At 48.9% G+C, this 70,996-nt stretch overlaps 2 protein-coding genes across 4 annotated transcripts; both read left to right on the forward strand.

The window, feature by feature from the left end:
- The first annotated feature begins 23,926 nt into the window (after nt 1–23,926).
- On the forward strand, nt 23,927–59,290 carry Hm13 (histocompatibility minor 13). 3 transcript variants are annotated; one of them, XM_021180993.2, is made up of 13 exons: nt 23,927–24,229; nt 31,632–31,730; nt 35,116–35,198; nt 40,239–40,327; nt 42,925–43,010; nt 43,090–43,215; nt 44,086–44,143; nt 46,116–46,199; nt 48,834–48,870; nt 49,821–49,923; nt 54,474–54,559; nt 58,239–58,438; nt 58,857–59,290. In XM_021180993.2, exons 1-12 carry the CDS (start codon nt 24,047–24,049, stop codon nt 58,387–58,389), a joined length of 1,185 nt encoding a protein of 394 aa, XP_021036652.1. In that variant the 5' UTR covers nt 23,927–24,046; the 3' UTR covers nt 58,390–58,438; nt 58,857–59,290. The 3 variants fall into 3 exon arrangements, with proteins under 3 accessions (XP_021036652.1, XP_021036668.1, XP_021036660.1); XM_021181009.2 differs by having other exon boundaries at nt 58,239–58,385; XM_021181001.2 differs by lacking the exon at nt 58,239–58,438.
- LOC110308582 (malignant T-cell-amplified sequence 2) lies at nt 40,466–42,195 on the forward strand. Its single transcript, XM_021181016.2, has one exon. The coding sequence runs from the start codon at nt 41,515–41,517 to the stop codon at nt 42,058–42,060; it is 546 nt and encodes a 181-aa protein (XP_021036675.1). The 5' UTR covers nt 40,466–41,514; the 3' UTR covers nt 42,061–42,195.
- Nucleotides 59,291–70,996: the final 11,706 nt, after the last annotated feature.

Genomic DNA, 70,996 nt, shown 5'->3' on the forward strand with positions numbered 1-70,996 from the left:
CATTGTTCCATGAGTGCCATGAGTGCTGGAGATCCAAACAAAGGGTCTCGTTCCTTCTCACAGCCATTTCCCTAGCTGCCAACCTCTTCAGATCAGAGTCATCTGTCTGGTTAGCAGGTGTAAGATAACATGTCTTCACCATGTCATGTAGCAGATTCTAGAGGTTTAGACCTGGACATTGTAGAGAGATTTTTATGTCCTCGCCAGAGTGAGGTAGAGAAACAAATGCAGGAAAGTGAGGAATGGGCTTTTATTCATTCACACCTTCACCCTAGCCCTGTTCCAAAGTGTGGTGGTTTGTATATGCTTGGCCCAGGGAGTGGTACTATTAGGAGGTGTGGCCTTGTTGAAGTGGGTGTGGCCTTGTTGGAGGAGGTGTGTCACTGGTGGAATGGGCTTTGAGAACCTCCTCCTAGCTGCCTGAGGAGTCAGTCTTCTCCTGTTTGCCTTCAGAACAAGATGTAGAACTCTCTGCTCCTCCAGTGCCACACCTGCCTAGTTGCTACCATGCTCCCGCCTTGATGATAATGGACTGAACCTCTGAACCTATAAGCCATCCCCAATTAAATGTTGTCCTTTATAAGAGTTGCCTTGGTCATGATATCTCTTAACAGCAATAGAAACCCTAACTAAGATGCAATGGATATGAAGAGAAGACCTGGGGGATATTAGAAAGGGGTCACTGTCCCCGGAGGCTGACCTCACCTCTCTTCCTGGAGCCCATGTCTTTATCCAGAAGCAGTGCTTAGAGAGAGAGTCTGAAATGTCTCCCCCACACTCATGGACCTAAAGGCTCTGGTGATGTTTTAAGAGGCCCTGGAACTTTTGGAACACAGGGTCTAGCTGACTGGAAGAGGCCATTATGGAGAGCCCTAAGAGTTGGAATCCAGCTTGACTTTCTGGTCCAAGCCATGTGAGAAGCCAACACTGCAAGCTCCCATCACCTCAGAACCAGCTGCTTCAGCTAGCCATGTCTTCTCTGCCATGCTGGACTGTGTCCCTCAGACTGCAAGCCAAACTAAATTTCTCCTACTTTAAGTTGCTTCTGACAGGTATTTGGTCACTAATATACCTGCACTGAGCAAATCTCTCCCTCTTTACCTTTCAGAAAACCCTACTCCATACCCTCAGAAGTAAGACTTGTCTCCCAATTATCCTCCTTGCCCAACAAGACATCTCCCGCAGTCTGGACTACCAGGTAGATATACACTCCACCACCTCAGAAGGGCAATGAAGGCACTCCTCGCTAATGGCTATTCCAGGCTTATACAAAAGTCCAAACACACACACACAGAGCAGTCGCAAACCGAAATGTTAACAGAGTTAGGTCACGTAAATTATAGAGGTCAGAGGTAGACTTTAGATAGCATCTTGATTTGGAACAACCTGTCCCGCGTGATAGTTCAACTGAGAAATGTTCCCCCATAGGCTCGGGTATTGACCATTTAGTCCCTATGTGGTAGAGCTGTTTGGAGCGGTTTAGAAGGCGTGGCCTTGTTGGAGGAAGTGTGTCACTGGTACATGCTTTGAGAGTGGCCCACATGCAGTTCCCTCTCTGGTTCAGCTTGATGTTCATGATATGAGCGCACTGCTCCGGCCCCCGAGGCTGCCTGCTATCATGCTTTCCTAGTATAATGGGCTCTTATTCATCTGAAGCTGTGAGCCCAAACCCTTCCCTCTCTAAATTGCCATGATCATGGTGTTTAATCACAGCAACAGAAAAGTAACTAGTTCACTTGCTGAAAGGGAAGAGAGGCCTAAGCTGCCTGTTGCCCCTGGGCTGTCAGGATTGGAGGCCAGAACCATGGATACTTCCATTTCAGGAGTCAATCTTTCTGTGAAATATCTCAAATCTTTAATGTACTTGTCTTGGTTATTTCATTTTATGCGTATGAAAGTTTTGCCTACATGTGTGTCTATGCACCACATTCATGCCTGGTACCCACAGAGACCAGAAGAGGGCACTGAATCTTCCAGAACTGGTTACAAACAGTTGCAAGCTGCCATGTGGGTGCTGGGAATTGAATACAGGTCCTCTGAAAGAGTAGCCTGTGTTCTTAACCACTAAACCATCTCTCCAGTCCTGAATTTTTTTAGTTTCTCTGTCTGGCCTGTAAATCACTATGTAGACCAAGCTAAACTTGAACATAACAGAACCTTCCTGCCCCTGACTCTAAGTACTGGAATTAAAGATGTGTGTCACTATGTCTGTGGGCACCAGGCACATATATGATGCACAAATGCATTTGCAGGCAAAACATCTGCATAAAATAAAATTAAAAATTAAAAACAAAAAACTGGGCAAGACATGCCTAGCAGCCACCAATCTATACATCCTTCATCTAAGTCTACCCAGAGGCTAGCATTTTACAGCCTCAGATGAAAACCCAAACAGAGATGAGAAATGGATTCTCTGCTGCCCCCCAGGCTGCAAGGCCACTCCTCTCTGTTAGGACACGATTACAAGGAACAGTGTGTCCCTTCTGTGATCTCCCCACTAGCTCTCTCTCCAACAGTGCCTCTTCCTGCCACTTGGAATATCAAGGATGCCCAATGCCAGGTAGTGTATATTTCAAACTGAACTTGGAATTACAGCAATAATACATTTTCATTGGAAAGATAAATCAAAACAGCAGAGAATATACGGTATGAAATTTCAGAGATGCTTTATCTATGAAGCTGCCTGCAGCTATGCATGATAGGAACCCTTCTAAGAACATTTTCTACCTACATCTCCAGAGGTCGGCAACTGCGGGTTGATTCATCAGCCCTAAAAGGTGAGGACCCTGCTCTGCAACTCTGTAGTTCTGTCAAGCTTTTTCTCGTGCCTATAATATGACAACCACAATTCCAAGCATTCCATTCTTAGACTGGTATCCCAAACAAAATCAATCTCTCTCTCTCTCTCTCTCTCTCTCTCTCTCTCTCTCTCTCTCTCTCTCTCTCTCTTTCAGCCAGCAGCCCCTAGTGCAGGCATCTACAGCAGCCTCCTCATAGGCTCCTTGCTGCTCTGCTGCCCCTAGTCTATTCTTGTGCAACAGCTGAAGGCAGCTTAGAAATCACATTCAGAATGGACCCCCAGCTCTCTCAGTTCATTGCTAGAGGNAAACCCAAGGCCTCTCCCCACCCCCTGGCCCTTTGAGGTCTCAAGCAAACCCTTAGACCCCATCCCCCCTTGTGGATCACTGGCCCCACAGGAGTGCTATAGCTCCTCTCACACCCTATGCCCCCTGAAGGGAACATGAGACTTGACAAAGGGNTCCCTCCCTCCCTTTCTTAGTCAAGGGAGGAATTGTTTGCCAAAAGACTTTTGTTTATAGCTCACTGGCCAAAATGAATCTTACTACTTCCATCTGCGAGGGAAGCTGGAAAGGCTACGATGGGGCAGAAGAGAATAGGAATGAAATTACCACACCTGCTTTGGGTCAATCCTACTTCATCCCTGCTGTTCCAAACAAGATGGCTTCTGTAAGGAAGTGAAGGCCATTGGACAGAACTGTGGCATCTGTCATAGAACTCCTTTCATGCCCTACCCCATACCCTACCCCATGTCCTTCCCATACTATCCCCCATGCCCTCCTCAATGCCCTCCTCCATGCCCTCCCCATGCCCTCCCCATACCATCCCCCATGCCCTCCCCCATGCCCTCCCCCATGCCCTCCCCATGCCCTCCCCATACCATCCCCCATGCCCTCCCCCACCCCCTCCCCATAACATCCCCCATGCCCTCCCCCATGTCCTCCCCATGCCCTTCCTATGCCCTGCCCCATGTCCTCCATTCTCCCTGGAGGTAGCCATCATCAACGGTGATGTTTATCCTTTCCTCTGCCTCCATGTATCCTGTAGAAGATGTTTGAACTTTTTTTTCTTTTATTTTTCCACATTACAGAACTACTGTGTTGTTCTCCTCTGTGGAATCAAGGAGAAATTCTGATTATATTTAGCTAGAGGCTGATCTAAGGAGAATCTGCCCCGTTCAGGGCAGTGACATGTGAAGGAAGGTTTTCTGGGCTGGAGGGCAGATGTCTACTGAATGCTTGTTTGCTCTTAAGGATTTCAAACTGGACTTGAATTCACAGTAATAATTTTGTTATAAGAATAAATAAAACAACAGAAAACAGATGGCAAGAAGTTTAAAAGGGGCATTTATCCACGAGGCTGCCTGCAGCTTCACAAAAAATGAAAGAGCTACAACTGAAAAGGCAGAATCTCTTTTCTTCAGCTTGTCAGGGTTTGATGCCTGAGCTTTTCCGGAGGACCTGAGCTCAGCTCCCACACCCGTGTCAGGCAGCTTACAACCTCCTGTAACTTCAGCTCCAGGGAATCCAATGCCTCTGAACTCTGTAGGCAGCCAGACTTGCATACATATACCCATACCCCGCCCCACCCCTAACACACATGCACATAACTTAAAATAATAATAATTTTTTTAAAAAGCATCTTTTTAAAGTGAAGAGAACTGACTCCATCATGGCATGCCCGTCAAGCTTTCTGTGTCCCTAGTAACTATGCCTTCGTTTAAAATCTACACTGAGGAGAGTGGAAATCAACTGTAATTGTGGATATGTGTATTTCTCCTTTCTGCCCATCAGTGTTTTTCTTGACCATGTTCTTTTTCATGACTAAGAAGTATTTCACAGTATGGATGCGCTGTGACATCCATCAATCGCTGATGGACATCTGGGTGAAAATGTTTTACCTGGCTGTGCGTCTTTTAACACGAGGGAGAGACGGACTATGAGAGTGAAGCTGGCTATCCACGGGTGTGTGCATTTCATTAGTTCCATTGTTAAATAGTGCTGTACTAGATTTCTCACCCCAAAGTCCACCTCAAACAGCACCAGGCTTTGGGGGCGGGCGGGGGGGCGAGATAAAAAGAAGCTGTCAGGAAGGCGTCCCATTGTTGACATGACACTTCCTGGATTACAACAGCTGGGCAATATTCCCTTCAGTGGCAGTGCCCCTCAGCTGCCCCAAAGCCCAGCAAAGCTTTGAAAGGACAGCTTCTGAAATCTGGCTTGCGCTTTACTGTGGACACCTGGACTCTGCTCTCTGCCTAGCTAGACAGGTCCTCTCCTGCTTACCAGAGCCTCCTCTGAAAAGGAAGCTTGCAGTCACCAACTGGGCCTGTGAGGGCCTCCTGCTTAGCCAAGTGACAGGCGAGATTAGGGGAGACCCCTGACCTCTGCAATATGGGATCTGCTCAGGTTTACAAAGCAATGTGGGTAGTGGGTGTTACACAGACTGAAACCAGGCTTTGCCATGATGTTTCATATGCTAATCTAAACTTTCATTTTAGTTACCGAGGTAAAAATTTAAAAAGATGGAACAGAAGTTGACTGTGGTGGTGCATGCCTTTAATCCCATCACTAAGGAAAGCAGAGGCAGGTGGATCTCTATGAGTTCGGGGTCAGCCTGGTCCAGGACAGCAAGGACAGTTACACAGAGAAACCCTGTCTCAGAGGGAAGTGGGGAGGGAGAGAGGGAAAGAGAGGGAGGGAAGAATGGCTCAGTGGTCAAGAACACCTGCTATTCTTGCAGAGGACCCGGTTCCGTTTCCAGCACCCACATGACTGCTCACACCATCCTTAATCCTTAACTCCAGTTCCAGAAGGATCGGGTACCTTCTTCTAGACTTCATGGGCACCAGGTACACAAACAGTGCTCACATATGCATGCAGGCAAAATGCTCATACACATAAAAAATCAAAATAATAAGTAAATCTTTTAAAAAAAATAAAATGGCCATCATGGCATATCCTTGGAATCCAGCACTGAGAAAGGGAGATGGAGAATTTGGGGCCAGCCTTGGCTACACAGGAAATTGCATCGCATTTAAGCTATATAGTGAGACCCTGTCTCAAACATGCCGCTGGACATGGTACCACATACCTATAACCTCAGGACCCAAGAGGCAGGAAGATGCTGCGTTCAAAGACCGGCTTAGCTGTACAGTAAGACCCTGTCTCAAAACACAAGATCGAAGTAGAGGTCATTGAGCCCTGAGATGCGCACAACACAGGCACTTCATCAACTCCCACAGTAGTGAGAGATGTGCATTTTACAGATGAGAGTGAAGACTCCAACCTCGTGCAAAGTCACAGGCAACAAATAATATTAAAGACAAAAGAAAAAATGTCTGTTTATTGTCAGGCATGGTGGTGGTGCATGCCTTTAATCCTAGCACTCAGGAGGCAGAGGCAGGCAGATCTCTGTGAGTTCAAGGCCAGCCTGGTCTACAAAGTGAGTTCCTGGGCAGCCAGGGCTTTTACAGAAAAACCAAAGAAGAAAAAGAAAAAAAGAAAAAGAAATGTCTAACTTAGACTAAAGAGTTCTAACTAAGCCTCCTTCTCAGGTAGCTCATTCTGTGTGGGTGTGGGTGTGTGTATGGGTGGGTGGGTGGGTGGGTGTGGGTGTGTGACTGTGTATGTGTGTGTCTGTGTGTGTATGGTTGTATGTGTTGTATGCATGCATGTATGGTGCGTGTGTATGTGTGTATGTGTGTTTATATGTGGTATGTGCATGTGTTGTATACATACATGTTAGGTGGTATGCATGTGTGTGGTGTGTGTATATGTGTGGTATGTATGTATTGTATGCACATATGTGTGTCTATGATGTATGTGTGTATATCGTATATATGTGTGTGATATGTGTGGTGTGTGTGGTGTGTGCATTGTGTGGTGTATATGGTATATGCATGTGTGTGTGTGTGATGTGGGCATGTATATGGTGTGTGTGCATCATATGTGCAGGCGTACATGACATGCGAGCAGACATGTGATGGTTCAAGGTCTACATCAAGTGTCCTTTCTGTCTCACTCTCTACCTTTACTTTCTTGTTTGTTTGTTTGTTCAAGACAGGGTTTCTCTGTATAGCCCTGGCTGTCCTAGAACTCCTATGTAGACCAGACTGGCCTCGAACTCACAGAGATCCACCTGCCTCTGCCTCCTGAGTGCTGGGATTAAAGGTGTGTGCTACCACTGCCTGGTTTCACCTTTACTTCCTGAGACAGGGTCTCTCACTGAACCTGCAGCTTATTGGTTTGGCTAAGTTGGCCAGCCAATGAGATTCAGGGATCAGTTTGTCCCTGCTCTCTACTCCCAAGACCAGGGGGTTACAGGCCTGTGCCTTTGTGCCCAACCGTTCATCTGCTCATCGTTCCAGTAGATTCCGGAGAGCTGAACTGGGCTCCTTGTACTTGTGTGTCAGGTACTTTACCAACTGAGCCACATCCCCTGACCCTTCTCTCTCTCTCTCTCTCTCTCTCTCTCTCTCTCTCTCTCTCTCTCTTTCTCTCTTTCTTTCTTCATGTGTCTACGCATGTGTATACCTGCATACCTGTTCACATATGTGTGGGCAGATATGTGTGTGCTGGTGTACATATGCAAATGTGCTCGTGAAAGCCAGAGGTTAACATCAGCTATCTTTTGTAATCTCTCTCCACCTTACATATTGAACCCAGTGATTACCACTTAAACTAGTCTAGCTAACCAGCTTGCCCCAGGGATTCTCTCCAATTCCCTGAGTCCCGAATCCTGGTGTGCTGTCATGACCACCTGTCAATCATGCAGGTCCAAATCTGGTCCCCATACTTAACAGCCTGGGCTAGCCTCAGCTTGTTCTTCTCCTGCCTCCTTATCTCCAGTGCTGCGACCACAGACCTGCGCCACCACGTGCAGCCTGAATAGTTTATTCATAGATTAGATCACTGAGGCCCGGAGAGATGAAAGGACTTCAGACTAAGTGGCGGATGAGTAACAGCGGGTTGACGGACAGCATCCTCTTTCTGGGCGTGGCTTACTAGGGGGAGAAGATGCTGGAGCGTGCCAGCACGGCCAGAGGAGTCAAGAGCATGGAAAATGTCTCTTTCGGCCAATTTTCCTGAGGAGCCGTGGCTGAGGCTCAGTCTGGGAATGGAAAGTGTTCAGGGAGGAGGCACAGCCGTGTTCAGTGTCCATCCGGAGAAACTGTTTGCAAAGTCCTGCTATAAGAGGCAAGGGGCGGGGACTGTCAGGCTTGCAGGGGGAAGGGCAGATCCTGGAGGCAACAGATCTGGCATCTGCCCAGGGAGAAGCGTCCAAGTTCCTTGCTTCCTCTTTGGGTTCCTGGGCACTGTCATTTCATACGGTGCCCTGCCTGTTTCTCCAACCATCAGCTGTCCCTGAAACCCAGAAAGCCAAGGCTGTGGAGACCAGAAAGGAGGAGTGATTATCCCTCTGCCAAGGCTGGACTTGAGAGCTATCAGTTAAGCCAGATGCAACCTGATCTCTCTAACATCAGAAAGTGCAGTGCCCCTGACCTCCACCACAACAGACACAAGCAAGGCTTTTGTTAGCCTGGTGCTCGATACAAGCATGTGGTCATACTATGTAGGCTGGATGGGTGTGACTAAGTTGATAGGGTGCTCACCTAACACTCATGAAGCCCTGGGTCCAATTCAAAGCATAACATAAACTAGATGTAGGGACATATACCTGGACTCTGGAGGAGAATCATAAGTTCGAAGCCAGCCATGTCGATATAATCTATCTAAAAAAAAAACTATCCAAAAGAACAGCTACATGAGGTCCTGATCATTATTAATGGCTCTATCTGGAGTTCCTGGTGCCACTCACCTAAAACAATGAACACTCCAGACTCTTTAAGAGGACCCCTCTCCCAGGCCTCCTCACAGCTATAGAGGGCACTGCCTGGCACATGAGTATCACTGGGGCAGTAGGAACCATCAGTAAGGGTTCTCGGGACAGTTGTTGACACTTGTCTCATTAATTTTGTAACATCCCTTTGGTTTCCAATTTGTTCCTCAATTTACAACTGAAGGGACCTTACACAATCTTTGAAATTATCCAGATAGGGGCACAGACAAAAGCAGAGATTTACCGTTATACCGAATGTCAGCCTAGGCCCAGGTCTTGATACACTAGGTCCCTGCTGCCTGACATCTCAGTTGAGCATCACTGCATCTGGCCACACACACACACACACACACACACACACACACACACACACTGAACGTTAGCAGTTGGTGGCAAAAGGAAGAGGAGGGGAGGAAGAATCTGCCTCAAGGTGGAACTGATAGCCAATCACTTGTCTCTTGTACCTGGCAGCCATAGTCATGGCAACTGTCTCCTTGGTTGCTATAGTGCAGAGATAGCTGCCATGGTAACCACCACCCAGAGCTGGCAATTTCCTAACATGTAAGATCCTCTATAAAAACCCAGAAGCAAGTCAGCACCATAGCATGCTGACCTACAGCCAGTTGGTGGTAACGCCAGGCTTCCTGCATCCTCAACCCAGGCTCTCACAGAGGCCTGACCTCCCGAGATGAACACATCCTCCCCACACTGCTGATCTGCCTGCCTGGTGCTTCCCACATTCCTCAGGCCCCCAGTCAGGATCTCCTTCCCACGGCATCTCATCTCGCCCTTGGCTGCTGGTCAGCCAGCTCATCCTCCTGGGAACGGGCTGACGTGGGCTTATCAGAAGACTCATCACGGGAGTTTTCAACATGAGCTGGGGCTCCCTGAAGACCAAGAGGCCTTCAATTTCCTTTGCCCTCCAAAGGAAATGGCCTCCAGTGCTGGAACTCCAAACACTGTGCTCAGAACCAGGAAGTTATTTGGGGTGATCAGACCCTATACATGGTGATTGGTGCCTGGCAGAACCTCTGGTTAAAGGCCAGCCTGAACTATATAGCAAGATGCTGCCTTTAAAATTAAAAACAGTAAGTAAATAGGGCTGGAGAGAGGAGTCTGACATTATGAGCAGTTACTGCTCTGTCAGAGGCCCTGAGTTTGGTTTCTTGCACCCACATCACATGGCTCACAACCACCTGTAACTCTAGCTCCAAGGAATCCAATACTCTCTTTTGGATTCTACAGGCACCTGCATGAATATGCTGCACAAAAATGCACATGGGCACACAATACAGGTAAATTTTAAAATTATATAAAAGAAAACCCCACACTCCACAGAATCAGCTAAGCAGGGCTCATAGGGGTTCACAGAGCCTGAAGCAGCAGTCTCAGAGCCTGCGCGGGTCTCTGCTAGGTCCTCTGCATACGTGTTATGATTGTGTAGCTTGGTGTTCTCATGGGACTCCTAACAGTGAGAGTGGGAGGTGTCTCTGACTCCTTCCCCAGCTTCTGAGACCCTTCTCCTCTGACTGGATTGCCACCTCCAGCCTTACTATGAGGTTCTGTGCCTAGTCTTGTTGTAACGCGTGTTCAGTTGATATCCCTGGGAAGCCTGTTCTTTTCTGAAGGGAAAAGGAGGAGTCGAAGGGGTGGGGGGTCTGGAAAGAGTGGAGGGAGGGGAAATTGCCGTCAGGATGTAATGTATGAGACCAAAATAAATAAGAATTAATTAACTAAGTTTTAAAAACATCTTTCCAGGAATGGTGGCCCATGCCTTTAATCCCAGCACTCAAGAGGCAGAGACAGGTGGATCTGTGTGGTTTTGAGGCCAGCCTGGTCCACATATTGCGTTCCATGACAACCAGGTCTGCCTAGATAGATTCTGCCTCAAAAGACAACAGGAAAAGGTTTTAATGCTCATGTTTAGGGCTGGAGAGATGGCTCCGCAATTAAGAGCACTGTCTGCTCTCCCAGAAGACCTTGCACCCACATGATGTAAGTCCAGTTCCAGGGCATATAACACCCTCTTCTGACCTCCACAGGCACCTGGTACACATGTAATGCACATACATACTTAAAGGCAAAATACTCACATACATACGATAAAATTTATAAATCTTTAAAATAAAATTAAATATTGAAAAAAATAAGTAAATAAACAAAAAAAAGCAACTTGAAAAGATAGAGAGAGAGATGACTCAATAGACACCTATGTTCAACCTCCAGAAACCATGTGTATCAGTCACAGTTCTCAAGAGGATAAGAACTTATAGAATGAACTGGGGGGGAGGGGTTGTTAGAATGGCTTATAGGCTGTGGTCAAGCTAGCCTAATAATGGCTGTCTACCAAAGGAAGGCCCAAAAATCCAGTAGTTTTTCAGTACACAAGGCTGGATGTCTCAGCTGGTCTTCAGAATACGCCAGAATCCTGAAGAGGTAGGCTATCGTGCCAGTGAAGGAATGGACTCGCCAGCAAGAACTGCCAGCAGAAGGCGTGACCAAGGTTAAAGGTGGCTCTTACCATGTCAGAAGATCCGGATTAAAAATGGGTCTTCCCACTTCTAATGTTTACTTCAGAAAAAAAATCCCTCACAGGTATATCCAGTGACTTGGGTTTTAGTTAATTCTGGATGTAGACAGACTGACAACCAAAAGCAGGCATCACCCATGTAAAGATGAAAAAAAAAAAAAAAAACCAAAGACTTTCCTGTATGCACTATGACATACATGACCCACACACACACACACACACACACAAGAATGGATAGATGGATGGATGGATGGACGGATGGATGGATGAATTTCACTAACTGGGGAGTTTTTACATTAACATTACAAAAACTACATTAACTGAATAGTTTTGCAAGCTGAAAGTCTGGGGACAAGGGGGATCAGGCTAGAGGGAGAAGCCAGAGGTGACATAAAAGGACCAATTACCAGCCCAAAGAGTGAGGACATTGCCCTGTGGACCTCAGAGACTCACCAAAAAGTCTCTTCCCACCTCCAACCTGTACCCTGCAACACAGCTGTGTAGGATCGGAATGAAGGTTGGGATACAGAGACCACAATGCACTCTGGGAAATTGCTTGTTCATTATTTTATTTAGTAATTACTTAGAGCTAGAGAGCTATCTCAGTGGTTAAAACCACAGTGGTGCTCTTGCAGAGGACCTGGGTTCAGTTCCCAGCACCCCCACAGCAACTCACAAGCATCAGTAACTCCAGGCCCATCAGATTTGATGCTCTATTGACCTCAGGCGCCCGGCATGAACGTGGTGCACATACATCCACGCGGGGCAGAGTGGAGATTGCTAGGTCTTTCAAATGCTCAGAGGAGCTACATGTTCCCCTTCACCCTGGACAGGACAGACAAAACTGCACATCTTGCAGGCATGCAGAACCACTGAAGGGCTTTTAACAGCACACCGGGCATGCTGGGAAGGAAGAGGCTGTTGAAGCATTCCCAGAGAGATTGTGCGGCTTGGATTTGCCAGCAGCACTGGGCAAGCCCAGGTTTCTCTGGCTAGATTCAGCCTAGAGTCAAAAGCTGAGCCTCCAGTCTTAGAGCCGGCCTGTGGCTGGGGCTTCTCCATAGTAAAGTGAGGCCTTCCCTTGGGTCCACGTTGCAAACAGCCACCCCTGGGGGGCCAAATCTATTAACTGGCCTCTACTGCCCTCTGCTGGAGAAAACACTAAGCAACGGGAGCCTCTGCCTCCAAGAACTCCAGACAGACATTTAGTTAGAGGACTCCTTGCCTCACCCTTACCTACTTCCGTTATCCAATACAACACTTCAGCAGCCCAGAGCCCAGCCAGGTACGATGGTGCGCACCCGCAGCTCCAACACTCGAGAGGCTGAAGCAAGAGATCAAGGGTTCAGGGCTAGCTGAAGCCACACAGCAAGCCCCTGGAGAGAGGGGGTCTGCTGACACACACCGTCTTTCTCACAGCCCCCCCCCCACGGGGCTCTTTTCATCAAATTTTACTTCTTTATATGTTTTGAAGATTTATTTATTTTTATTGTATGTATATGAGTGCTTTGCCTGAATGTATATATGTGCCCAACATGAATGCCAGTGATCAAAGAAGCCAAAAAAAAAAAAAAAAAAAAAAGTCAGATCTCTGGACCTGGAGTTGCAGAAAGTTGTGAACCATCATGTGAGCGCAGGAAATTGACCTCAGGTCCTCTTGCAAGAGCAGCAAGTGCCCTTACTGCTGATTCACCTCTCCAGCCTTGAGATTCTTTTGGCTATGTACATGTATGTGTGTGTGTACCCGCACGTATGTATGTGCACCATATGTGTGCAGGTGCCTGCAGAGGGCAGAAGAGGGCGTCCGATGCCCCGGGACTGGAGTTATAGGCAGCTGTGAGCCTGCATGTGAGTGGCCCACACCAATCCCGGGTGAGCAGTGTACCCCTAACTGCTGAGCTGACTCTCCTGCCCTCGCTCCGCTTACTGAGCAGAAGTCTAATGGCAAGCTTCACCTGCATCTTTTTTTCCTACCTGTGTCTTCTGTCCATTCTGCTTTTATAGCTGGCCCTGACGCCACAGCTTTCTTCCTTTCCTTCATTAATTCGCCTTCACTCTGGCCCTGGCCAAGGCGTTCTTCACTGGGCAGAACACACACAGGTCCCTCTCATTCCAGAATCCTTTCTCCTCCGTGTGCAGCTCCTCACACCACTTAGAGAAAGGAGGCGCTGTGGTGCTCAGGCACCTCCCACCAGGGCACTGGAGGTGTTGGAGAAGCTCACAATCAGGACATCATGAACAAAGCGTCCCTATGCAACACACACACACAACACAACACATACACACCACATAACACAACATACACATATACACCTACACAGGTACACACCACACACATACACACACTCACACCATACACATACATAAACATATACACCACACACATACACACATACTCACTACACATACCACATACATACCACACACACACACCAAACATACACACATACACACCACACACACCATACATACACCACACACATAAATGCATACACACACACACACACACATCACACACACACCACACATACACCCACACACATAATACATACACACACACCACATATACACCCACACACAATACATATACACACATCACACACATCACACACACACACACACCACACATACACCCACATACATAATACATACATACATGTGTACACACACACACTCCAGGGAATGCCCCCCAGCAGTGGAGTCCCTCCGCCTCAGGGCATCTCACTGGTTCCTCTCTGCTTCAGCATCCCAGTCTTCTCTGCCCCTCCATTCCCTCCTTCCCAGAAATTCCTCCAAGGCAGAGTCGCCATTTCAGCCCTGCCTGCCAACACGCTCAGGGTCTCCCCTCCCTCCAGCAGGTTACCAAAGAATCTTTCCATACAGCAGGTTACCAAAGAATCGTTCCAAGAAAAACATGCGCACCAGGAAACTGTTTCCAACCTGATGTGTGTGAGGCTAACGGTCTATGACTAACATGCTGTCATTCTGAGGCAGGATGGAGAGATGGAGGAATTAGGGGGGCATAGAAAGGAAAAATATCCCTTCCCTCCAGAGGCCGGAGAAGCCGCTGGCCAGCTGAGAAGCAAGAATTCTCCAGCATTTGCTGGTAAGGCTGGCAACAGGGAGAAAATATTCTTTTTATAGAGAGATGTTTCCAATAAGAATGTTAAAATAAAAAGTATGCCTTCAATCACAGCACTCAGGGGGCTGAGGCAGGAGCATCTCTTTGAGTTCAAGGCCTTCCTGGTCTATATAGAGAGGTCTTGGCTGTTTAAGGCTACATAGTGAGGCTGTGTCTCAAAACAAACAAAAAATCATTTTTAAGTTAAAATACCAATGGGCCATATACTTAAGGCCTAAGCATATAGGATGGTCTTCCTCTTTTCCCAGCTTCAAACCTGAAGACTTGGAATCTGTCAAGCCCTCCCATTCCCAAAGCTAAACAACTGCCCAGTACATCCACCTTAAAACCTTGTTTACAATAGGAAATCCTTGAACCTTTGACTCTGGCTGCAAGTTGATAGAACTTAAAAGCCTCAGGGTCACCTACACACCCATCACACCCACAGTGACTACAACTGCAGGCTCCTTTCTCACAACCCTTCTTACAGTAAGCCTTGTCAAACCCTCCTGCGTGGAATCTGTGCGAGCACCTCTTTTAATAAACTCCAACTCTGTCTCACACTTGCCAGTTCTGAAGGTCTTGTCTGCAGTGAGTGTGGGCAGGAATCCACTTTGCACGAGTAGAAGTTTCTGAAAGAATTGCTCAGGCTGCTGCCAGGGAGGGACATCTGGGGGCTGTGTCTCCAGACCCACCGCTGCTAAGGTCATTCATCGCCTTGGCTGCTTGTAACCCTAGTCAGTGCATCTCAGAGACTACCCTATGATCATTACCAAAAAGATTTTTTTTCAATTAAAATTTTATTATTTAACTTTGCATCTGTGGTAGGGGTATGTGCATGGAAGTGCAGGTACCATAGGAGGCCAGAAGAGGGCGTCAGATGCCATGGAGCTGACTTACATGTGGTTATGAGCTACCCAATTTTGGTACTGGGAATAGAATGTGGATCCTCTGTAGGAACATGTTCTTAACCACTGACCCATGGAGATCCTTTGAAAAGCAAGGCAACTTCAGAAGCCACCGAGACTGTAAATATGGCTACTGCTGAGACACCACACGTCTGTCTCTGGAAGCCACTACCCACACCTGGTGCTGAATCTCCTTCTATTAACTCCCATACTTATATACCTATGTTAAAATCTCCCTTAACAAACGCAATGTCTCCTTCCTGCTGACTAGTTCTGAAAAGCTTTTCTGTATGGAATCAAGACTTCCAGTAAATGAATGCTGGCAGCAGCTGCTGGTGGCTGCACCGAGCTGTATCTGGCTGCTCACCGATGGTAGCTGACAATTCCAGCCTCTCACATTAGATCTGAAATGTCTGGGGTACTCCCCAACCTCAGACTCAGCCTTAAAATGAGACTTGCCCATCCCAAAGGACTCCCAATTGGGTGCCCTGGACTCCCCCTCACCCTCAACTCAAATCCTTGGGTCTGGCATTTATAGTCCATGGATTTTTAGGGAAGATGACTAAATACGATGAGCAGAGCAGGGGTGCAGACACACGATCCTGGCATCATGATACCCGGGCACCTAGGGGTTCCTGAGGCCCAGCTCCAGCCCTGTCTGTTCTGTGTAAGGGTTTGATTCTCCACTCCTTCTTTTGAATTTAAGGCCAATGCACTCCTTCCTCTGCTAAAATGTTTCACTCTTGGCCTCTAGCCCTTTCGATCAGAAGCCCGGGCTCCCCACTTGCCAATCCTAGCCTCTCAGAGAACAAAGTTCACTGGTTAGTTTTCATCATGGATTTAACCAGATTTAGAATCACCATAAAATGGCCCCTCTGGAGAAGTCCATGACATCATTTCCAGAGAGGTTTCACTGAGAAGGGAAGACCCTTCCTACCACCCTGAACGTGGGTAGCACCACCTCATGGCCAGATCCAAACTAAGAGGAAGTGAGCTGAGGCCTGGCATGCAGGTCTCTTCGGTTCCTGACTGGGGACAAAGCTAGCTAAGCAGTCTCCACTCCTGCTGCTGTGTGGACGGGCCATACCTGCGATCTGAGAGCAGAACTGGACCCATCCATCCTTCCCTAAGCTGCTTCTTGTCAGGTATTTTTGTTGAAACGTTAAAAAAAAAAAAAAAAAAGAAAAAGAAAAAAAAAGTAAAGCAAAAGGGGAAAAGGGGAACTCCAAGATGACAACTTTCTCTTTTAAGTCCTCAAATATTTTCTGTTTTGAATATCAGGGGCAGAGAAAGGAGTTGGAATTCAAGCATCCTTTCTTTTCTTTTTAAGACAAGGTCTCACTGTGTAGCCCTGACTGGCCTAGAACTTCCTATATAGAGTAGGCTGGCCTCAAAACTCAGAAATCCACCTGTTTTTGCTTCCTGAGTGCCAAGGCACGAACCACACTCACCATATCACCACCCAGCTCGCTTCCAAACTGTAGAGCTTTGTTTCCATTTTCCACAAGCCCCTCCCCACCCGCCACTGTATTTTGCTTCTGTTCATAGTTTTGGAAGCACTGGGGTTTGGTTTGTTTGTTTGGGTTTGGTTTGGTTTGTTGGTTTGTTTGTTTGTTTGTTTGTTTGTTTTTGTCTTCTGAAACACCATCTCAAGGCATGGCCAAGACTGGCCTGGAACACACTATGTGGCTCAGGCTGGCCTCAAACTGCCTGTGTAGTTGAGGATGGCCTTGAAGTTCTGGTCTTCCTGCCTCCACCTACTGAGTACTGGGATTACAGGCATGTGTCATCTCCTCCTGTTCAGCAAGCCTTTTGTCTCTTGCTTCCATCTTGCCCTTCTTCCTGAGAACATTCTCTTCCCCCACAATCCGTGGCTGTTTCTAGGGAATCTGACCCAGCAGGTGTGCACTGCCATCCAAACCCATATACTGCTGAAGAATCAAAGGAACTCTATTAGCAACCAGACGTAAACACGGGGTATAAGTGCAATTGGCCTAGACAGCTAGAATGCTGGTCACCCTAATGGAGAGTGGCCTCAGCTTGGGTCTTCTGCAGCTACTTGGCATCCTGCAGCAACATTCCACAGTGACACACCCAACTAGATTTACTAGCTCCTTGGACCCACACACTTGCGCACACACAGACACACATAAACACACACACATAAAAATGATGAATATATCTCCTAGTAGATTTATATGAGAATTTCTCTAGGATTGTGGGTAAAAAACAACTGGCAAATGGGGCATGGTGCTACATCCCTTAACCACAGGGCTTAGGAGGCAGGGGCAGGTAGATTTCTGGGAATTCAAGGCTAACCTGATCTACATAGCGAGTTCTATGTAGAGAAACTATGTCTCGGAAAAACAAAAGGATTGTAGGGTAGGAGCTAAGGGGACGCTAGAAGATAAACACGATTAAATTATGTTGTATCAATGTGTCCTGCTGGACATCTCAAGGGACCGATCTGACTAGGGCTGTGAGGAAATGAAGAAGAAACACATAGAAAAGCTGGGGTCCAGTGGGTTCAGCTATCTGATGGGGACCCCAGCACTCTGGAAGCTCAGTGTGTTCATTATATACAGTTGAAGAGGAGGGGTGGGGTTATTGCATGTAACAGAATAAGGAGTAGAGGTAATTCCATACAGATAACCAAGGAGACATTGCTATTATATACAGCTGAACCAGGAGGCTGGCTTAGCTAATCCCAGTGGGAGAAGGAGGAGCAGGGAAAGAAAGCTGTGGACATTGTCTGCACACACTCTCAACATTAAGCCCAAGGAAGGCTTTGCCATTCCTCTGTGTCTTCCCTGGGAGGAACCTAGCCACTCCCATGAGGCCGAAGCACTGGGGTCCTTACCATAGCCATGTCCACAGCACACACCATGCACTCACTCAGGCCTTCAGTCAGATTATAGCTGCCTCTGCCTCTGAAATGTTGGGGTTAAGGGCAGGAGTCACCAAACCTAGCTAAGATTGTTTTGTTTTTAGATTTATTTATTTTCCGTATTGCCTGCATACATGTATTGTACCACATGCATGCCTGGTGCCTGAGGAGGTTAGAAGTGGACATCAGATCCCCTGGAACTAGCCTTTTGGATGGTTAGAAGCCACTAATGCAGGTGCTGAGAACCAACCTCCTGCCCTCTGTGAGAGCAAAGTGCACTTAGCCTCCGAGCCATCATGCCAGCCACAAGATTGATTTTAAAAAAAAGGGGAGGGGATGGTTGTTGTTTTGTGGCTGGTTGCCTTTATTTTTGTTTTTGTTTTTTGAGACAAAGTCTTACTACATAGACTTGGCTGGTCTCAGACTCACAGAGATGCCTCTCCTGCCCCCTTGCCTCCTGCCTCTGCCTAAATGCTGGGATAAAGTCATGTCCCACCATGCCTGGCTTCCCAGGTTGAATTCTTTAATGTGTATAGACTAACTGCTTTTAAAAGGAAACCAGGGATGACGACATGCCCCCTCCCCCGTAGCCATCAAATGCCCATTAAAAGCAGCATCTGTACAAAGATGTAAATCTCAAAGGCAGCAGGTGAGTAGTTAGAACATAATGTGGTAATACAATTTTAGCAACAACAAGATGCTTCGCAAGAGGTAAGAGAGGCAACACACGAACTAACTGTATTATTAAAGTTTGCAACCCTAACCTAGTCAACAAGCCAACTGAACAAGCACATCTGCCCTGCCTTACACACTACAATGTCAAAGGAAACCACTGACATTATTCAAAGACGAAGAAGTAAGTTCTCTTTATTCCATCATCCGTGTGGTCCAGATGCCAGGCATGGGCTTTCCACTGCTTCTCCTGAGCGTGTGTTTTTTGGGAATGGCACTCTCTTTTTCAGAATGTTTGGAAACAGCCTGGGGAATTCTTCAGCTTCCTTTTCTTTTCTTTTCCTTTCCTTTTTTTCTTTTCTTTTCTTTTTCTTTTCCTTTTCCTCTTTTTCTTTTTCTTTTATTTTTTTGTCAGTTGGGAATTGGGGAGACACAAACTGGATTCCTGCTTTCCTATTTTCAGTTTTCCTTGACAAGACTGACAGCAAATCCCCGACAAATTCTAGAGGAACTAGGCATGCTCCTGAGAGCTGGAGAGGCCACCAGATTTCCATGTAAGTGGCTAGGAACACTGTGTTGGTGTGCACCATAGACAGCGAAATGCACTGACATCCCAGCCAAGGGTGTCTCACCTGATAAGGAACTTTTGTTTTGTATTAAGGCCAGCTCTCAAGTTCAAGGCTGGCCTTGAACTTCTGACTCTCCAGCCACCTCCCAGATGCTAAGATCACTGGGGTTACAGGCATATGTCATGACTCCTGACTTTAGATTTTACTTCTTTTCCATCTCTCCCATCTATAATACTCTCCACTATTTCTTTTTGAGGACGAGTTTGTTATATAGAATAGGTCTTATAGGATCTGAATTGCTTTGGCTTTTCCAGCTCTCTCCCCGTAAGCAGATGTAAGCAGAACATATATATATGGTGTGTTTGGCACTACCTAGGTGATGTGCCCCTACATTGCACAGCATCTTGTCACTTCATTCCAGTTTAGGTTGTAGTAAGTTCGATCATTCGGTTAAAGGAAATTACTCTGCTGGAAGGACACATCTTTCTCTGCAGTTGCTTAGTAGTCATCTGTAGGGTGACACCGCAAGGCTCCGTGAGTACCCTGTTCCTCAACTATCTGCCCAAATGATTTTATACCCACTAATGACCCTTACTAGCTATTAGAGGACGTATACATACATTTAAGTTCATTGAACAAGGCATTTTCATCCCTTGTATGTGCAGATGAACATGTATAAAGAACAAATAGAGAATGAGGTCTGCTCATAGAGAAATGAGATGTGGTTGTACCTTCCTTTAGAATAAATGTTTGGTAATCTAACCACCCCAGACTCTAAACTCTGACCTCAAGAATATATTCCAAAGATGTAATCCTACATAGAACACTCCCCCTTGGGGCACTCCCTCCCTCCCTCTGACTTCTTCATCACTCTCTCCAGGGAACAGCAAGACAGAGCATCTGAAAGCCAGGAACCCAACTGTCCACACAGAAGCCTTGACAGTGGCTGCCTGAACCTGGGTTGGCTCCTGGACTTTCTAGTTTGGTTCACAGCTTCCTGTCCAGGAGGGTGAAGGGAGAGGCCAGATAAGTCATAGGCCTCACCGAATCCAAGGCTCCTCCCAAGAGGAATCAAAACAGTCTTAGGCAGTACAGGCAGACAGATCAATATGAGTTCCAGGCAGGCCAAGGCTACATAGTAAGATTCTGTCTCAACAAATAAAAATAAAACTGTCTCCAATTTCCAGTCCTGAGCTTGCCACGGACCACCCCAGTCCGGTATGGGGATCCCTGGAATGAGGATCCTCGAAGCTAGGTGGGTAAGGATTCGGCGGAAACAAACAGAAACAAACACAGAGGCAGTTTGAATCTGAGTGTATTCTGCAGCTCTCAAGCAGGGGATTTTATACATTAAAAAACCAAACATTACATCTCTTAGAAACTATATCCAGTGAAACAATCACAAATACCAACAAAAATCATTTGGCACAGTAAAGCACAAAAATCATCCAAGCATTACAACTCTGAATCTATGTATTCAGTGAATCACAAACAGAACAGGTAACATCATTATAAACCATCAAAATAGAACAATTCTAAAAGGATGTCGTCCAAGGTAGTGGCATATTTCCAGGAGCAGGTTAATAAATCTTTAACGGTCAGTGCTCTTAACCACTGAACTAATTCTCTAGCCCCATGGTCAATTATTATTTAACATCTAGTGCCTGATTTTTTATAATCTTTCAATGTATAAATTTAAACTATTTTAATTCTTTCTAATTAAGGCTTTCTTTACCATATACCAAAATCCACCTCCAATGACACACTACGTGTAGCCATATGAAATTTTGTTAGGAAAATTTTTTTATCATAATAGTTTTGCAAATGATTTAGAAAGTAATCATTTATAAATGATTTCTCTGGGGATAAGGTCATGTCAGTGGCCTTATCTCTAGGGATGGTTTCTTACCCATTATTCTCGATTAAGATCTTGGCCTAGGCTACCAGGAACATGTAAATAAGAAAAGGAATAAGAGAAAACATAACAGATAGATTGCCATGAGAACTATGGCTCAATATTTTTTTCCTCCGGCAAAGAGTTCCACAACCGGTTCCAGGGGGCCTCCCCCTTTTGAGGTCAATCACCTCAGTCTGTGGAACTTGTCACACAGACCCTACTGGAGGTGGTGTGGCATGAGCTACCAGATGAAGAGTCTTCTCAAACACCATGCCTGGCTCCTGGTTAACATTCTGAAATGGAATTATCAATAGCTGGGCTCATATAATGCTCCCTAGCCTTCTGTGTAGCTGGGCTGTCTCAGAAACTCCATAGAGACCTAAAGTCAAGGCCCCACTCTTCCATGTCTGACTTTGTGACCTACATGGGCGACTTTGTCTCTCTAAGACTCAGTGTTATCGACTGTCAAATAGGGCAAATCACTCCTTGTAAATGTTATTGGGATCATAAGTAAATAAGAGTAAAATCCATTATCTAGTGTGAATTGACTTCTTAACCTGAAGTAGGCCATGTGATTATTATTATTTTTTAACCATCGGAACTTTTTGTCAATTTACTAAATCTCAGTTTCAAATTCACTGTGTCTGCTCTGCCACAATGGAGTTGAGCTTTGTAGATGGCTCTCTTCTGCCAGCTACTGTGTACTCAGCCTCGTTGTTAGCATTTGCTAGATTCAGACTGGAGGACCATAGATCTTCGGGCCCAGAGTGAGGTCCTCTGTTTGGCCCATATTCTATCCCAGTGCCAGGAACCTTCAAGATACAACTTTCTTTTTTGCTTTCACAGTGGACCTTGGCTAGGGCCACGCAGCATCACCAGAAGTACCAAGGGATTTTCTATTTGTGTAAAAGAAGCATTTTAAAACTCTTAATTGTTCATTGACTAGAGTCAGGCAAAGTGGTACACACCTGTAATCCCAGCACTTAGAAACCTGAGGCAAAGGAATCACATTTTTGAGGTCAGCCTGGGGTGTCCTGTTGCCTAGCTCCATACACGCTATGTTGCAAGCACAATTTCAAGTGCTTGAAATTCAGCACTGGATACTAGTAACCTTATTTCTGCCTTTATGCACTGTACCATTCAGCAGAGAAAATAGAAATTAAAGGAATACATATATTATACATAACAACCTAAGCTATCCTCTTCCTGGAATTCTTTTTTCTGTTTCCCCATTGTCTTTCACATCAGGCTTCCCCTGAACTACCCCCTTAGCATGGATCCCTCCAGTCACTCAATGCCTAGGTCTGTATGTGTTTCCTTTTTAGCAACTAGAATTCCACACCTGAGCATAACACCACTTATATACTAAGTGTGCAGTTGTGATTTGTTTAATGAATTATGTGTTTATAAATGCAAGTAAAGTTCAGTTGTAGGGTGTGTGCCTAGCATGCATGAGCGCGTACGGTCAATCCTTAACATTCAAAAAATAGTGGTGTGCACCTGTAATCCCAGATTTGGGCATTTAAGAGCATCAGAAGTTTAAGGCCATCCTCAACTACTTACAAGATTTGGGGCCAGCTTGCCTATATGAAATCATATTTCAAAAAATGATACACACAAAAAAAACCTATTACGATTAGCTGCTTTGGGGTTGGAGAGATGGCTTGGCAGTTAAAAGCACTGGCTGCATTTCCAGAGGACTAAGATTCAATATCCAGGACTCACAAGATGGCTCACAACTGTCTGTAACTCCAGTTCCAGGGGATCTGACTCTCTCTTCTGGCAAGCAAGTGCTGCACACATAAAATGTAGGCAAGAAAAAAAATCCACATACATGAAATAAAATGGAAACTAAGAATAGCTTCCTTTAAGAAAAATAGGGGAACCTTCAAAAAGAATCTTGCTTTTATATTACCGTTTGTACTATTGGATTATCGTCTTGTGAGTTGAAGCTTCCTGTTTTTTTTTAATACTAAACGTACCCTAAATAGTTCCTTCCAGTTATGATAAGAGCCACGGAGTTTAAAAACTGTATGGTGTCACAGAGGTGAGGACTATTATTGCCTGGCACATAATAACCACATAACACACTTTTGAACCTTTTACATACCCATACTATTTTGCTTTGTTTTTCTCTAATTTATCTAGCATTAGGATGGTTTCTAACTCATACCGATATGCTGTCATCTTTACACTTTAAAGCTATTCTAAAAGATAATCATATTTTAGACTCCATTATTTATTTTGTTCATTTTACCTTCTCTGCCTTCCCCCTCCCAACTCCCTCACACCAAAATCTGAGCTTCATGAACGAAAGGACAAACCTTCACTTGTTCACTTCAGTGTCCTCCGACCCTAGGACACTAATAAGAGAGTGACAGGGGTAAATGGGACACCCCAATAAATATTTAAGGCTCAAATGAACAGTTGAGTTTCCCGTGAATGCATGCATAACTCTTTGGATGAAGGATCCGGATTTGCGGAGAGGTGGATAGCCTGGCACTGAAGAAATCGCCTAGGACTAAGGGATGGGTCCTCAAATCTCAAGATGGATTACAGCCATAGTGGTCCAGAGCTCCTTTTCAGGGCGGCCTCAAGTTGCTTAGCAACATGACGCCCCTCCCTCACCGCCACCAGAGGGCGATCGGGCGCGCGGTAGCGTGAACGCGCGCGCGTTCCCTGCATGGCACGGAAAGGCAAGGGGAGGCACGTCACTTCCTGTTTCTTTAGGGGAACGTGGCTTTCCCCGCAGTGCCTCTTCTCCGTCTACGTTCGTGCTGCGGCGGCTGGAGCTGGAGTCGGAGCCCGAGCGCAGCCTCGCCATGGATTCGGCTGTCAGCGATCCGCACAACGGCAGCGCCGAGGCTGGCACCCCAGCCAACGGCACGACGCGGCCGCCCTCCACGCCCGAGGGCATCGCGCTGGCCTACGGCAGCCTCCTACTCATGGCGCTGCTGCCCATCTTCTTCGGCGCCCTGCGCTCGGTGCGCTGCGCCCGCGGCAAGGTAGGGTCAGGGCGAGAACGAGCGCCTTCCACTCCCATCCTGCCCACGGACCCGTCCCTGAGGACCCGATAGCTGTCCCCTCTCCCTCGTCACTCACCCACCCGGGTATGGGTCACCCTTTCCTTCACTTGGGTTCACATCTGTGGCTGGCCTTTGGTGTCCGGGGCGGGATCTGGCCAGTCCCAGAAGCGGGGATTAGCATCGTCCATAGATAGCAGCCCTCAGACAGACCCTGCCATATCCCCGCCCCCCAGACCCCTGCTTCACGCTACAGCTGGAAACCCTGTCGGCCCGAACCCAGACACAAAGGCAGGCGCTCACTCTGAGCTTGCTGGGCCCAGCCCCACCTGATGCTATTAGCTAATAAGGAGCCAGGTGTTTGCACCTCACCCGGGGCAATCACCCCATCCCATGGCTTTGGTCAGCCTCAGTGTTCCCTACAGGTAGGTATGGCTCTGAAAGGCACCATCTTTTGTCATCCGCTGTTAAGGAGCCATGCCTGGCCACACCCACAATTAATTGTAGCATCCAGCTCCATCCCTAGGCCCTGCTTTCTGTCGCCCTGGAATCACAGCTGCGGGTACACCCGCCAGGAACTCCTCGATCAGACCTCCCGGCCTTAAAAACAAAACCCAGGGGAGGGGAGGTGGCGCAGCTGTTGAAGGCGCTTGCCGCCAAGCCAGACGATTTCAGTGAAATCCCAGGGACGCAAATGGTGAAAGGAGAGATCCTGACTGCTGCATGTTATTTTCTGACCTCATCATCACAATCCCACTAAATAAGTAAATGTAGAGTTGTTGGGTTTTTTTTTTTTTTTTTTTTTAATAAAATAGAAGCCTGCCATCATGCCTTAAGCCCAGCACTCAGGGAGCTGAGGGAAAAGAATCAAAAATTGTAGGGAGCAAGGCTACAGAGACCCAGTTGGCCAGCGGGAAGAAGGGGTGGAGGAAAAGAGCGCCAGCTCGCCTTCTTGTCTTTTGTTTAAAACGCGTTCCACCCATCTGGTTTTTTGAAGTGTGTCCCTCGGTTCTCCCAGGTTTAGACGTATGGTTGATTTCTTCGCCCTGCTTACCACCCAGCCATGCATCTTTCCAAATTAAAGCCCAGACACTGACTACCTCAAAGTAGCCTTTCTCCCTAGGACAAGTCCCTTTGCAAATTGAGCCTACCTGCTGAATAATAACTGCTTTGGGACTGTTAATGAGACAGGGTGAGCCCTATCCTTGGCCTTCTGTGCTTTCTGTCTCTGCGTGTCCAGAGGAACTCCAGGACCTTGCACCTCCCTCTTCCCCCAAATCTCCCTGCCTATATTAAGCTTTTGAGGCCCATAGAAAGTCACAGCTTCTCCCTCCCTGGCACCCTCTCTCCAACAGCCTCTTAACGTAGTTTCCCCATGGCCCCTCCCCCACCAAACCTGAAGGTGGCCTAGAGAGGAAGCTGCCCTCCCCAGAAAGGGCAGGCTCACCAAGCAGCTGGCACTTTTGAAACTGCCTCAGTTCAGATTCTCAAAACACGGTGTGGCTGAGGACATACCACCTTCCTGTCCAAGAAACAGAAAACCTACTGCTGCACCTTTCTGGGCAGATAAAGGAAGAGCACTGAGTCTGAACTCGGGCTGAAAGACCTGGGTGTGACCCGTTTTCTTTGCTCCTCTGCCTCTCTTAAGCAGAGTTCGGGTTTCCTTACCCTCTACCAGTATGCTCAGGCAAGGCAGGTTCTGAAACAGACAAAGACAAGAGAGAGGCAGGACAGCATGGCATGAGGCTGAGCGGCCCCAGACTGAATGGTTCTTGGTGCCTTCTGCACATGGACCAGTCTTTGCAGAAAACACATTCCGGGCAGCAGTGTTTCTTGAACTGAAGCTGTTATCAATGATGAGGGATGCCACAAAGATGAGTAGGTCAGAGCCCTGTTACCAAGGAGTCCAGGAAGCTGGTAGGGCAAGCGCTGGGGTGGGCTATAGAGAAAGGCAGAGCATCTGTGGCTGAGCAGATGAGATGCACAGTTCCAGCCAGGAGAGGGCATTCATAAGCAGGAGAAAGCAAGAAAGGTACAGAGCAGGAAGGAAGGAGGCACTTCAGGAAACAGCAGGTGACTTAGTGTAGCTGAAGCAGAGAGTGTGGGTAGAAGAAAGGGAACCAAAATGCCTCTTATCCGTTGCAGGCATTGCCCACAGGGAGGCCTTCTTAGATGATTTAGACTACAAAGGACCTGTCCATTTGTTAGTGACTTCCCAGTAGCCAGAATGCTCTAAGCTTGTGGAACCTTTACCTGCCTTGATGCTCACAGCACTGAGCAGCAGGCAAGAGCCAGTTTATCATGTCTGTCTGTAAAAAGACCTGAGGATGAAAGAATGACTTCTGAAGGCTGCTTGACTGCTAGAGAATGAATGCATCGGGGACCCCACTTCTAGCCCAGGCTACCATCCTTGGTGCAGATGCCACTGAAGACACATAAGCAGTGTTTTGACCTGAGATATGATGAGAACCAAATGACTCCTTTGTCCACCTTGTCCAAGAGAGGAGGGCAGAGCTGGGACCCATGCGGGAGCTTGGCACTTCCGACTGGTATTCGACACCACAGCCTACTGAGAGAGAGAGAGAGAGAGAGAGCGCACTTGAGGACAGGTCCCTTGGGGTCAACAGCATCCATAAAAGGCAGAGTATATTGTGAAATCCTGGGCAAAAAAAGGTAAACCCTGTGGGGGTGTTAGGAAGAAGTCGCCCTGCGGGAGTGTCCAAAACCTGTATCCTTCAGAGGGGGCAGCTTCTAGCCTAGCAGGAGCTGACTGATAAGTCTATTGGGCTTTCGCTTCAGCAAAGAGGAATCTCTTTGCCAACAGGACTGGGAATCTGTTCTCAGGTCCTGGGTGAGGTTTCGGGGCTGCTGGGATGAGACCAGAATGTACAATCAGCCAACTCCTGCTGTATCCAGGGAAGAGCAACAGGTGTCTCTGCCCATGTGAGTGAGGAGTCATCAGACTGAAGAAAGGGAGTGGTGAGGTATGATGAGAGCTCGGGAGAGGGACTTGGGTGCTATGTGACAATACACATGCACACACTCACGCAAGCACACGACTACTTATGGAATCTTCCAGAACTTTTTCAGTTTTGTGGCACTCCTGATCTAACCCAGGACCTCATCCATGCTAAGCATATAGTCTACCACCAAGCTATATCCCCAGCCTGCCTTTTAGACCATTTTCTGTGTGTATACAAATACACACTTGCTTTTGTATGTACACACAGGTAGTCTGTCACTATAAAGAGTATTGTTTGGTACTTGCTGTCTACAGCTTGTTTTTATTCAGCAGTGTGAGTTAGCCATTTTCTTTTTACAGCGCCGCTGCCTTTCTGTAGTGACATAGGTCCCTAGTACATTATCCAAAGGCCCATGGGTACATGTGACTCACTCCCTCCCACCCCAGCTGCTTCTGCAGCAGCTCCTGTTGCCTGGGTCTTATTACCCATCAGTAGAGATTTTGTTCCTTGGGACACCCAAGTGTGTCAGTAGATCAGTAGATCTGGATTTTTGGGGAGTGGGGTGGGTTCTGTAATTGATTTTATGAGGCTGGATCTGGCTATGTGGCTCTGGCTGGCCTGGTATTCAGCAGGCAGCCCTGTGTGGCCTCTAACTCAGCCCTCTTCCTGCCTCAGCTTCCTTGGAGCTGAAACTGTAGATGTGAGCGCCAGGCTTACTGTACCCAGAGTTGGTTCAGGGCACCAGTTCTGAAAGGGCAGAACTCTTAGGAAAGGCAGATTCAGAACCAGAGATTCAAGGTGGGCTCTGAAAAGCCCTCTTGGTGATTCTGGTGACCACTAAAAACTTGAGAGCCACTAATTTAGAGACCTCAACAATATGTTTTTAGTCCTTAGCCACAAAAAACAAAAACAAAAACGCTGAAATCAATATCCTTATGCAATTATTATTTTCATAATTTGTAGGGAAAGTTTCTTAAGATTGGTTTATTGAGTCAAACACTACCTGAATCTCTATCCTCGGCTTCTACAAGATGGCCTGCTATAGAGCTCATAGCTACCCAACTACAGCCAGGTGCGGGCTTTAGAGGGCATGCGTGCCGGTCAGCTGGAAGGAGACACAAAATGACTGGTGCATTTAGTGAAGCCAGCTGTGTGGTACAGGGCACATACAGGAAGAAGATGCATTTAGGGCATAGCCGGGAGGCAGAACGGTGGCAAAGAGTGAGTGTGGCATAACTGCAGGTGTCCCTGGGGCCTCAGTCCAGGTAGACAGTGAAAGAGTGGCCGGGGAATTCCAGGATATCTCGGGTGTGGTCAGGAAGCCGTCCTTCCAGGCCTCAAGCTGGGCAACGGGCTCTCCCAGTTGCTTTGGCTTCCACCCGGATGTCTAAATACCCAGGCAGCCAACAGCTACATTTGTCTCAGCTGTTTGTAAAGCTTTTCCCTCCATGAATCCTCAGTGTGTTTGGCTTAAAAACCCAAATCAAATTAGTAGTGAATCTTAATAAGTTGTAGGGTGGGTTTGTTGTTGTTGTTGTTGTTGTCGTCATTGTAACCACAGTGGTGGTGCATGCCTTTAATCCCAGCACTCAGGAGGCACAGGCTGTAGCTCGATCTCTCAAGTTCAAGACCAGCCTGGTCTACAGAGGGAGGTTTAAGACAGCTGGTATTTCACAAAGAAATCCTGTCTCAAAAAAACAAACAAACAAACAAAACGAATGACCTGTTCTTTTTCTTCAGGACTCAGAGTCTTGGGAAGGCCATGGGCCTCTTTGGCATCAGCAGGCTTCCAACAGAACTCTCCAGAGAGGAAAGGTAGATGTCTGCTAATAAAGAGAAGTGAGGCCACCAGCCTGCCGGGGTTTATCTCTGGCTTGGCCACTCACCATGTGTCATACTAAGGAAAATACTCTGCTTCTTCAAGCCTCTTTTTTTAATTATTATTATTTTATATATATATATATATATATATATATATACACACACAAGTACACCATAGCTGTCTTCAGACACACCAGAAGCAGGCATCAGATCCCATTACAGATGGTTGTGAGCCACCATGTGGTTGCTGGGAATTGAACTCAGGACCTCAGGAAGAGCACTCAGTGCTCTTAACCACTGAACCTGCTTGAGGCAGGGGCCCTGGGACACTGCCCGGCACATAGAAAAGGCCCAGTAAATGTTCTCTTTGTATTACCTGTCGATCGCAAGGCTCCCTCCCATTCCGAGTCAACACTGCAGCGTGAGGTATTTATAAAGGACCCACAGAGGAGACCAGATTCCTCTATTTGCTGAAGCATCTGTCCAACCTCGGTTTGTCATCGAATAACGTGAAGCCTCCTCCTGCCCTGGGACCAGGCTAAACTGAAAGGAATTTGTGGAAATGAGCCATAGCACTGGTTTGTAGGGAAGCCACAAAGTCCCGAGTGTGCTTTCGAGCCCCAAGCCTCTCTGCGCAGTCTGCCTGAGAACTGCCCCTCAGTTACACAGAGCGAATGCCTGCCTCCACACAGTTGGCCTTTATTGGGCCTCTGTTGCATTCCAGACCCTGAGACTGTCTGTCAAGGCTTTAAATGGCATCTGCTCGGGCCACCTGTGGCAATTACGTCCCTGCAGAAATAGTGCTGGCTTACCGAGATTCCTTGTACGTTCTGGTAGAAATAGCACATAGACTTGAGTAATGACTCCACTGCAGACACTGGAGTCCTGGTTTTGCAGTCAAGGAAATGAAGGCTCTGAGAGAGAGTCACTATCCCCAAATGTGGCTGGGAGGCTGCTGGGCCTCCTGGCCTCAAGGCAAGCTAACCATTTGGCCATCATACCCCGGATAAGCATGTGTGTCCACATTATCCCACATCGCCCTGCATTGTACCAGTCAATTTAAGCTGTCAGGACTGTAGCCCACTTGCCTGGGGACTCACTGAGTGAGGTAGGAGCTGTCCTGTTGATGTTGTGCCCACACTGCTGCTACATGGAAAATGTATTCCAGGTGTGGAGGTATGCAGTGGCCAGATGTTATCACACGGCTGCCAAAAGCAAAAGCCACAGGCTGGCAGAGAAAAGGAAGGAAGGAAATGGGGCCTCCCTGTTAACCATGGAGAGACTGCCCTGTTGACATCACGTGGTCACAGTTTGCCTTTTCTCATGCCCCATATGTATCTTAGTCTTCAGCCTATCAGCGCACATGATCGAGTGAGAATGCGAATGTGTACACACACACATACACACATGTACACACAGACTCTCGAGCACACCCATTTTGTGGTAAGTAAAGCTGAAGGTTGTCACCCTTTTTGGCAGAGGAATAAGTGAGAACTCAGAACCATGAATATCTGTAGGGAAGATTCTCAGGCTTGGAATTGTTTGGCCGATTATACAGGGAGATTTTGGCATACATCACCAATTATCTCTTCAGAACAACCTGTCGACCTTCACTTACCCCATGGCTCGTCAAGTTGGTATCTTACAAAGACTGAATTTTTCCCATTCTGGTAGGTCAGAAATGAAATCCTGATACACTGTGAAAGTTGAGCCTCTCTCAAGTTGACAGACTGTCGATCTCAGAAATAGAGTGCTTGCTGAGCTGTGGGAGAGCCTCTGGATTCGTTCCCCGGTGCCACAGAAAGTTCTAAAAGGATAAGGATTAGAGCTGAGGAAGTGAATAATGCAATTTTCCCACGAGAGTGAGGACCAGGGTTCAGATCTCACCACTAGGGCATGTGGCAGGCCACGTGTAATCCCAGCACTTAAGGAGACAGAGACGGGACTCCTCAAACCACCCGTCTAGCGGGACTATCCAAATCGAAGTACTGTGGGTTCAAGTGAGGCAGGCCCTGTCTGTCTATATTAAAGGGGTACACACATGCATCCCATAGGCAAGTGCTCCCTGTGTCATTGGGCTTGGGAAAACTTCCCTTATGCATCCCACCAAGTAGCCATCCCAAGGCTGTGCAGGTTTGTGCACATCTGTCCTGTAAGCCTCCTTTCCTGGTGGTAATTTCACAGGCTCGCTGCCCAGCTGCTGCTGGGTCACTTTGCAGTCTTGTGCTTCTCAGATTCACAGTCTTCCTCTCCATGCAGCTGATGCTGTTACTCCATTTTCGTTTATTTCCCATATTTATAGCACTGGGGTGCTGTTCCTCACATTCAGTTCTTTTGTGTGTATGTAAATATTTTATCTTTTGTTAGCTCCTTACCCATACCAAATTTTTGCCAACTATATCTTGGCATCCCCTGTGGTAGAGGGATTGGTATTAGTTTCAAGACGGGGAGTGTGGGACCCCCCCCCCATACACACACACACACACACACAAGATACCAGAGTGGACCAGCATGGAGAAGGATGACTGTCAGGCCTCATGTCCCAGCAGCAGGCAGCCATGTGCCTCAGCTGCACCTTCCTTCTCTTGTCTTCTCTCCAGAGCTCTTCGGACATGCCAGAAACCATCACCAGCCGAGACGCCGCCCGCTTCCCCATCATTGCCAGCTGCACACTCCTGGGGCTCTACCTCTTTTTCAAAGTAAGTTCTCTGCTACCTGTGTTTTCTGCATGGTCATAGGGAACAGCAGCGAGAAGAGTCGTGCAGACAGAAAGCTGCTGTTGTTTCCCTCTCCCACCAGCAGCCCTTCATCTCCCAGGGCTTTGTGCTCTTGTACCACTGCTGTTTCCTTGAAGTGCTGTGCTGGGCTGGGCTGGAGTGGAACGTTTGTTGCAGACATACCTCTGCCACACTAGTCACCTTATTTTTTAAATTGAGGTTTATTTTCCCAATAAAATTTAAACAGGCTCAAAGTCAAACTTGGCAAACACAGGAAAGTGAAAAGGGAGAAACCCCATCCAAAACCAGCTTCCAGGTCCACGCCCAGTTCCCCTCAGAGCTGTGTCTTCCATGGTCCTCCCATGCTCTCTCTGTAGCTGTGGCCACACAGTGTGGCCAATCTGTAGCATTCACTGCCCATTGAAAACGTCCTGAGCGGTTTTCTCACGTAGCTAAATGCTCCGTAAACCTGTTCTACTCCGTGTCTACTTGGTGCTCTCTGAGTGTGACAGTAATGGACACTGGACACTTAACATTCGTTACACAGAAGAGTCTGTTGAGAGAGAAGCAGGTCCCACAACAGGGTGGTCATTGTCACCATGTGCTATAGCTCCCTTTAGGCTTCCGGTAATCGTGCCTTGGCATCAGAAGCAGAGCATTAAACTCTTGGTATTTTTACTAGTATCTCACAAACTTGTTCTTTTTGTTGAAAATTAGTCAAAAAGAGCTTAAATTTGCAATTGCAAAGTTTTTAAAAATTTTTTAAAAGATTTATTCATTTATATATGAGTACACTGTTACTCTTTTCAGACATACCAGCAGAGGGCATCAGATTCCATTACATGGATTCACAACCATAAGGTTGTGAGCCACCATGTGGTTGCTGGAAGAGCAGTCAGTACTCTTAACCGCTGAGCCATCTCTCCAGCCCCCTGCAAAGTTCTTTAAATGATTGATCTTTTTTCAAGGCTGGGAGTGTAGCTTAGTCATAGAATGCTGCGCTGGCATGTGCAAGGCCCTGGACTCCATTATTAACACAGTAACAACATGTTTCTGTCACCTGTGTTCTTCAACCTAAGGTACTAACAAGCTAGACCCTCTTCTGTAGTTTCTTGAGAATCTGTAATGATAGACCCAGATTGCATTAAATATTTGAGGGGTTGGAAGGCTCTCTGGGTTAGTCGGTTGCCTGAACCAACACAGTCAGCAGTGCCTGGTTGTCTCATGTGCCCTCAGGGGCCCTGGGCCCAGTGTTGGGTTATCACAGCAGTGTTGCTAGCAATTGATTCATGAATATGAGTATGTTCATTCCACACTGTAGCACAAAATACTTCAGTGCACAAATATGTCTTCCTCAAGTATATGCAGTAAGATTCCAAGTCAAACAGGGACCCCATTTGCAGTCGGACAGACAGTGCCAAATTCCTTTGTAGTGGTGGTACTGGTGCCAGCCGTGGGGCTGCTGAGAGCCAAGGCTTTGTGCATGCCAAGCACATTTTTGTACCACTGAGCTGCACCCTCACCCCAGATCACATCACACTGCCCTCCAAGAAGGTGGCACTGTTGTACCTTCCTACTGGCTGCCACCAGTGTTTCACTAGTCTGTGAGTCACGTAAAAACCTGAAATTTAATGCTTGTTTCATGTACTCTTTATTATGTGTTTGCCTGCATGTCTATCTGTATACCACATGCATGCCTGGTTCCTGAGGAGGTAATGAGCCTCTGTGTGGGTGTTGGGAATCGAACCCTGGTCCTTCACAAGAACAACTGTTCCTAATCACGGAGTCAACTCGCCAGCCCCACTGGTTTGGGCTTTTTGTTTGTTTGTTTGTTTTGTTTTTTTAAGCTTCTTAACACTGAATTTATTTGGGGGGTCATATATGCTATGGCAGATGTCCTGAGGTCTGAAGACCACTTGGCAGGAGGTGGCTCTTTCCTTCTACTGTGTGGGTCTCAGGGGTCTCAGGTCAGGCTTGGCAGTAGGCACCTTTGCTCACTGAGCCATCTCAGTAGCCCTTGCATCGACTGATTGCTCTTCAATCTTAAATCATGAATACTCATTACTGGTTTCAGAATACCCCACGCTTGACTGACTGCCCGCCTCCCTCTCCGTGTCTCCTCTGCCCTCAGAGTATCCAGTCCACAGGCTGGATTCTGCTTCTCCCTGGGCACTCTGCCATGGTGTTGCAGAACCTGGCACCCCCTTGGCCCCCAGCACTGTTGGAGATTCTTTCTCTCTGGCATGTAAACTCTGAGGTTGCCTTATTCCTCATTGTGTGGCTGGTATCTGGCACAGTGCTCTTCACACAGTAGACAGTCAGGAAACGCAGTCAAATTGCTGGGCAGGGGTCAGTCAGTTCCCGAGTGATGCCTCTCAGTGCCGATTGCTGATGAAAGCAGAGTTGGGGTGGCTTTGGTAAGGGGAAAAGAAAGCTGGCTTAGCAGCTCAAGAGCACACTGCCAGGATGCCTAGGAAGGGGAATGAGGCTGCCCTGCCATGTGTGATGCAGGGCAGAGTGATTGACAGCCTCTGTGGGGGCAGGGGCCTATCAGGTCTTCCCACTCGTGGGAACAGCATGCAAACAAAGGGAAACAGTGGTGAGGCTTGGAGTGGGGAAGTGACATGACCAGACTCACATTCAGCAGATACCTGAGTTTTGCTCAAGGGTGTGGACCCAACCCCCCCCCCCCCCCCCCCCCCCCCCCCCAAGGAAAGCACATCCCTGCCTCCCGTTTAAGAGAACATGGTGACCAGTGTAGCAGAGGCTGCAGCGGGCATAAATCAATTCAGTGCAGCCTTCCCAAGTTCCAGAAAGAATGTAACAGCTCGCTTCGGAGCATTGTGACAGACTATTTCTGTTTCACGTACCATTAATAAGATGAGGAAATGGCTGTCAAGGCCTGGTGCCCTGACTCTGCTGCCATCGGAGGCATGGGAAGGCATCACCAGAGAGTTGATAGGAAGAGCGGAGCACACAGTGTGTGGTTATTTTGAAACTAGCATGCTGGAGGGCCTGGGGGCTGCTCTGAAGGGGCTCCCGGATTTTTGAGCAGGAAGCATGGTTCTGACGCTGCTCCTGGGCTTGATTTCAGACTCCTCCCCATTCCTCTGCCACCTGAGACACGAGGCACACGTAGTAAGTGTGAAATCACATGTGTAAGCATCTAGACACCTTTTCCGGTAGAGTCCATCTGGGTGGGACCTGAGGGGCTGCCCTTCCCCATAGCTATGAAACTGGAAGACCTGGAGCCTGAGATTCTTCCTGACTACCCCTAACTGCAGAGCGGGGAGAATGAGTCCGGCCTCCAGGGTCTTCCTCGGGCTTTGGCAACCCTGACTTGCTTCTTTTTGTTTTTCCTCCTCAGATATTCTCCCAGGAGTACATCAACCTCTTGCTGTCCATGTATTTCTTCGTGCTGGGGATCCTGGCCCTGTCACACACCATCAGGTCAGAAGGCATCTCTCGACAGCCTTTGAAGCTGCTTTCTCAGGAGCCAGTACAGGGTCTTGGATGGGAACATGATCTTTTGTGTCATTCAGAGCCAGGTTTAAATCCTGGCTGTAAAATCCAAGGGAATCTTCCCCTCACGTCAGCACTATGCGTGACCTAGGATGAAACCCAAAACTTCTCAGGGCCACAAACTCCTTAAAGGATGTACAAGGTTATGTATGGTGGCTCTTAGTACTCAAGAGGCTGAGGCAAGTTCCTGAGCTACCATATTAAGACCCAGTCTTCGAAAAACCTAGGCAGAAGTGTCAGAGAGTCACCACAGTGCTGATGTGTGTCTCATCAGGACCACTTGAAGCACTAGGCTTGGCTCCTCATGGGACAGGCACCTACCAGCAGAGGGTTAGGAATGCCTTCCCTTAAATCCAACCTCTACACTCCAAGTTAACCTCTTTGACTTCAGTCTCCTTAAGGTTGTGTTTTGTTTTTTAAAAAACAAACAAGCAAACTGATGCCCTTCACGTAGAAAATGTCTCTCAGTCAGTAAGTACAACTGTCACCTTTGTTAGGACTGCTGTGATCACCTGTGTCAGCTTGTTAAACACCCTTGACTGGCTGGCTCTGGGTGTTAATCCTGGGTTAGTCAGGGAAGCTGAAGTTAGTGTGTTTGAGACATTCAGTAAGATCGCTCAGCCCATTTCTGTCTGCCTGTTTGCAGTAGTCCACAGATAGACTGAGGAATGGCTAGGAAAAGTTGTCCGAAGAAAGGAACACAACTTGACCTCTCAGGTTTGAGAGGCAGGAAGCCTGGGAGAGGTGTAAGGAGAGAGGTGCCGGTCAGGAGCTTGGTGACCTCTGTACAGTAGAGGATCGGAGCTACACAGAGCAGAATCTGCACCAAGGAACAGTGAGGTTTAGTCCTCAGGCAAGCTGGCAGGATGGAGACAGGCAGAGTGGTAGCCTTGGCCTCTGAATATCAGCCCGTCGTCATCGTGTGTCCCCCCGGCCCCCACCCGGCCTGCCGTAAACAGTATACACAAAGTCTTCAAACAAGCAGGAAGTGTCAGATGGGCTGCTGTCTCCGCTGGGACTTTAGCTATGGGCTTTGGAGTAAATCTAGCACCATCTTGACCTGCAAAATCTTAACTCTAGCTGCATTGAAAGTATTGTAGCCCTTCTCAGAGGATGACTTGGACCTGGCAAGCAAGAATAGCAGGTCCAGCACTCATGAGGACCTGAGGCAAGGATAGGAGTCATCACTCTGAAACTCTGGGTTTCCTTCTTTCCATGCTGATGAGGACTCCTCCAAGTCTGGCCAGAGCCATCCAGTGTCTACAAGAGGTCTCCCAGTCCCTCCCATAGCCTAGCTTCCCCGATCAGGGAGAGCATGCTCTGAAAGCACCAGGAACGGCATATGCTTGAGAACTGATTATTTCACGGTAGCCAGCAGCCCTGCATCCAACTGCCCACAAACTGTTGTGGTCCACATGTCTCAGAATAACCAATTGTCTCTCTACCCTCTAACCAACTTAGAAATGTTAGTGATAGCTATTATCAACACAAAATAAAGCCAGCGGTCTCCTAGGAGGAGAGAGCTTAATGGTAAAGCCTGGTAAGGGTAAGGCCCTGGGTTTGATCCTAGCACCACAAACAAAAATGAACAGTTAACTACGTAGGGACCCAGGCAGCACTACACACCTCTAACCCCAGCACTCAGGCAGCACTACACACCTCTAACCCCAGCACTCAGGAGGCAGAGGCAGGCAGATCACCAGCAGGGCTGTACTGTAAGACCCTGTCTCCAAAAAAAGAAAGAAAACAGGGAAGGCACGGGCAAGCTGAGTGTGTTGGCTCAGCCTTTGATCCTAGTACTTGGGATGCAGAGACAGGGAGAGCAGGAGCTCAGAGTTCCCCTCAGCTGCACAGCCAGGTCATGGCCCCTTAGGGCCCCTTAGTTATATGAGACAGTGTAACAACAGTAAGGGCTACGTGGTAACATTTGTGAGGTAGAAGCTGGTTTGGTTGTTGTTTTCCCGTGCTGGGTGTTAAACTTTGAGTTTTGTACATTCTTAGGCAGTTTCCTCTACCTAGCTACAGCCCAGTCCTAAGTTTTGTTTTTTCTTTTGGTGTTAGGAATTGAACCCAGGGCCACATATACACACATAAGCTAGTCGTGTGGTCTAGCGCTGACCCACATCCCCAGCCATGAGTCGTTTTCTTAATAAAATTCAGAACACTAATAATCTGCGGTGGCAGTCGGGGACCTGAGAGGCTGAAGCATGAGGAATCATGAGAAAGATGTAAAGCCAAGGAATTTTATTACAAGGGGGGAAGGAATTTAACCTTTTTTTTCTTTTTAGAGTGTTGATCCAAAAATTAAACTGACTCTTATTCACTGGAGGTGTGTTTTCTCAAGTCTTTTGGTAAAGAAAACTACAGTGTTTAAGAGTTTCCACGAGCTGTTTATAGCCACAAGTCAGACCTCTGGAGTTGAGCCATAAGGTCTGAGGGGATGAGACAAGGAAGCTGAGGGTCAAAAGAATTATTATGGCTCCCAGGATTCACAGCTGAGAAAAGCAGAGGCCTTTGATCCCAGGGCTGTCTGACCACAGTGCTAGAATTCTTTATTACTTTGTGGCCAAAGTTAAGGGGAAGAGAGAATTTGGAGAAAACAGACTCACCTCTCCACACATCTCAAAAATGCCCTCTAAAGACTGTAAGAGTCACATCCCAGCCCTGGTGGCCCAGACCACACCCAAATCCCTCCACCTCTGTTGCCACCCCACTGCCTGCCTCAGACCAGACCACAGCTCACAGCATTGCAGGCAGGTAGGAGACATCTTTCCTTCACCTAATTCAGTTAACAAAACTCCAACCCAGTCAGACTCTGCACACCCTGCCAGAGCAGTCGTGGCCTGTTTTTATCACCTGTGGCTGAGCTTTTGCCCTACTCAAGTGGTCCACAGCGAGAGAGCCCGAGTCATCTACCTCAGGAGAGCACATCACCAGGCCCGTTAACCCTCGCTGTCTACGCCAGAGGGAAAGGCACCAGAAGGAGACGAGGAACTTTACGTCTCTTATGAGTGATGGAGAGTCATAAAAACACTGCCCACACTAAACGTACATTCAGAGCTGGCCAGCAAACTGCCTGGCCTGGGGCATCGATGAGACAGGGCCCTGCCCTCCAGGTCACAGATTCACACCAGTTACATCACACTAGCCCTCTTCTGTGTTGTATCTTACAGCAGACCCTTTTCCTCAGTGCTTGCCTTCATCCCAACTGTTTAGAGGGATTAAGACACGAGGATCAAAGGCTGGAGGCCAGCCTGAGCAACTGAGTGAAACTCTTATTTCAAAATGAGTAAGGCCTAAATGTGTGTGTAGCTCGGTGATGTGGCCCACATACAGAAACCAGTGCAGACACTTGAAGTGGAAGCCACAGGTGAACTCACAAGATACCAAGTATCAGCTTAATCCTCTTCATGATCCCTGAGAGATTCAGACTTGGTGTGTGAGTCCTGGAATCCCAGCACTTGGGAGACAGAAGCAGAAGGATTGTTGCAAATTTGAGGCAGGTCTGAGCTGTAGACTGAGACTCTTAGCACAAACAGTAATCCTCCGAGAGAGGTATTACAATGTGCTGGTTGTAATAAGGTATCTAATAACTCAGATACAGAAAGAGTTGCGTGGAGCAGTTGTAACTTTGCCAAGATCATACCTCTGAGAAGTGGCAGAGATGGGACTTGAACCTAGGAATCATGTCGCCAGTCTATTCTGCTGGTTAAAACAAAACACCGAATTCTGAAGAGGCTAGGTAGGGTGAGTGCTCCAGCTCCTCACACCGCTCTGCTCTGCTCTGCCTCTGCCTCTGCCTGTGTCTGCACATGTGCCATGCCTTCACCCTTCCTCACATTCAGCAGACTGAGCCCCCAGCCTTGGCTGTCCTGGCTGAGTCTGCCTTCCGTGGGTACTCACTCTATGCCCTGTACCTGTCTCTTCTCTGCCTCTGGTATTCATTATCAACCACTTCACACAGTCTGCAAAGGATCAGGCCCAGAGGTGGCTCTTAAATTCATATTCTCCAAGCCACCAGAAATTAAAAACAAAGAACCAGAACTCTCTTATCCATCCTTGTCCATTGTGACCTAGATGTTTCCAGACCTACCTTGGTTCACTTCTTGGTTGGGAAGCCATCCTGGGATGCCTTCTATGACATATGTTCATAGTTCTTAAACATCCCTGCTACAGGCCAGCACTGACCTGGAAATCTTTCCTGCTTTATTTCATCTTCACAAACTTCTTTGAGACAGGCAAAAGGGTTGTTACCCTCACACATAGGTAAGGAACCGAGAGCCTAGAGAGACCATCACTAATGTAACCCCCACAGGACTACAATACTCTCACACCCACAACCAAGAGGCCTTGGCTTGCTGGTCTTGCTCTAACATAATCTGGGAAAGACCATCTCTGTTCCCTGCCTGGCCAGGATCTGGAGCTTGCTGGGTAAAACTGTTTTTAAAGTTAAGCTTGTCCTGAGCAACAGAGACTTCACAGCAGGCATAAAAATGAGGACGTTCCTCCCCTATGGCTGTGGCTCACCTGCCTCATAGATCTCCACTACATTTGTAAAAGCCCAGTCGTGTTGTCTGATCAGCATCATGAGATTGATAGAGTCTGGGAGTACATTTCTTAACACTGTAGGCAGATGCAGGAGGCGTATGGACCAGACTAGGAAATTCTGACTGTCCCCCAAATTTTTCATACCAAGTTTTATGTCCACTTTGCCAATAAACGAAACAAATCACCAGGAGTTCAGAAACCTGAATTTGGATCTGAGTTCAGATCCTGGCTGCCTGTGTGACCCCGGTCAAGTCATCCTCTGATAGGCTCCAGATCTATAGAGTGGGAACAGTGTGCCTACTAAGGCACTTAAAAAGGCATCTGCAGGTAAACGGCCACAAGTAGGTGTTAGTGGGGTCTCTTAGAACTGGGCTCATCTATAGGGCTCCGTTTGCCGACCTGCTTTGTCTTTCTTTTCAGCCCCTTCATGAATAAGTTTTTTCCAGCCAACTTCCCAAACCGCCAGTATCAGCTGCTCTTCACACAGGGCTCTGGGGAAAACAAAGAAGGTCAGTGCTGCCCATGTCCCCTGGGGTGTGTCTCCCCCTCTTGTCTTTCTCCATTACTGGGTTTTCCAAAGGAACGAGCACTAAAGACGAAACCGAATTTGTATGGCCCTGGTTCGTACCCCAGCGTGGCCACTACCTAGCAATGGGAATCTGAATGATCCCGTTGTTTCTGAGCATGGGCTGTTTTTGTTGGAGGTTTGTTACCCCATCTGTAAAATGAAGTAAACAGTAAGTGGGAAGCAATCAGCACAGTGCCTGGCTCATATAAGCCCCCAGTAAAAGCTGTACCAGACAGCTCTTAGCGTGCCTATCTCTTGATTGTTTCACGTAAGCTTTGAAAGAGATAACTATGAAGATACGAACGGCATCATGCGGATGCACACAAGGTGACAAGAGTAACGATGCCTTGGACTAAGTGGACGCTAATTCATACACATGAAATGAATAGCCTGTGGGATGTATTCTAGTCTCTCCTCGTTGCCAAGCACATTCTGCCTTGTCCCCCAAAATGTTGATGTGATTCATCTCTGCGTCAAGTACATCTTTGCCGAATAAATAATTGGATTTTTTTTAAGGCTACGCCTGTTTTTGGTTTTTTGGGGTTTTTTGTTTTTTTTTTAACGTCCATAAAGCCGTTCAGGATTCCCAAGCATTAGAATACAGGGGGACCTCCGGGGATGTCTGGGATAGCAACCACGCCGGAAGCAGCCGGAAGACAAGACAGGAACATTCCTATTGGCGCGTTAGCTCCCGGGGGAGCTGGACAGTGCCGCGAGAGCCGCGTGCCGCGCGAGAGCCTGCCGCAGCTTGGCGCATGTCCAGTCGGAACACGAAGTAGCTGTCCATCCCTCAACTCGGATGCTCTGACGCATTTTCCGGTTCGGACCCCACCCTTTCTTGCAACAGGAAGTCCGGAGAAGAGCCGGAAGTCGGGAGAAGAGCCGGAAGTCGGAAGAAGAACCAGTGGGGTCATCACGTGAGGATCAACGCAAACGTGGGGGTCAGTGGAGCGGAAGTCATTGGATTTTGCACTGCCGTAAAGTATAGTCCGTCAGACCGTCTTCCGGTTAGCGACAACGGCCGGCTCAGATGCCGGTGCCATCCTTCCTGTAGACCGCGACTCGGACGGTCGGCGATCCACGCCTCGCCTCAGCTCTCATACCTGTCGGTGCCCCTTCACCAAGATCATGTTCAAGAAATTTGACGAGAAGGAAAGTGTGTCCAACTGCATCCAACTGAAAACTTCCGTTATTAAGGGTATTAAGAGCCAACTGACTGAGCAGTTTCCAGGTATCGAGCCGTGGCTTAATCAAATCATGCCTAAGAAAGATCCCGTCAAAATAGTGAGATGCCATGAACACATGGAAATCCTTACAGTCAACGGAGAATTACTGTTTTTCAGGCAGAGAAAAGGACCTTTTTATCCAACGCTAAGACTGCTTCACAAATACCCGTTTATCCTGCCACACCAGCAGGTCGACAAAGGAGCCATCAAATTTGTGCTCAGTGGTGCAAATATCATGTGCCCAGGTTTAACGTCTCCTGGAGCGAAGCTCTACACTGCTGCAGTAGATACCATCGTGGCGGTCATGGCAGAGGGGAAAGAGCATGCCCTGTGTGTCGGAGTCATGAAGATGGCTGCAGCAGACATTGAGAAAATCAACAAGGGAATCGGCATTGAGAATATCCATTATCTAAATGACGGGCTGTGGCACATGAAGACATATAAGTGAGCCTTAGACACAATACACCTGAGCTAAATATAAATATTGTGTTGTATCTCTGTGTGTGTCTGTATGTGACATCATGAAGACAATACCTCTATGGTTATGCTGAATAAATTCAACAAATACCTTTTAAAAACAAAATCGGGGTGTTGTAACCACAAGAGAGCAGATATTGGGGAACAAGCAGCTTGCTGCACTTTGGAGTCTGACAAAAAGTGGCCGCACTCTGGCCTGGGGCGGTCCCCACCACCTCTCTGGGCTTCCTTATTAGGAAATTCGGAAGAATCCAGAGTGGATCTGACATCAGGGTCTCTACCAAGGTGCTCCTGTAAGAGCAGCCTTCGAGATTCCCTCTTGCCTCTTTTCTACATCTGTCTCTTTCCTCTTCCCTCTGCTTATGGAACGTTACCAGCAAGCCCCTTGATTTCCTAAAATTCTGAGCTTGGTAAGAGTACCATTACTTGGGAACCGACTGTGTTCCAGGCACTGTGCTGAGGGCATTGTAAGAGCAGCCTTACTCCTCACCCTCATGAGGAAGGTGGTGTTGACCTTATACAGATAGGGAAACAAACTCTTAAGAGGGCCCTGCCTTCCCAGGGTCACCTAGCTTCAGGTGGCAGGGCTTATATCTCCAACATCATGCATTTTATCCTGGTTTATGTTCCCGCTCCAGAAAATTAAGACAAGTTGGGCGTGGCTCCAGTGAGCCTTCCCCACCCTAATACCCCTGCCAGTCTAACTAAAGCCAAGGCTGAGCCCATGGGCCTGTCTGATGATGCCCTCCTTCAGGCGCTGACAGGTTGGGGNGGGGGGGGGGGGGGGGGGGCAGCCTCACTCTGGGGAGTGAACTTACCTGGCCTCTCTGCCCAGAGATCATCAACTATGAGTTTGACACTAAGGACCTGGTGTGCCTGGGCCTAAGCAGCGTCGTTGGTGTCTGGTACCTTCTGAGGAAGGTAAGTCAGAGCCTGTGCAGAAGGGGAGGTTGGGCAGGATGGGACACAGCGAGCTGGTCTCACTCCCACCTTTCTTCAGCACTGGATTGCCAACAACCTGTTTGGCCTGGCCTTCTCCCTTAATGGGGTAGAGCTCCTGCACCTGAACAACGTGAGCACTGGCTGTATCCTGCTCGGAGGACTTTTCATCTATGACATCTTCTGGGTGAGTCAGGCAGGGACATGATGTCCAGCTCTGAGGGTCCTCCTCCGCCTCCCGGCTTCCCTGAATCTATGGTCCAAGTGGCAACCTGATGGAAGTTTGTACCACAGAGCAGATCTATTTTTGGTCCACCTGTAAATCCAAAGGACCAAATCTACCAAGAACCCAGAGTACCCAGTGCCTTCAGATGCCTTCAGGTGGCCTTTCCAGGGGACTCTTCGTCCTGTGTCTCTGGGGTAAATGAGTTGAGGCTCAGGGACATTTGGTCAGGAGTTGGTGGATGCTGCTGGATGCCCAGCAAGGACAAAGGTTAGTTGTGCTCTGGCTGCACACTTACTCTTCTGAGGCACTGCTAAAGGGTCTGAGACTTTCCTGACTGGAATATCCTTTCCTGCAGAAGACCTTTTGTCTTTGAATGAAAGATGCCTAAGGTCTTTGTCTGTCTCTCTTCTCTTGATAGTGGTAGTAGTGGTGGTAGTGTTTCAAGACATGGTTTCTCTCTGTAACAGCCTGGCTGTCCTGGAATTTGCTCTGTAGACCATGCTGGCCTAGAACTCAAGAGATCTGCCTGCCTCTGCCTCCATTAAAGGCTCATGCTGCTGCCAACACCTGGTGGGATCTTTGTGTCTTAGTGGGATGGAAGCCTGACCAGCAGGCTGCCTGGCTTGGGCGAGTTAGGGTCTTTCTCATTTACATTTTCTTTTGCCCAGAACCACATGAAGGACCACTTCAACTCAATGTCAGGTCTGCTCTGAGCTCTCCTAGTTCCTTGTTCGACTCTCTTGCACCTCCAACAATACTGCATCTAGAAGCCTAGGGGCAACCTTTTCTTACCCACCCACTTCCCTTTAGACTCCTGTCTTCTCCTTCCAGGTATTCGGCACCAACGTGATGGTGACAGTGGCCAAGTCCTTTGAGGCACCAATAAAATGTAAGTGACCGCCTCCCACATCCGGGCATCCTCCTCTCAACCCAGTTGGGTCATCATCGCTGGTATCACATCATTGGTGTCAGGGACTCTCTTTCTTTCCTCTTCATTGATTCCTCTGTCTCTGTTCTTGAACTCAGGCTTCCTAATAGACCCTGGCCTTGAGCCACTTGGTCATGACATCAGGTGGCATGAAACATAGGAACGGGAATAAACCCAGGAGAGGTGCTTATTACCCAGTATTACAGGGCCTGCAGTGCCTCCACGTTCACTACGTCACGCTGGGATTCCCTTGCTACCTGACTACCAGGTGCTCTTTGTCTACCAACTCTCACCGCACCTTGTTGGTTTTTTAGAGTAACTTGTGTTTACATAACAGTATTAAAAAATCCAACTGTAGCTGAGTGTAGTGTCACACGCCTTTAATCCCAACATTTTGGGAGGCAGAGGCCAGTGGATCTCTGAGTTCAAATCCAGCCTGGTCTACAGAGTTCCTAGAATTCACTCTGTAGATCAGGCTGGCCAGGTCTGCACAGAGAAACCCTGTTTCAATTCCCACCCAAAAGAAAATGAAAAACTTGTAAGTACCAATGTCTTTGAAGAAGGAGAGTTTCTGTGGGTGTTTGTTGAGATGCGTTTCGGGTAGCCAAAGCAATCCTAGAGCTAACTCACAGCGTGGCTAAGGTGACTTTGAGCCTCTCATCCTGCTGCTTCCGCTTCCAAAGTACAGGGCCTAAGTAAACAAGGAGACATTTTTGTTATCTCAGTTACAGGAAGCCTGGGTAGATCAGCTCAAGGGTGAGTTAATTCAGTAGGATCACTGAAACCCAGGTTAATTCTGTCCTCCCAGCCTACTGTTCCCAGCATGTTTCTCACCTGTCCTTATTCAGCTTCTGATGGTCCCCGGAGGAGAACCACAGTTCTAGCATTGACTTCTCAAGCAGACATGGCCAGAGACACAGAGAGGACTCTGTTTCTCTTTGCTTAAGAAGGAGTGCATCTCACTTCACCCCGCCACCTCCAAGTCCACTGGGGAAGCTTCCCTTATGATTCATTGGTCAGGTCATATGTTAGGTGCAAGTCCACTGGGGAAGCTTCCCTTATGATTCATTGGTCAGGTCACATGTTAGGGAGCTGCAGGTGTAGCCAGTAGTGAAGTGGTCACCAACCATGCAGGGGGACCTAGGTTCCATCTCCAGCACCCCAAAAATAATAATAATAAACAGACTGAAGAGATGGCTCAGTGCTTAAAAGCACTGTCTGTCTTCCAGAGGATCTGGGGTTCAATTCTTAGCACCTCCGTGACAGCTCACAACTGTCTAAGGCTCCAAATCCAGGGGCATCTGGCACCTTGAGACACGCAGGCAGGCAAAACACCAATGCACATAAAATAAAAAGAAATAAATAATCTTTTAAAAATTAAAACATGGGTTCCTTTGGCTGCACACAGGGACACAAACATGCAGGAATGCAATCCTGCTAGCTTGAGAGGAATGAAAAGTCAAGGCCAGCCTGGGCTTCCTAGCTAGATCTGTCTCAAAAACAAACAACAACCACACTCCAGCAAGGTAGATGGAGAGCGCAGCTTAACGTGGAGTCTCAGCCCTAGATGACCCTGAAACACCTGAGCTACTTAAGCGCAAGGACCTTATGGGGTATGGTTTCAGGAGAGTGAGGTGACCTTGAAAAATGCTTAGTGGTCTATAGAATCATGGCAGCCCTGGCTTGGTCCCCTGGCAACTCGGAAGGAAAAATAAGGATGAATGAAACCTTTGGCTAGGTGATCCTAGAAAGAAAGGGTGGGGGAGTCCTCCTTACTGTAAAAGCTGCCATTTCACCCTCAGCACCCTGTCATCTCCCTGTACACCCAAAACACAAATGTGTGTGAGTCATATTTCACAGGGCTGGAGGCTGGCATCCTGAGGACCAGAGTTCCCTCTGATCCTTGCCGTCTCGCCCCTGCCTCTCCCTGCAGTGGTGTTCCCCCAGGATCTGCTGGAGAAGGGCCTTGAAGCAGACAATTTTGCCATGCTGGGACTTGGAGACATTGTCATTCCAGGTAATTGCTGGGAGAGGACTGTGGTGCGGGGTTGGAGAAGATACTTGGCATGTCAGAGTTTTAGTTCAAAGTGGGAAGCTGGCCTTGTTATTGAGAATGGGCAAGGTCATGAGGATTTGGCCTCAGTGCATGTTTGTGGTTTGGTGGCGTTCAGCATGTCTCTTCCCCATAAGAATGGCCTTGAACATAATCTGGCCAACCTGGACTGGTCAGCCAGAAGAGGGAGCCCTGCTTGTAGGAGAAAAGGTCTGCCAGGCCTTTGTCTCAGGTCAAGGGATGAAGCAACTGAAAGTGTGTGTTTATCTGTGGCCGCTCTCCCTGTCTACCTGTCAGGGATCTGTCTAACTCCTAGTTCCTCTAAGGTAGGACAGACATTCCTACCGTCCTCGGCAGTAGGGCCTTCTGATTGTGCAGAGGGGATAGAGGGAATTTCTGTATTCCAGGTTAAAGAAACAGGTTCAAAGAAATGGTTCAACTTGTCTGAGAGATTGGGTTTGACATATCCCACCCACCTCACCCCCCTGGTCTCCCCACACTGTACAATACCAAAGTTAACAGGGACTTGTTTCCCAGGTAACTAACGCGGAAGAAATTTGAGTCCTGTCGTAGAAAATGAGGGCACATGCTTTTAACCCTAGTAACCTCAGACATAGAGAATTCTGAATTAGCCTGGTTAACTGGTCAACATGGGACTCATTAAAGAAAAAAAGGTTGGGACAGGAGAGATGGCTCAATAGTTAGGAGCACTGGCTGCTGCTCTTCCAGAGGACCCAGATTTGATTCTCAGCACTCATGCAGCAGTTCAAAACTCCAGTTCCAGAAGATCTGACACCACCACCACCACACACACACACTCACACACACTCACACATGCAGGCAGAACAACAGTGCACATGGAAATTTTTTTTTTTTTAAAGATTAATTCTAGGCCTTCTGGCAGTGGATAGAGACGGTGGTGGTGGTGGTGGTAGTGGTGGTGGTGGTGGTGGTAGTGGCGGCAGCGGCAGCGGCAGTGGCCAGGGGCAGAACAGACTGTGGTCCTGTGTTCATCCTAGCTTGATGCCTGGCTTGGTGGCCAGAGCTGTTTTTAAAGAAAATGATGGAATCCCACCCCCAGACCAATGCCTTACAGCGGGCTTCCCAACGGTTACTTCGGCTCCTCGTCTTGTGGTGATCCCCAATCCTAATACTATTTTCGTTGCTATTTTTCATAACTGTAATGTTGCTGCTGTTATGGATTGTAAATATCTGTATTTTCCAATGGTCTTAGGTGACCCCTATGAAAGGGTTATTGGACACCAAAGGGATTGTGACCCATAAGTTGAGAAGCACTGCCTTACAGTCGCCCAGTGTCTAGCTTCCCCAGTCTTCTTGGTGTGTGTGGCTCTGGGCTTTAGAGTATATACATCCTCTCCATATTAGTCACTCCAGGATCTATACATGTCTCTGAATCTTGTAGCTGTCACTCAGTCCTGAGAGCAGCGTGTTGAAACCCCCTCAGCTGCCAGGAGTTAATACAGTTAGCAAAGCCCCTGCCCCTGCTTCAGTTGGAGAGCTGTTACAGGTGTCGGTCACCAGGGGGCGCTAAGCCCCAAACACTGTAGAAAAGGCAACTCTAGGCCGCTTTCTCCACCCGTCTCTCCTCTCCGACTCGTTTCCTTCTTTAAATTAATGACTTGAGGTGGGGCCCTTAGTTCCGTGGTAGAGAGAGCCCTTGCCTGGCATGTACAATTGTGGGCCTGGGTTCCAAAGGCAGCATTGTGAAAATATCTACTGGTCGTGCTTGCTAGTTGTTGATGCTTTTGATGGACACAGAACGTTTCAGCTCTTGAGAGGTTGCCCTCAGCTAAGTGAGACTCAGTCTCTGTCCTGTGTGAGCCTGAAAGGCCGCTGAGGAGGGAGGTCCATGGAGGATGTGGTGTGTGCGCACACAGAGGTTGGACTGGCTAGCTGTGTCTCGGGGACTCTGGAGGCTGGGGCACCTGGCCTTGGTTTTGAAGTGTGGCTCGGGTGCTAAGAGACACAGTTAGCATTCCTGGGCTCCTGTGGTACTTCCCAGTGATGGCTTCCAGCTCCAGCCCTCCACCTCCTGCCTGGCAGTAGCCACAGGGCTCCTTCTGGACCTGTTTAGGTGGTTCTCCTCCCAGAATGCTCCCTGCATGTCGTGTTCCTTACTCGGAATATAGACCCACCCAGGCCTGCTGCGTGACCATTCTGTGCCGTGTCTCCCTCCTCTACGTGCAGCCATACTAATTCTTCAGAACATATTTTCCACTCTCCCTGGCCTGTGTCACTTTAAAGAAGCCCTCTTCAGGCTAGGCCCCACCACAGTCCACCTTTTCCAACACAAGAAGTCCGTCTTTCAGTTAGAACAGGCGTAGATTTGGTATCCTGTTGGAATCTCTCATACCTGGTGTCATTCTCCCACTGTCCTGTCCCCTTGGCTGGGCTCTAGGAGCTGTGGCTTCACTTGACTTACACTGTCCCTGGTCAGTGGGACACTCAGTGGAAGACCCATTGTGATACTACAGTGCTGAGGTGGGGGGGAACCAGGCCCATCCATCAGTCGGGTGGGTACCCCACTGCATGTCTCCACCCCAACCTGGCCTTCTAACAGTGCCCTTTTCCCTTCAGGGATCTTCATTGCCTTACTGCTTCGTTTTGACATCAGGTAAGCCAGGGGAGGGCCTGGCCTGGCCTGGCCTGACCTGACCTGGGGTTCTCCTAGCATTCTCCAGCTTTCAGGAGCCCAGGGAAAGTACCTCCACCCACATATAGCCAGACAGATTCTCATTCCACCTGCATTCTGAAGTTTGAAGCCCAACCCCGGCAAACCCCCAATGCTGCTGACCAAAAAGAAAAAAAAAAAAGGAAAAATCCTTTTATCTGAGATTGGTGTTTGTAGCTCTGTGCCCTTGGCGGCCAGTCTGACCTTGTAAGCCTCAAGCTCATATCCATGGTGGTAAACAAGAGTTCCCTCTCGGGTCTGCTGTGCCAAGTCGGGCAGAGCGCTGAGCACAGGCTGACCTTAGTGGTAGGGAAAGCCGGCTGCAGCCCGTCTTTGTCAGGCTGGACTTGAGCCACTGCATTCAGGTCTAGCTGTTCCCTTAGGTCTCCCTCCTTGGGCTCTTTTCAGACTGTCACAGAAGCTAAGCACAAGGCTGGCCTGGAGCTCAGAGGAACACTTGCCAGGCATGCACAGGACCTGACTCAGGCCCTTGCAGACTCCCTGAGCCTCGCCTCAAATTTACATTCTGTGGCGATAACCTAGAGCCGCCTTTTTTCCCCCAAGAGATTTTTGTGCTGGCTAAAACTCTTAGAGCCTGCCAGGCTATACAGAGAAACCCTGGCTTGAAAAACAAACAAAAAAAACTCTTAGAGCCATTTCTAGATTTTTACATTTGGTATTTACAAATGGCCTATGGCTTTCCCGGTTTTTTGCAAAGGTATAAACCGAGCATGGAAGAAGGGTAACTTATCTAAAGAGACATAGCTCAGGGAAGTCCAAGGTGCACAGCTGTCCAGGCTCCTGGCAGAGAATCTCCCCACACACATATGCAGCTTCAGTCTTTGCAGAAAGGATGTTACTCGACTAACCTCTTCCTTCCGCCTTGTCTGCAGCTTGAAGAAGAACACGCACACCTACTTCTACACCAGCTTCGCCGCCTACATCTTTGGCCTGGGTCTCACCATCTTCATCATGCACATCTTCAAGCACGCCCAGGTGAGCAGCGCGTCCTCGCGGTCCAGAGCGCTTTCCTGACAGTGCAGAACTTAGAGACCAGAGGTTAGCACCCCGCGGTGGTGGCAGCAAAGACAATCCCGGTTGTCATTGTCTTTGACTTGTGCAGCCACAAGCACTGTCTTCATCAGGAAAGCAGACATCTTGTCAGAGCTCTCTACCTGGTTTCTGCCTGTATGTGGCCCCTAAGCAGACAGTGTGTCACATGGCCATTCTAGGTTTGGGGGAAGAGACTGGAGAAGAGATGATGGCTTCCCAGGCAGGCTAACATAAGTGAACAAGAGAGCAGGACTGGGTGACCCAGGTGTCTCCTCCCACCAAGGTAGGCGGCAGAGACTGAGCCACCACAGTGAACAGCGTGGGGTCTTAGAGGTCTGGAGAGAGGAAGCCATTAGGGGCTGAGCAGGGGGATTACTTCCCCTCTTGTCTGACGGGCACAGTGCACTTGCCAGGCTCTGTAACCTGAGAGAGCTCATGAGGAAGCCGGAGCGGAGGTGCTACCCAGCGAGTGGGTCCTAGAGCCGGGACTCGGCCTGGGACAGTATAAAAACCAGGCCCGGGCTGCAGGAACAGCATGAGGGCTGGAGGCTGAGGACGTGCCAGTGGGAATCCACAGACTCGTCTCGGTGAGGCAGGCCAGGTCACAGCAGCTCCAGGCTCCAATTTCCTTAGTCCTTAGTCGTTAATGAAAGCAGAAAGGGGAGTGGCTTAAGGATGGAACAGACTATACCTAGATACCCCATGCCCAGCACAGCCTTGCCTTCTATGAGGTCAGTTGCCCACAGCCCAAAAATAATGAATGGAAAACTCCGGTTTTAAATGCCATGCATTCTGAATACCAAGATCACGCTTACTGTCCACATGAAGCCTTCCTTGATCCAGTGCATCACACTGCGTACCATTACAGACGTCGGCTCTCGGCTCTCACAACGTGCCGTGCTATACAGTTTTGAGGTGCCTGCCCTGAGGATAAGGAGGAGGCTGCGTATTGCTGCTCTTCACTCCTCCCTTCCCCAAAGCTCCATCCCACGGGATCTGCCTCTGCAGTCATCACAAGAGCAGATTCCTTAGCACTGGGCCTGGCCTTAAACCTTCCACCAAGCTCTGAGGGTGTGGCTCGTAAGCAGGGAAACTCAAAGCGTTCGCAGAGCCTTCTCACTCATTCACTTCTGTTTGGTTCAGCTTCTGCTGTGCCCGTGGAGCATGGCATGTGCTTGGTGAGAGGATTACAAAGTGCCAGATCCAGGAACAAGCTTAGAGGCCTTTTCAAGGCCTGTACTACCGCTCCCAACCCTCCGCTGGAGTAGGCCGGTATACATTCCCCCTGCGGCCACCAGGTGGCGGGCTTGCCTTCTACCCTGGAGAGAAGAGATTCTTACTCTCATGCCGGGTACAGGGAGGGCCCCGAGGCCTAGAAGGACAGACTTAGCCAGGAAATCCAGCTAGCCAGGCTATGCCCAGGCCTGGGCACCTGGTCTTGATTCATCTAGATGGCTATATCCCTGAAAGAAGGGATCCAGGACGTAGGTAGAGCCTAATAAAAGGGGTCTGCTTCTCCGAGACATAAGCAGGCCCTGTGCCAGCATTTCTCTAGCTAGACATCCCCTGTGTGGCCTTCAGTTCACTTAGCCTTTTAGGAAACCTTCCTAGCTAGGCATGGTGGTACATGCCTATGACCCCAGCATTTGGGAGGTAAAAAAGGAGGCGCAGAAGTTCAAAGTCAGCCTCAGCTACATAATTAACTCCAGTGAGCCTGGGTTACATATATAAGATGCTGCCTCAGAACACCCTGGCCCCGCTGGGCGGTGCTGGCACACGCCTTTAATCCCAGCACTCAGGAGGCAGAGGCAGGTGGATTTCTAAGTTTGAGGCCAGCCTGGTCTACAGAGTTGAGTTCCAAGACAGCCAAAGAAAGGAAAAGAAAGCAAGCCCTGGCCCCTGCCTTACTGCCCTGAGTAGTGCATCAATCTGTCTCCTTCACACTCTCATTGAAGAGTTTCCCGGGTACCTTAAGAAGAAAGAAAAGAAGGCAGGGCTTGTATCCCTTTGACAATAGCAAACTTACTCTTTCTTAAAGGAACCTTCCCATGAGCCTGAGGCCACCAGCTCTCTGGTAAGAGGGCCACTGGGAAAGAATAAAGTCCACACATACTCCCCCAAAAGTCCTACATTCCACATTGCCCAAGACCATCTTAGGCAAGAACATGCATGGGCTACAGAGCATGACCCTGGCTGTCACTCCTGACTGGTCCTTCCGTCCCCATCCCCACATTGTCAGTTTGCTCATCTGTTTGTTCTCCATTTATTGTACTGTGTGAAAGAGTGTTGGGTTGTATACATTTGCCTGCAGTAGTCAGCAAAGGATGTCGGATTCCCTGGAGCTGGGGTTACAGGCAGTTGTGAGCCTACAGAACCAACCTTGGGTTTTCTACAAGAGCAGTGTGCATTCTTCACCGCTGAGCCATCCCTCAAGGCCCCACGAATTAAAGTTGCTGTTAGAGTTTGACCTTCCATCCCTGCTTGTATTCATGTTATTTTCCCTCCTATTTATAGGGGCCTGTGTGATTTGGTTGGGTTTGGTTGAGTTTGACTGGTGGTGGTTTGAGGCAGGGTCTCATTGTGTTTCCCTGGCTGGCCTAGAACCCACTGTGTGAGAGTACCCTATCATTCATGAGGTCTGCCTGCCTCTGCTTCTCAAAGGCTTGGTTAAAGATGTGCACCACCACACCCAGCCTGGTTTTGACTATTTGGTTGGTTCGTTGGCTGTTTTTTGTTTTGTTTTGAGGCAAGTTCTCCCTGCATAGCTGGGCTAGCCTCAGACTCCCAGTAATTCCCTTGCCTCGGTCTCCTGAGCACTAGAGTTACAAGTGTGCACCACAATGCCCAGCTTCTTTCTCCTTACAGGATATTTTATTCTTTCTCTAGCTGCCCCACCCACCCCACCTGTGGCAGTGCTGGGAATCGACCCCAGCGTTGCTTGGATGTTATGTGAGAAGTCTACCACTGAGCTAGACCCCTGCCCATTTTTCCAGTTTTGTGACCTGAAAGTTTAAACCATTTCACATGCCTTGTTTCTCATGAGTTTGCTTAGGACTTAGAGGATCTCTAGCTGCTTCTCAGCTTGGGTCATAGACCTCAAAAAACCTTCAAGGAGCCAGGCCCATGAGAGGAGCCCAGGTCACACCCCAACTTGGCTCCCACACCCTCCGTGACCTTGGGCAGGTCTGTCCCCTGCTCTGATCCTCAGGAGCCCTGTCTTTAGACCTCAGGCCTGGAGAGTTAGGCTATTACTAGATTCTATATAATAAGGTAATGTGGCTCACCGTCCACCCAGACCAGGGCCAAAAAACAATGGTCCCTCAAGCTCATCCTCGGGTGCAGGGAGAGACCTGCTGCTGGTGGGTCACAGCATCACAGGCTGGCTTCATACTGAGGTCCATGCCTCTTTACTCTCACACCATTTATCTCCAAGATAAATTATCTTTTAACTCGTGATCGAGGAGAAGCCACAAGTACATCTTGTGCCACCGCCCCCACCCCCACCCTCTGCTAAATGCCAGACAGAGACTGAACAGGGAAGAGGTCACTTACTCCCTCCAAGTCCACAACCCAGCAGGGAACAGAGACTCCACACCGCCTAGAATGATCACTAACACGCAGCAAAGGACCTTGCAAGTGGAGGCTTCTCCACAGAGACAAGGTTTGAAGGGAAGGCAGAGTAGCCTAGGCAGCTGAGATGCCAAGGTACTGGAGCTACGGCCAAAGTAGGTCAGATGAGATAGGAAGAGATGACAAGGGTCACATCTCATGGGGCCTTCAGGCCACTAGGAGCACTGGGGATTCTGGAGTGTCCAGCAGTGGTGTGATGGTGTGATGTCCACCTTTCAGAGGTAATAAGCGAGGAATGACTTCAGGGTCTAGGATGTGTTGTGTTCCATTCCCCAACCCCCCCCCCCCCAGAACATTAGACTTTCTCTGCCCAAAGAGGATGGTCACCACCATGGAGGTGAGCTAGAAGCACCAGGGAAAGCCTCGGGCCATAACTGCCTTCCTTTTCTCCCAGCCCAGCTTTCCCAGGAGTCTTAGCACAGACTTGGGAGTAGGGGAAGGGGAGGGCAGAGCACATATGTGTGATATGTCTGTCTGTCAACACTGACTGCAGCCACGGGGAGCTACTGTCATTGTTGTCACCATGTCACCACCTCTCCCAGGTGCAAGGCTCTGCCCCAGCCTAGGCTGCAGGCTTCTAGGAAAAAAGCCAGCCTGCGAAGTAGCAGCACCGAGCTAGTCTATGATTCAGACACTACCAGTCAGCCTTGGAGCCCTGCATGCAGTTTCTTCTAGCGTGTGCTTTTCCTCCCGGGGAGGAGGAGCCCTGGTCTCTGACTCTAGCCCTGTTTCTAGGCTCTGCCATTGACTCGCTCTGAAACCCTGGGTCTGAGCTATCCCTCAGTTAACTCCAGAAGAGAGTAAGGGTGCTGGGTGTGGTCCTGAGTCAGTGCCTTCCCTCACTAGCCTCTGTCTTCTCCTAGCCGGCTCTCCTGTACCTGGTCCCTGCCTGCATCGGCTTTCCTGTCCTGGTGGCACTAGCCAAGGGAGAAGTGGCCGAGATGTTCAGGTAAGGCGGGATGGAGCAGACGCTAGGCCAGCCCTCGAGCACCTGCCCTGCCCGCAGCCTGCCAGATCCCAGGAGCATCTGCTCCAAGGGCGTGTTCCCAGCACCTGTGCCCCTCTGCTGGTGATTGGTGCCTGGCCTGTGATTACCAGTGGGATTTTCCCTGGGAGTCAGGGAGGTCTGGCCTAGGACCGCCTGCATGCCTACTGTGTGTTAAAGGAATGACTGGGGAGGTTCTGTCTAAGCTGCCCACTCTCCAGGGCCTTGGATCACAGGCTAGCTCTGTCACCAGGTGACTTGAGGCATGTCTTCCCCTATCCCTCATCATCAGTTTGCATGTACTAGGACAAGGAAGTACCCTTAACAAGAAGGTATATGTCCGTCGCTGTCCGGCTGCCTCTGAAGCCATTCTCCTCTCATACGCCCTCCCCATCCCCATGGCCACTACCACATCTGCCGCACCTTGTGCACAGCCCCACCTCTACCCCCAGGGCCTGCATGACTCCCAGCAGGTGTCTGCTCCCAGGCACCACCAACCCCCGCCTGCCAGAGACCTAGAAATAGCTGCCAGCTACTATTAAAGCTGCCCACTCGGGGGCCTTCACCCAACTCCGGGGCTTGGCCTCCAGTTGTCCCCCCAAGTGCCTGCCAGGGCCTCCTGTGCACCTGGCTGCCTCAGAGCGACAGATGACTCACCCCTTCCCCATGCCTGCCCTGCCTGGAATCCCCAGCTCCCTGCTGGGCCTGCTGGTTGGAAGCCCGCCCACCCCCATCTTCTGGCAAGGCACTTGATGCTTGAGGTCAGCGCTTCCCATCCCATCTCGCTCTGTACATCCATGCTCAGAGAGATTTCCAAACCAGTCTCCTGTATCCCCGTAGCGTAAGCTCTGAGCACCCAGCCAGGGCAGAAGGTGCCTCCTTCCCCCTCTGAGGTCTGGTTTCCCTAAATGGTCTTCTATGTAAGCCCCACCCTACCCAGAAGGTCCTTAGGGAGAAGCAAGAAAGCAGGCAGCCCTCTCTTCTGTCCTCTATCCCTTTCTCAACCTGATCATTTGCTTATTTTTTCTTTCACTGCCACTCCCTTTTGAAAAACTCATTGGATGATTCAGTCTTGAATGGGTTACACATTTATACGGATGCTGCTGTTGGAGAGATGACTCCACGGTTAGAGTACTTGCTCTTTTCTCAGAGGACTCTAATGTGGTTCCCAGCACCCACACTGGGCAGCTCGAAACCAGCCCTCCAAGGGGATCTGAAACCTGTACTCAGTGAGAGAGCAAACACGCACGCACGCACGCACGCACGCGCACGCACACAGGCATCAAATCCCGTAAGTCGTCCTCTGAGCTCACAAGCACCATGGCACACATGAATAAATATGTATCTAAGTCACTGTTGGGTTGCTGTGAAGAAACACCATGACCAAGGCACTCTTATGGAAGAGAGCATTTAATTACGGAGCTTGCTTACTTTCAGAGGCTTAGGCCATTAGCATTGTGTCAGGGAGCAGAGTGGATTCAGGGTGCTGGAGCAGGAGCTGAGAGCGCCGAGAGCAGGACACTGGGCTGCCATGGACTTTTGAAACCTCATGGTCCACCTCCTCCAGCAAGATCACACTTCTTCCTAATTCTTTTCAAATAGTGCCACTCACTGATGACTAAGCATTCAGATATGAGCATATGGGCGCCGTTCTTCCTCACACCACCACAGTCTTGTAAAATCAGACTAGGGAGAGCGCTCAGTCGCTAATGTGCTTGCTTCACATGAGTGAAGACCTGTGCCTAGATGCTCAGCACCCAGCTAGCCAAGTGGGCATAAAAATGAATTTCCTTTTTAATACTCAGAGCTGAGCCTATCTTTGCCTTGTGCTACTTCATGCCTTAGCCCCTGTACTAAGGCAGAAGGACCATTGATTTCAAGACCAGCCACCACTAAGGGCATGCACCGCCATGCTCCAGGCCAGCAGCCAGAGTTTCGGAGTAAAACCTTGTTTCAGCTAAGTGTCTTTAGCCCCGGCTGCTGGAAAGGCTGAGATGGGAGGGTCTCTACTGTAACTCACACTATGCTAACCAGGCATTGATAGGGTGACCTCCTGGGAACAGGGACCACTAGGTTACCAAAGGCGGGGCCCAAGTGACCCAACCCAAGTCAGAAATGGAGCAAGTCAAACTTTGTTTCAGAAAAACAAAACAGAACAGTGGCATGTGACCTTAATCCCACTGTGGCGGTGCGCGCACTTTTTCCTAGCATTTGGAAGACAGAGGCAGGTGGGTCTATGTGAGTTCTAGCCCAGCCAAGGCTACATAGTAAGATCCTGTCTCTAGATTAGTAAAGAAAAGTTTAAAAGTTAAAAAAAAAAAATTTTTTTTTTTTGAAGCACTCTGTGGAGATGGCTCAGCAGTCAGTGCACCTGTGCTTCCAGGGGACCTGGCTTTAGTTCCTAGCGCTTACATGCCAGCTCACAACTTCCTGTGAACTCCAGTTCCAGGGATCCAACACACTCTCGTACTTCTGCAGCCACCAGGCGCACATGCATGAATGCAGGCAAAGCACTCACATACCAGAGAATTAAAATATGTTTTTAAAAAAATGGATAAGCGAAATGGCTCACAAGGTAACAATTCTTGCTGCCAAGTGTGAGAACCTGAGTTTAAAGATTTATTTATGTTATTTATGTTAATTTTTAATTTATTTACATACACTGTCGCTGTCTTCAGACACACCAGAAGAGGGCATTGGAGCCCATTACAGATGGTTGTGAGCCACCATCTGGCTGCTGGGATTTGAACTCAGGACCTCTGGAAGAGCAGTCAGTGCTCTTAACCGCTGAGCCACCTCTCCAGCCCGACATGGTAGAAGGGGAGCAGCAACTCCCATAAGTTGTCCTCCCACCTTTCCACAAGCACCGTGGCACACACAAATCAACTCTTTAAAAACAAACTAGGGATGTGGCTGTTATTAAAGTGCCAACTGTGCAAGCATGAGAACCTGTGTTTGGTACCCAGCACCCAGCAAGGTAGAGTGGCACACATCGGTAACCCTGGCTTTGGGTGGGGATAGACATACAGATGCTTGGAGTTCACTAGACAGCCAGTCTCGCCAGTGGGTGAGCCATGGGTTCAATAACAGACCCTGTCTCCAGACATAGGGTGTAGAGTTAGAGAGGAAGACAACCATGGACCTCTGACCTCCTTACATGCATGCATGCATGCATGCATGTGCACACACACACACACAAATGCAGCTGTGAGAAGGGAGGCTATGCTCCTGTTGGGTCTGCTGGAGAGGCCAGATGTCACAGCCCTTCAGAGACACATGCACTGAGGGCAACATTCTCCAGCACCTGCTCTGCTCTCTGGTGCTCTTTCCTGTGTGCGGAGTGTTAGAGACAAAGGTTCAACTCCAGGGCCTCACTGAGGCTGAGCATGTGCTGTCTTGCTGTGTTGCAGAACAGCATATGTTAGAGATGCTGGTTTGGCAGCATGCTCACTCGGCCGGCCCATCCTGCTTCTCTCTTGTGTGCACCATGCACACAGGCTGCTTTGCACGAGCAAAGTGGAAGGACAAGCCATGGAACCAAGACAGTGGTGCTCTGTGTTCCTAGGGAAGGCTGTCTCCAGCTTTCCCTGATCTCCTCCTCTGCATCTCCTTGTTCCGTCTTCTCTGTCTGTCTCTCACACAGCTACGAGTCCTCGGCCGTAATCCTGCCTCATACGCCGAGGCTCACTCACTTTCCCACAGTCTCGGGCTCCCCTGCCAGCCTGGCCGACTCCATGCAGCAGAAGCTAGCTGGCCCTCGTCGCCGGCGCCCGCAGAATCCCAGCGCCATGTAGTGCCCAGCGGGTGCCCACCTGCCCGCTTCCCCACTGTCCTGGGCCTAAGGTAGGGCAGATGTTCCAGCCTTAGTGGAAAGTGAGGGAATGTCACTGGGCTGGTGGCAGGAAGGAAGCAGCTCTTCACAACCATCCATACTTGCTGCCCAGAGTCTTGTTCCCACTATTTATTCTCTTCTGCTCTCCAGCAGAAGGCACAAGAAGCTTAAAGTTGATCCACACAAGTCCAGCCCAAGCCTTTCCCATTTGCCGCTGCCCTTGCAGCCCCTTGGCAGCACAGGGCACAGGGGAAGCCAAGCAGGGTGCCCATGAGGACACACAGATGGCTGGGGCCAGGTACTGGCAGAGGCTAGGCTTGAGATGCAGTGACCCTGTCGTTCATTCCCTGGGATTGCAGGGAGAGGGGGCACAGAAGACTCTGCCCTCCCTCAACATCCTCCAAGTGTGTTCTTTTGTTTTCTGATCAGTTATGAGGAGTCCAACCCTAAAGATCCAGCAGCCGTGACTGAATCCAAAGAGGAGTCAACAGAGGCGTCGGCATCGAAGAGGCTAGAGAAGAAGGAGAAATGAGGCGGCGCTGCCTGACCCTTGAGGGCCAGATCGGACAGGCAGGGGATGACCTGTAGGCGACACAGAAGAGAAGACACCTGCAGGAGGAGGCGATGGTGGCCCCCGGATGGGGAACAGGCCTCTGCTGCCTGTTCCCTCTCCCCTTTCTCTGGCTTCCTCTGCTCCTCCTCATCCCTGCAGGCAAAGGAAACCCTCTGCTGCTTCCTTCCCCAGGAGCCAGGTGGGAACTGAATGTGCTTTTTAGATTTTTGTATTGTGGACTGTCTTTGCCTCATATTAAAAACTCATCCCATGGCCGCTGGGCCACCGTGCTCCAAGGGAGCTCTCAGCAGCTCTGACTAGTGTTTCCTGCTGAACTCATCGGGGCTTTGCAAGTACCTTCATGGGTGCCGGGCCAGAAGTGGGTTCCCATGAGCCTCCTTTCCCAGCCACTCTTGGGGGACAGTGAAGGTGGTGGGCTAGTGCTTGCTGCGCCCTGCTGGCCTTGGTATGAGATGAAGAGAGTGTCACGGGGCACCCCGCTTCAGCAAAGGGACTTGTAACTATAGACAGACGGCTCCCTGGGCTTGCTGTCCATCTGGCTGGAAATCAAAGGTCCATCTCTTCCATCCCCAGGTCTCCCAAAATACAGCTCAGGTCTTCAGAAAGCCTGTACTGGGGAAGGAGCAGGCTCCAGAGAACAGAAGAGGCCATCCAAGGTCAGGCAAGAGTTAGAGATCCCAAAGCCAAAGTCTTCCTCCCGCCTGACCTTCAAGCGAGTCCCCAAAGGGCAAGGAGAGGGCAGCTCATCCCTCGTCCACCTGGCCAGGTGGAGAAACTGATACTGTAGAATGGCCATGACCTGTAAGCTTTCCCTGGCTAGGGTTCAGGGTTATTAACTAAAATTAACAGATTGGAAATAGCCAGAGAGCAAAGGCTGTCCAGAGCCTGGGGAATAATAGTGGAAGGAGGTGAGTGTCCCCAGTTTCAGATGTAGACCAAGCTTCCAGTCTGTACTTAGGATGCTAAACTGCACGTGCTTTAGCCTCGCTCTACAGAGGAGGGAATGGGGCCGCTCACCCCCAGACAGTGACTGCAGCTCAACATACTAAGCAATGTGCTGTCCTCTTATAGGACCAAGTCACTGTGGCTGGTCTGCTGGGCCACCGAGTCAGCCACCCAACTTCTCTGGGTCTAAAAGTCTGGAGAGGAAAGCCTGAAAGGCTCTCTAGGCAGGGGGTCTCTTTAGGGCCTTCTTGGATCTCTGCAGGCTTGTACTGCCTTCAGGGGGAGGCCATGTGGTCCTGGAACAAAGCCCCTCTGAGGGTGGCAGATGGGGCAGGCAGCCCAGGCACACAGTGTGGTTGGCTCTACAGCCCACAGCCCACAAAGGCCTCATTGAGTCACTGCCGACCCCCAGCAGAGGCTGAGGTGGCAGTGGCGCCGGGCGCCTGCCACCTAATGACCGTCCTGGCCGGGCCAGATGTTCCCCAGACCTTGCAGCGCCGATCAGGGCCTGCCTGGCCAAGCAGCCACAGAGGCCACTCCAGTTCCAATTAACCAGCTTCAGCTGAGCAAACCGCGGGCAGCAGCGGGGCCCAGCCTGGGCGGTGGGCCCGGCCCGGCCAGCCGGCCGGCAGAGCCTCTGAGTCTAGACTCCAGATGTGAACCGCCACCGCCTGAGCCCCATGGAAAAATGGCACCAGGCCGGGCACGCATCAGGCCTGCATACTGGGAGGCGGGATGGGTGGCTGGGCAGGGCCTCAGATGGGACTGGTGCCAGGCTCACCCTGGAGTGGGGGTGGAGTCTTCGGAAGCTGCTTTCAAACAGATTTCCCCTGCTTTGTGGTGTCCTCTCTGTGCCTCGGTTTTTCCAGTAGGAGGAGGCTGTAAGGGTTTAAGACCATCCCTGCAAGAGACCCCCATACTCCATACATGCTTACTGGGTTAGCATGTGGCCAGCATTGTGGAGTGTTCTAGAAGTTCTGACTATCCCTGTGTGGAATATGCCTGCCATCCCAGCACTTGTAGAGGCAGCAAGCTGAGATAAGCCTATGTAGACATAGCAAGTTCCAGCGCTCCGAGATAAGAACTAGCTCAAAATTAAAAAAAAAAAAAAAAAAANAAAAAAAAAAAAAAAAAAAAAAAGCCAGATTGATCCATACTGGTTTGTGACTAATCTTGAACCCGGGAGACTTAAGACAGGATGATCAATTCAAAGTCCCCCTTGGCTACAAAGAGTTCAAAGCCAGAGCCTGCCTCTAGCCAAGTGGAGAGATTAATTGTAACAAACCTACATGGCACCTACCATCATCTTCACAGATAAGGAATGAGGAGGAGGTCAGCACTGACCTGGCAGGGTTTGACCTTAGTGCCTGGCTTCTAAGCTCATGTTCACCACTGTGCTGGATTCCTGGTTCTTGTCTTTGGGGACAGCATAGGGATTATGGGGACAGGGAGAGGATGACAATGGATGGCTTCCAGGATGAGATGGCAGTGTCCTGACATCTGATCCCTTTCTTCAGCTAAAAGAGGTGAAAGCATCCTCTCACCCAGTTGCCCTTTGGAAAGCCTTTCTGTTTCCATGCAGTGTCAGACACCAGCTAAGTCGATAAGGACCTAGCAGGGAGCACAAATGGTGGCTCTCCGGAGCCGACATCCTGCAAGATGGCATTCCTCTGGGGAGACTGACGGAAATGACTGGGTGGGTGTGCCAAGAGATGATGCCACAGGAGATGGGACTCCTGCCCCGGTCCTGGTGGGCAAAGCAAGGGTCTGTGCCATCCAGCTGCCCTTGCACAAAACGACAAACTCAGTGCCCCCGCCACCACCCCAGGAAAAAAAAAAAAGCCAGGCTGGCCGGGGTCTCTGCGGCAGCACGCGCCTCCTTCCTGTTCTCCAACTATGGACTCCCCGCGTGACTGCCGGCCACGGGAGGAGCGGCATCCTGCGGGGTGCGCCAGGAAGGGCCTTGCAAGCGGGAAGGAAAGCGCCACCTCTCTCGCCCCCGCCAAGGCCACACCTGGGCTCCGCAGGCGGTAGCGCCGGCCAGCGCCTGGCTCCAGCGAGTCTGGGCCACCTCCCTACGCACTGCGGGGGCCGCCAGTTGGGCTGATCGCCCGCGCAGCTCCGCGGCCGGAAGCTGTTCACCCGGGGGGCGTGGTCCGTGTTGGTCCCACCCAGGAGGGCAGGGTCGCTGTAGCCCAAGGACAAGCTTTGGAATTTCGGCTGACTTTACCTTCTCCATTTGTGTTTTTCTTTCCTCCCAGTCCCAGGGAACCGAACCGTGCTAGGTGAGCGCTTTATCACTGAGCTGTATCCCCGAAACCCTTCACTTTGATGTTCTTGCCTAGAAAATGAGGGAACTGTACCCCACCCCAACACCTGGCCCAGTGCAAAACCATGCCGGCACTGTGTGTGTTAAATGAATGCATGCAAAGGTCTAAAATCTCCCTGAGGCCTGGCGTTGTCTTGGGCAAAAGCTCCCCGCAGATGAGGAATCCTTTGTTTCATCCCTGAGCTGCGTTTTCCTCAGTCAGTGGTGGCTGAGAAGAAACAGTCCTCGGAAAACATGGACACCTAGAATATCCTCCGTAAAAGATATGGCAGAGTTTCCAAGATGGCGACGCGGGGGGGGGGGGGGGGGTGGGGGGGGGGGGGATAGAAGCGCGAGGGGGGGGGGGGGGGGGTTAGGTGAAAGTGTGGTAGCATACTCCTGCAATCCTAAAACCCCCGCGAGTGAGGCAGGAGGATCATCTGGAGCCAGCTCCTGATGCAGATTTCGAGGCTAGTTTGGGCTACATAAGATCCTGTTGTCTCAAAACAGATACATTTGAGGGTAAAAATGCTCAGAAGAATTACACTTGGAAGATTTTGCTTTTTGGAGGGCGTGGGTTGTTTGGGTTTGAGATTGGAACTTGCTATGTAACCCAGGCTGGCCCAGATGGAACTCTGTACACCAGACTAGGATTACAAGAAACTTTCTGTGTGTGCATAGTCTCTTCTTATTCGTGTTTTTTAAAGATTTCGACCCAGGGCGGGAGAGTTGGCTCAAAAAGTCAAGAGCGCTTGTTGCTTTTACAGAGGACCTGGGTTCAATTCCCAGAAACCACACTGCAACTCACAATTGTCTGTACCTCCAGTCCCAGGAAATCTGACACCACACCCACCTCTGACCACCCCAGGCACCGTGCACACACATCCATACACACATGCAGGCAAAGCGTTCATACACATAAAATAATAAATCGAAAAAGAGTCAAGAAATCCATGGGGTACCTATAAGCTTAGATTCAAGAAAATAATTTGTCGAATTTCATAGTTAAGTATTTTGATCCAGAGGCCATAGCTTGAGCTCAGTAGAGCATTGATCTAGAAGAGGGAGGCAGACCTTGGGCTCCATCCCCACCAATGGTAACAAGAATCTTAGAGGGAGACAGGTGAGAGGACACACACAAACACACATGAATGAAAATCTGTTGGACTCCAATTAAATACAGAAAAGTGAGGGAGGACGCTCCTCCCCTTCCCGGGCTTCGCATTACTTCCTCCAAGGGTGAGTCCTAGCCCAAAAGAGGAAAGGGTCCCGGCAGAGAGGGAGAGAAGCCAGAGGAAGCTTTGGGGATGAGACAGGAAGCAGTAAATAGCCCTTGCCCCAAGCCACACCAAGGAAGGAGCTTAGAACCCAAGGGTGAACTCTGAGCAGGAAAGCATCATTATCCTTAATGGACAAGAGGCCAGGACAGAGACTACAGGCTGGGTAGAAACGAGAGAGACAGAGCCAGGCAGTGGTGGCGCACACCTTTGATCCCAGCACTCAGGAGGCAGAGGCAGGCAGATCTCAGTGAGTTTGAGAACAACCAGGAATGCACAAAGAGAAACCGTGATTTTGAGGGGATGGGGAAGAGAGAACACAAGTAGGCTGGAGAGTGGACCTGGAGTCATCCAAATGTCCCTTAGCGCGTCCTGACCGTTTTCTCCTGGCTTCATTCATGTGAATAATCATCAGATTCTTAACGGCTCACAACTCCAACCAAAAAAACAGGACCAGAAAGTTGTGGAAGGAAGCAGGTTCCCCCCTCCCCCCAGGCAGCCTTAGGACTGGGTGTGGTGGTACATGCCTACAATTCCAGGCAGGGGTTCAGAAGTTGAAGGCCGCCAACCAGGCAAGACCTCAGTTGTTGGGCAAGACAGCTCAGTAGGTAAGGGCACCTGCTTCCTAGTGTGATGACCTGGGGCCCCAAGTGGTAGAAGAAGAAAACCAACTCCTGACCGTTGTCCTCTGACCCCTTCAGTGTGCTGCAGCATGCGTTCATCCCTACACACAAAAGCACAAAATGTCGATGTTAAAAGGCTAGGCTGTACTGTAGGATGAACTGTAAAGAGAGAGAGAGAGAGAGGTCCAGCAAGATGACTCCTCGGTGGATAAAAAGCACTTGCTACCACACCTTAAAACCAGAGTTTGGACCTCAACCCACATGGGTGGGAAGAGAGAACTGATTCTCGTAATGTGTCTCCAGCTTCCCTGTGCACCTTCGCACCATGGCATGCACACCTACTGCACTAAATTAATGTAATTTAAAATGTCTTATTTCAAAAAAAGACGAGGAGAAAGGGGGAAAGAAGAGCCAGCCTTGCAGGGGGTGGATAAGAAAGTTCTGTGCCTTGAATCTCTATCTCTAGGACACATGTTAAGTTCACAGAAACTTACAGTGCAAAATACAGGGAGTCCATCCTGAGGGCAGGGTCTTCACCACCCAGGGGCCTGTCTTTGCTCTCCCAGTAAAAGGTCTCCAGCTGGCTGCCCAGAACTAAGGAGCCTGCTTCCCTGTAGCCGGACTTGCAAGCCCAGGGCGCAGAGGAGTTTCAGGTCAACTCTTCTCTTCTGACAAAAGCTGGGGACCACAGCTCGGTGGAACAGCGCCAGCCTAGCATCAACAAGCAAAGCCAGGGGTTGACCCTCCCTCCACACTGCAAAAGAAAGCAAAAGTTCCAAGCCTCACCATCTCTGGGGTCTGAATGGGTCCCAGAAAGAATCATATCCCCAGCAGGGTTGAGATGAAGGAGTCTAGGGATGAGCTGGGGGTTGGGGAATTAGCTCAGTGGTAGAGCGCTTGCATAGCGAACAAAGCCCAGGGTTTGGTCGTCAGCTCTGGGGTGAAAAAATAAATATCAAAAAACCAAAAAAAAAAAAAAACCAACAAGGTAACTGGAATGAGCGCAGGGTACAGAAGAGCTGAGTGGAGCAAGCTGTATTATTTATCCACTCACCATGGGGTTCTAGGAGCCAAGGGCCTGGGACCCCTTTTGCCTGTACAGTTTCTGCTGAATTGTACATGTTTGAGTGTGTACACAGCACGTGTCTTAGGATTTTTATCACCGTGATGGAACACCACCAACCAGTGGTGACTTGAGGAGGGGTTTATTTGGCTTACACATCCTGAGTCAGTCCATTGAGGGAAGCCAAGGCAGAAACTCAAACGAGGCAGGATCCTGGAGGCAGAAGCTAATGCAGAAACCATGGAGGAGTGCTGCTTACTGTCCTGTTCCCCGTGGCTTGCTTAACCTACTTTCTTATAGAACTTAGGACCACCAGCCCGGGGACGGCCCCACTTACAATGGACTGAGCCCTCTCCCGAGTATCACTAAGGAAATGTCCTACAGGCTTGCCTACAGCCTTATCTTGGGGCCATCATTTTCTCTCAGTTGAGGTTCCCTCATCTCGGATGACTGTAGTTTGTGTCAAGTTGACATAAAATCCAGCAAGACAGCACATGTACACACAAAGACTTGTGTGTGAGCCTGAATATACCTTCATGCACGGCTCCATCTAGAAAACAGCAGTATGAACTGGGTACCACAGACATGAATCTTATATGTAAGAAATATACCAAACAGTAGTTGCCATTCCTGTTTACGGTGTGCTGACAGCATTCCAGGTGTTGGAGTGCTTCATATCTTTAAGCCTCACATCAGCCCCATCCCATAGGGTGAGTTTCCATTGTACAGACGGGAAAGGATCTGCCCGAGGCCATCAAGAACCTTCCCAAGGTCTCACTTGGAGGACACGGACTGTGTCCAGCCTGGCTGGTCCAGTACCCTTCTTATTTTTCATGTCACTCAATTTCAGTTTGTTAAAAACTTGCCAGGCAGCTGGGTGGTGGTGGCTCACGCCTTTAATCGCAGAATTTGGAAGATAGAGGCAGGCAGATCTCTGAGTTCAAGGTCAGCCTGGTCAATAGAATGAGTTCCAGGACAGACAGGGATACACAGAGAAACCCTATCTCAGAAAACAAAAAGGAAAAAAAAGGACTTTTACTGGAACTAGGAGCGTGGCTTAATGGTAAAGTATAAGACCCTGTTAGTAGTGTTTGTTTTTGTTATTATCTCTTGGTTTTTGTACCAGTTCTTTGGGAATGCCACACAATATGCTTTTATCATATTCACCCCTTGCCCTACTTCTGGACCCACCAAACTTCGGATCCTTCTTCTCCTTTAGCTCATTCGATTTATGTTGCTCATATAATCTTAGAGGTGTGGCCTTCCCTGGAATGTGATGCCCCTAGCAGGAGCCACACTTAAGGAAAACCGATTCCCTCCCAGGAACTACAGTGGTCAATACCTTCCCAGCTACGGGTGGGGCTTGATGCCACCTCCCCTCCTATACTGAGCTTTTTGTCTGGGGTGAGTCTGTACAGGAGCTGTACAGATATGTGTGTGTGTATATATATACATATATATACACGTGTGTGTGTGTGTGTGTGTGTGTGTGTGTGTGTGTATCTCACTAGAGCCTGATAATGGTGCTGTTAAGTATGGGTTCACCTTGTAGATTGGTAGGTACTTAAATCTAATCAGAAAATGATTGGTTATTCCCATGATGTATGAGGCAGCGTTGCATCATTGGGCAGGATTCACAGCTAGATAAGACCAGTGATTACTTTTCTCCTTTGGTAATGTGGACAGCACCTTCCAGAATTGTGAAACTAGCCAGTAGGGAGGATGCCTCCAGGTCAGTACCAACTTGATGTCTCCACATTCTATGACTCAAGTATGTTGTGTCTTCAGCAATGGGTGTCTTGGGTAGGGTTTCTATTGCTGTGAAGAGACACCATGACCACGGTTAACACTTATAAAGAAAAACATTTGATTGGGTCTAGCTTATAGTTCAGAGGTCAGGGTAGAAAGACTGATGGCACGCAGGCAGATTTGGTGCTGGAGAGGCAGCTGAGAGTTGTACATCGGGATCCATAGGCAGCAGAAGGAGACTGTATGCCACAGTGGGTGTAACTTGAGCATATGAGACATCAGAGCCTGCTGCCACAGGGACACACTCCCTCCAACAAGGCTACAACTACTCCAAAAAGGCCACACCTCCTAATAGTGCCACTTCCTATGGTCCAAGCATTCAAACCCATGAATCTATGAGTACATTCCAATCAAACCACCACAATAGGTGGCTTACTGTCAAGTCACCTAATGTCATAGCACTAAGTCACTTAATGTCATAGCATTGGCAATAGTCTGTAATTGAGTGTCTGTGAGACATCATTAGCCGACAACTTCAAGAGAGGTAACCCATTCCTGGCACTGAGCTTTTAAATTTGACAACTTGTAATGTCTATAGGGGCATTGCTGTCTCATCATAGGCTAACTCCATTTTAATTCTGTGTGCGTGTTTAAGGAGTGTCTATGGTAGGTTTCTATAGGGAAGGTGGATTAGATGAGCTAATACAGAGAGGAATAAATAACACTAAAGAGCTCTTTTTAAAGTGATATTGCTAGCCAGGCAGTGGTAGTATACACCTTTAATCCCAGCACTTGGAAGACAGAAGCAGGTAGATCTCTGTGAGTTTGAGGCCAGCCTGGTCAGTTTACAAAGCAAGTTCCAGGACAGCCAACTCTACACAGAGAAACCTATCTCAAAAACAAAACAACAACAACAACAACAAAAAAACAAAAAAAAACAAAAAACAAAAAACATTATATTGCTTTGCTTGCTTGCTCGCTTGCTTGTTTGTTTGTTTGTTAAGACACAGACTTTCTACGTAACCCTGGCTGTCCTGGAACTCATTGTGTCCAGGCTCATTGACCACCAGACTTCCTTCAAACTCACAGAGATCCTCCTGCCTCTGCCTCCCAAGTGCTGGGATTAAAGGCTTGTGCTACCAAACTTGGCTACCACTTACATATTTCTAGCCCAAATCTGATCCACGGTGCACATTGTTTTGATACCTCCCCTTATCCATTAGTTTCTGGCATCTTATCTAATACCAGCTAGGACCCAACCTCTGTCATTCTGCGGCAGTACTGGTGATATAAAAGGCTATCTTCATGTGAAGGCCAAACCCTGCCTTAGGAGCGAGACACTAAGTAGGTCCTTCTCCTTTCTGGGTCCTCAGTCCTTTGCCACCAAGGTGGCCATGGAGAAGGAAGGAGCACTGAGCAGTGGTGGACATCTCTTTGCCTGTAACAATTGCACTTGGGAGATAGAGGCAAGAAGGCCAGGGGTTCAAGTCCTCTTCAGCCTCAACTCTAGTTCTAGTTTCAGTCTAGCCTGGGCTACACGAAAGCATGTAAGGATAATGGGGTGGGGGCCTGGGGTAGCTGAGCATAGTCTCCATGTCTGTGATGTTTGCTTCATCATCCAAGCTGTCTAGGCCAGCCTGAGCTACAAGAGACTTTGTCTCAATAAATAAACAAACAAACAACAAACAGCACTCAGGAGGCAGAGGCAGGTGGATCTCTGAGTTTGAGGCCAGCCTGGTCTACATAGTGAGTTCCAGGACAGCCAAGGCTACACAGACCCTGTCTCAAAGAATGAAAAGAAAGAGAAAGGAAGAAGAAAAAGAAAAGAAAGGACAAATTTATTTATTTTTTTTTAAAGATTTATTTATTTATTATATGTAAGTACACTGTAGCTGTCTTCAGACACCCCAGAAGAGGGTGCCAGATCTCGTTGCGGATGGTTGTGAGCCACCATGTGGTTGCTGGGTTTTGAACTCTGGACCTTCAGAAGAGCAGTCGGGTGCTCTTACCCACTGAGCCATCTCACCAGCCCGAAAGGACAAATTTATAATAAGTTTATCTTTAAAATATTTTTTTTCTTGAAACCCTTCCCCAACACCACCAATTTTTTTTTCTAAACGTATTTTCTGCTTTGTGTGTGTGTCTGTATCTACCCCATGTGCATGCCTGCCACCCACAGAGGCCCTTGGATCTAAAGTTACAGAAAGTTGTGAACTGTGAGTGCTGGGACTCGAACCTGGGCTCCCTGGGAAGCAGCCAGTGCTTATTCCTTTACCAGTCCTTCATCCTGTCTTCAGAACCTTAACCAGCCTTACTGTATTGTCTGTTGTACTGACTCAATCCTAGGGCATCAGGCAAAGCCAGCATCTGCCAGCGCTTCACCACGGAGCTCCACCAGCCTTGAATTGATGTTGGCTTTTTCTTCCCCTAGACAGGGTCTTGCTGGCCACAGTTGTCTTTGAACCTCCTAGCTAGTGAGAGATGACCGTACCTGTCTGTCTGTCTGTCTGTCTGTCTTCCTTTTTTTTTTTTTGGACAGGGCTTCACTATCCAGCCTTGCCTAGCCTCGACTCAGAAGAGATCTGCCTGCCTCTGCCTCCTGAGTGCTGGGTTTAATGTCTGGACTACTACACCTGGCCAGCCTTGTACTTCAGATCCTAGCCGGCTTTATGTGCGATTCAGTAATCAGACAGCACCTGTTCTATAAACTAGAATGACCATTCAGACTGTGTGTAGTAGCGCAAAACCTCTCATTCTAGACTTGGAAGACAGAGACAGCAGGATAACTTCATATGTAAGGCCAGCCTGGTCTGTATAGCAAATTCCAGGCCAGCCAGGGAGACACAGGGGGATTCTGTCTCACAAAAAATACAAAGGAATGGGGTAGGGGAGGTGTCAGGGGGGTAAGCAAAAGAGGTGGGATTTATGGATGGAGATGGTGCAAGGAAGGGACATAGAAACTCAAACAGTGAATTAGTCATTTCAAAATTACTTTAAATGGATGTGGAGGCTGAGGCAGGAAGGCAGTGGCATTGTAGGCCTGCCGGGGCTACCATAGGAGACCCTGTCTAAAAAAAAAAATTATTCAAGTTACTTTCTGTCATAAAGGTTACAGGCATAGAGGACTCACCAACACACTCGGCAAAACCGGTCTGATGAGCGCTCAGCTTCCATCGCTCCTCATTTCTTGGACAGTCAGATAAGCATCTTGATTTGCGTTTTGCCAAATGAGCTTTCACTATTTTGGTCTAGTTCCAGAACTCAGGCCAAACCTGGGATGGCTGATACTCTTTCCTCCACATTGTGCATGCCTTTGTGTTTCTGGCACTCTTAAGGGTGTGTGCATTTATGAGTGCTTGTGCCAGGATACTTGGTAGAGGGAGGGAACACACTAGCTGAGAACGGGCTTATGAAGGTTTTCAAGCCTGTTTGTACCAACTTGTGAACCTGAGCCCTTTTGCCTTCTTTCTGCTCTGTGGTGAGTGTGTATGTGAGTGTGTATGTGAGTGTGCATGCATGAGTGAGTGTCCATGTGTGTCTGTGTGTGCATGTGTGTGTTTTGTGTGAGTGCACATGTGTGTGCTTGTGTGTCTGTGTGTATGTGTCTTTGTGTGCATGTGTGTCTGGTGTGTGTGTGTTTCTGTGTGTTTGTGTGCATGTGTCTGTGTATGTGTATATGTGCCTGTGTATGTATGTGTAGTTGTGTGTGTATGTGTCTCTATGCACATGTGCCTCTGTTTGCATGTGTCTGTGTGTGTGCATGTGTCTGTCTATGTGTCTGTGTATGCATGCGTATTTGTGTGTGTGTGAGTCTCTATGCACATATGTCTCTGTGTGCATGTGTCTATGTATGTATATCTGTGTCTGTGTATGCATGTGTCTGTGTATGCATGTGTATATGTGCATGTATGTGTCTCTATGTACATGTGTCCCTGTGAATGTGTGTGCATGTGTCTATGTGTCTGTGTATGCATGTGTCTGTATGCATGTGTATTTGTGTGTGTATGTGTCTCTATGTACATGTGTTTCT

This window comes from Mus caroli, chromosome 2 (genome assembly GCF_900094665.2).
Source record: "Mus caroli chromosome 2, CAROLI_EIJ_v1.1, whole genome shotgun sequence".
Taxonomy (NCBI): domain Eukaryota; kingdom Metazoa; phylum Chordata; class Mammalia; order Rodentia; family Muridae; genus Mus; species Mus caroli.

What these genes read in the sequence shown, in the direction of transcription:
- Hm13 (XM_021181009.2), top strand. Translation starts at nt 24,047, where the DNA reads ATGGATTCGGCTGTCAGCGATCCGCACAACGGCAGCGCCGAGGCTGGC. An exon ending in TGCGCTGCGCCCGCGGCAAG is followed by an intron (nt 24,230 to 31,631) that starts GTAGGGTCAGGG and finishes TCTTCTCTCCAG; the next exon opens with AGCTCTTCGGACATGCCAGA. An exon ending in ACATCTTCAAGCACGCCCAG is followed by an intron (nt 49,924 to 54,473) that starts GTGAGCAGCGCG and finishes GTCTTCTCCTAG; the next exon opens with CCGGCTCTCCTGTACCTGGT.
- LOC110308582 (XM_021181016.2), top strand. Translation starts at nt 41,515, where the DNA reads ATGTTCAAGAAATTTGACGAGAAGGAAAGTGTGTCCAACTGCATCCAA.